At 47.2% G+C, this 70790-nt stretch overlaps 1 protein-coding gene across 2 annotated transcripts; it reads left to right on the forward strand.

Moving 5' to 3' along the window:
• The first annotated feature begins 2697 nt into the window (after positions 1 to 2697).
• LOC115480842 (UTP--glucose-1-phosphate uridylyltransferase-like) lies at positions 2698 to 40047 on the forward strand. Of its 2 annotated transcripts, XM_030219776.1 has the most exons (12): positions 2698 to 2748; positions 3268 to 3355; positions 6160 to 6272; positions 7011 to 7108; positions 16949 to 17056; positions 27318 to 27503; positions 28316 to 28449; positions 28552 to 28852; positions 32312 to 32512; positions 33053 to 33295; positions 35564 to 35668; positions 38708 to 40047. In XM_030219776.1, the coding sequence occupies exons 3-12, from the start codon at positions 6251 to 6253 to the stop codon at positions 38813 to 38815; spliced, it is 1506 nt and encodes a 501-aa protein (XP_030075636.1). In that variant the 5' UTR covers positions 2698 to 2748; positions 3268 to 3355; positions 6160 to 6250; the 3' UTR covers positions 38816 to 40047. The 2 variants fall into 2 exon arrangements, with proteins under 2 accessions (XP_030075636.1, XP_030075637.1); XM_030219777.1 differs by lacking the exon at positions 6160 to 6272.
• Positions 40048 to 70790: the final 30743 nt, after the last annotated feature.

A 70790-nucleotide genomic window follows, 5' to 3' on the forward strand; every position in this document is an offset into this window, starting at 1 on the left:
GAGCCCTGCACAGGTCCTGTAAACACAGGACCACAATCAAGTGCTGCCTTATCTTCCTCTCCCCCCCTCCCCCAGGCAGATTTACAGGGCCGGAGCAGTGCTCATTCTACTTTAAACTCAGGGCTGGCATTGGAGATGGTAATGGAGCATCTGCAGTAGTCAGATGCAGGGAGGGAAAAGGGGGAGATGCTGGACACACAGTAGGGTAAGGACGGGGAGATGAGATGCTGGCCAACTTGGGGGGAGAATAGAGAGGAAAGGGAGATGCTGGCCACCTGGTTCAGGCATAGAGAGGAGAAGGGGAGATGCTGAACTATGATGGAGGGTGGTAGGGCCTTGAACCCTGGGGGGAGGGTGCACGGCTAAAGGTTCACCTAGAGCATCCAATAGAGAGGAAAGGGAGATGATCTCGAGACCAGAATAAGTTGGTTCGTGAGAGTATCTCTCCGCTTGATGTAGTACGAAGTTACAACATATGTTTATTCAAGGGATAGCACGGTGGCACAGCATATTGCTTCCAGTCCACAGCAGAACGCTCTGTGCTACACTTCGTGACCCCTGACGCAGGCGCTGTGCACCGAAACACGAAACACGGACCATGTCGGGTCCACTCTAGGACTGAAAGCCCACCTCTTTAACATTGCTTTTGACTCGTAACCATTTGTAACCACTCGCCTCCACCTACCCTCCTCTCTTCCTTCCCGTTCACATTAATTGATTTGATTTGCTTACTTTATTTATTTTTTGTCTATTAGATTGTAAGCTCTTTGAGCAGGGACTGTCTTTCTTCTATGTTTGTGCAGTGCTATGTATGCCTTGTAGCGCTATAGAAATGCTAAATAGTAGTAGTAGTAGTATCCCTTTTTTTTTTGAAGGCTCCTGGTACTTTTTGTTTTGCTGTTAGGATAAGCAGCATAAAATGTATTATAATGTTTTGGGTTCTTGCCAGATACTTGTGACCTGGATTGGCCACTGTTGGAAACAGGATGCTGGGTTTGATGAACCTTTGGTCTGTCCCAGTATGGCAACGATTATGTGCTTATGACCCCTGACAAAGGCATAAAGGTCGAAACTTGGCCAAGTTGGGTCATTTTCCAATAAACTTTGTTTGTGGTTGAATTTGAGACCTCCTCTTCTCTGGACTATCTCTGCAAATAAGGAATAAAGACAAAGAGTAGCAAGATTCTGGAATCCCAAAGACTACTACGACTACTACTTATCATTTCTATAGCACTACTAGACGTATGCAGCACTGTACATTTGAACAGGGACACCGAGAGACACAGTCGGGCCTGAGGAAGGACTAGACTGCCACGCCGCCCACCTGGGCCGCCACCGCCATGCCTCCCCCCCACCTAGGCCGCCACACACCCCTGCTCCCCCCACACCTTTCTGTCTGCTCCCTCGCTCTGTCCTCTCCTGCACTGCTCCTGCCTGTGCTGGGAGTCGGGACCCAGATTACTCCATTAATGAGTTATCGCATTAAATGCAGTCATCCGGGTCCTAGGCAGCACACAGGAAAGGACAGACCTGGAAGCAGGAAAGAGATGCTTGCCGGCACTGATCCCAGGCTCCCCCCCCTTAGAGGCCGGGCCCAGGGAATTTTGCCCCCCATGCCCCATTGGAACATGTAAGAAAAAGTCCCTGCTCGACAGAGCTTACAATCTAATCAAAACAGAGGACAAATAAGGGATAAGGGAATTACTTAAGGTGGGAATTATAAAACAGACATGGGTACTGAACAACTGAATAGATATTAGGAGTTAAAAGCAGCCTGAAAAAGGTGGGCTTTTAGCCTAGATTTGAAAATGGCCAGAGTTGGAGCTTGACATACTGACTCAGGAAGGCTATTCCAGGCGTATGGTTTCAAGTTTATTAAAAAGACTTTCTATGTGGCCTATCAAACATGTAATCTGGCTTATAATCTAATAGAAAAGGGGAATAAAAGTTTAAAACAAATTTACGTGTTAAAATCGACAGGACAAACTGACACAAAAGGGACAGGGGAAGAACTATAAAAGTTTATAGGAAAGAAAGAGAGGGGAGTAGGAAAAAACATCAGGTAAATGCAGATTGCAGGTGTTTCCCGCAGCCTCGACTACGGCCCATACGCTTCCAGGAAAAAATGGGTCTTTAAATCTGTTTTAAATTTAGATAGAAGGGGCAAGGCCTTTAGCCCCTCAGGTAAATGATTCATAGTTAAGGGGCTTGCACAGAAAAGAGGGATCGACGCATAATGGTCGAAGTGATAGCGTGAACTGATGGTACTACCAAAAGATCCTGGAGAGGAGTGAAAAATGTTAGATGGTCTGTAAGGAAGGAGGCGTGTAGAGAGAAAAGAAGGCTCTCCAGCAGCTTGACTTTTATAAATTAGAAAGAGCAGGTTGTACTTAATGCAATAGGGGATAGGTAACCAATGGGCATCCTTCAACAGCGGTGTGACATGGTCATAATTCCTATGTCCTGTTATGAGCTTAATAGCGGTATTTTGAACAAGTTGGTGCAGCAAGATAAAAGGGAATGGAGTCACAGTGGAGGAGAAAAGTATAGATAAGAGAGCTTTCCCCATGAACAGCGTGGGAGGAGTGTAGGGAGAGATAAGTGTGGGGAGGCACAGAGGAGCTGCAGAGTGAAGACACTTAAGTCAATACCAGTTTGAACTGTATGCAGAAACGGATAGGGAGCCAATGAAGTGACTTGAGGAGAGAGCCAATTTGAGCATAGTTGGGGGAAACATGCCTAATTTAGGTGTGAAGATTTGCACCATGTTTCAGCATATAGAATAGTGCTTTTTTTCCGGGACCATATATAGAATTCACCCCTAGGTGTGTTGGAAAGTCAAAGTGATTTTGATTTGACAAAATTCTTAGAAACACCCCAAGATAACTTTCCTCACTGTGCCACGTTCTAGTTACTTTTTGTTTTCTTTAAATCCAACTGATAAATTTCAGGTTGTGAGAGCTTATTACTTTGAAAATCAAGATGATTGTCCTGTGGCCAGAAACGTTTTCTGAAGTGACTAGTAGGGTCACACAGGTGTGGCCGTTCTCAAGTCACCTCTCCTTGCTGTGGGAACTTCTCTTTTTCACTACGTTTCAGGGAAAACATTTCATTTTTACTGATCCGGTTCAACTGGAACATTTTCTTTCACATAAAGAGAGCTTTAACCTGCGCCCGTCACTGCTTACATCAGGAGCCGTATCCTGGAAGGAGAAAGCTTGGCCCCTCCTTTTTTTCTGAATATTTGTTTCCTTCTTTCTGCCTTAGCCAGGAATTAAAGTCCGCCTTCAGGGACCGGATAGATAACCGGTGTCACGAGAGAAGGGAAAGGCATCTGAGCAAGGCGGCAAACCAGGTAAGGACTTAGGAGCCTTCCTGCAGGGGGAAGAGGGGGAGAAGGGCAGTCTGAAAAGAAACTTTTCCTCGGGGGCGCATTTTGCACTCGGAGCCCGACCCTCTTTATTGCAGGGGAGAGAGAGTTAGAGACTGATGCTGGTCGATTGGCTGTATCCTCAATGACCAGGTTTACAGCTAGTATCTGGATTTCAGCAGAGAGACATTTGATATAGGAACTTCAGAGAGTCACTTGAAAAAAAAACACCTGATATAGGAACTGGAGAGTGTTGAGTGGAGAGACAGACGGTAAAGGGATCACAAAGAGACAGCTAGTATAGAAACCCAAGAGTGTGGGTGGAGAGATAGAGGATAAAGGGATCACAGAGTGTCAGCAAAGAGACAGCTAGTATAGGAACCAAAGAGAGTGAGTGGAGTGACACAAGGTATAGGGATCACAGAGAGACAGCTAGTATAGAAACCCAAGAGTGTGGATGGAGAGATAGAGGATAAAGGGATCACAGAGTGTCAGCAAAGTGACAGCTAGTATAGGAACCAAAGAGAGTGAGTGGAGTGGCACAAGGTAAAGGGATCACAGAGAGACAGCTAGTATAGAAACCCAAGAGTGTGGGTGGAGAGATAGAGGATAAAGGGATCACAGAGTGTCAGCAAAGTGACAGCTAGTATAGGAACCAAAGAGAGTGAGTGGAGTGGCACAAGGTAAAGGGATCACAGAGAGACAGCTAGTATAGAAACCCAAGAGTGTGGATGGAGAGATTGAGGATAAAGGGATCACAGAGTGTTAGCAAAGAGACAGCTAGTATAGGAACCAAAGAGAGTGAGTGGAGAGACAGACAGTAAAGGGATGAGAGATCACAGCTAGTATAGAAACCCAAGAGTGTGGATGGAGAGATATAGGATAAAGGGATCACTGAGTGTCAGCAAAGAGACAGCTAGTATAGGAACCAAAGAGAGTGAGTGGAGTGACACAAGGTAAAGGGATCACAGAGAGACAGCTAGTATAGAAACCCAAGAGTGTGGATGGAGAGATTGAGGATAAAGGGATCACAGAGTGTCAGCAAAGAGACAGCTAGTATAGGAACCAAAGAGAGTGAGTGGAGAGACAGACAGTAAAGGGATGAGAGATCACAGCTAGTATAGAAACCCAAGAGTGTGGATGGAGAGATATAGGATAAAGGGATCACTGAGTGTCAGCAAAGAGACAGCTAGTATAGGAACCAAAGAGAGTGAGTGGAGTGACACATGGTAAAGGGATCACAGAGAGACAGCTAGTATAGAAATCCAAGAGTGTGGATGGAGAGATAGAGGATAAAGGGATCACAGAGTGTCAGCAAAGAGACAGCTAGTATAGGAACCAAAGAGAGTGAGTGGAGAGACAGACAGTAAAGGGATGAGAGATCACAGAGAGACAGCTAGTATAGAAACCCAAGAGTGTGGATGGAGAGATATAGGATAAAGGGATCACTGAGTGTCAGCAAAGAGACAGCTAGTATAGGAACCAAGGAGAGTGAGTGGAGAGACAGACGGTAAAGGGATCACAGAGAGACAGCTAGTATAGAAACCCAAGAGTGTGGATGGAGAGATAGAGGATAAAGGGATCACAGACTGTCAGCAAACAGACAGCTAGTATAGGAACCCAAGAGTGTGAGTGGAAATACAGCGGGTAAAGGGATCACGGAATGTCAGCAGATAGCTAGTACAGGAACCTGAGAGCATGAGTGACGAGACAGCTAGTATATGAGCCTTAGAGTGCCCGAGACTGCTAAATATGCACACTGGGACTGGAGATGTACATTGGAGAGATGCAGGAGGAATTAGAGATCCTGAAGGGGTGGGGGATAGGGGCCACACTGAACTGGAGGCAGTGCGTAGAGAATGACACGGGGACAGGGACCTGCAGGGATGGGGATGGGGACAGAGCCTGTGAGGATGGGGACAAACTTTGTCCCTGTGTCACTTTCTACTTTGAAGCCTGTTAATGAACTGGACTGTAATTTATGTTTGAGTGATGCAGACAACAATATTTTTATTTTTTGGAAAAACAAGCAAACATGCTGGCCACAACTGGCAAAATTTGCATGGGGGATCCTGTACATCCTGCTACCAGCACATCTTCTAAGAAGACATCCCCTATTGCAGGAAGGACTGTGGAAGACAGGAGAGCTAGACTGAATCCTGAGATTGTTGATGACTTCTTATTCATCACGGATTTAAAAATCATAACAGTGCTTCATAGGGCATATTTCTCCCCTGTAGGGCATACAGAGCGGGTTGTATTTTGTACCCCTGGACAATTTTAAAGGGTGGATTAGGATTCCTTGGGGTAGCAGAAGTCAGCTATTGTTGGGATTGGAAGGGTAGAGGGTGGTGGTGGTGGTGGTGGTGGTGGGAGGGTTATTATAGCTGCTAGTTATTATTGTTCTCTATTTGTATACACAACAGTTGCACAGCATATTGTTCCTTTGTATACTTTAATAAAAAGATTTAAATATAAAATCATAAGTATTCGAGGCTTCTGCAGATGAGAACAGAGCCTACGGGGATAGGATGGGGCCAGAACTCATGGAAACGGGCCAGGGATGGGGACAAATTTTGTCCCCGTGGCATTCTCTAGCAGTGCATTCACAAAGACTCCGAAGACTTGAAGTGCACCACAGGCAGAGAGACTGCAGGATGCAGACTGGGGGGAAAGAAGTTAAACAGCTGATGTCTTTGAGTGTCTGTAAGTAGGATTGGAATGTCTCTGTGGGGTAGGGGTACATATTCCTGCATAGGACAAACACTGAGTGGTCTCTCTCTCACTAGGGAGGGTAGTCACAGGGGTTCCGGTTTTGGCATTCATGGTAGGTGATTGGAGGTGTATCCTACAGAGGAGGAGACAGTCCAAGATCAGTTCATGAAGGATACACACCTGCCAGGTAGGGTGAATGACTCTAAATGAGTTTGGCACAAACCATGACAGCAATGAACTTCACTCCTAAGCCAGGGCAAGTGGAGTATGACCTCAGTCTGAAAGTTACTGTTAACACTCGCCATAATACTTGCATCATGCCAAAGAGAGCTTCTTTCTGGAGTTCATAAGATGTAATAGATACAGACAACTTATCCAAGTGTGCTTGAAAATTCCCTTTTAATCAGGCCTGTGGCACCCAAAATGATGGGAAAAAATTCTTTTCTTGGGCTCTGACTGCATTTCTTGGTACTTAACTTGAGGATCTCTCTCTCTCCACCCCTTGGCACTGACATGATCAGTGATGTTCTGCTGTTTTTCTTGCATCCAGCTTTTTATCAGTTGGACTGGGAGTGTTCCAGGTGATTATAACCTCTTTGTTCTCCACAATTCTCTTAGGGTTGTAATCCCAGTGCTTTTATGGTACAGCTTACCGAACTTTTTGTGACCATGACCCATGATCACAGTCAAATAAAATTGTGTGACCCCCCCTGGAGGTGCAGAATGATGCCCCTATGGAGAGCCCACCCAAGTTGTGACCCCAAACGTAGGTTTTGTGACTCCATTTTGGGTCTCAACCCACAGTTTGGGAAGCTCTGTTGTAATCCCTACTGTATCCCTACAGTAGTGTCAGTGAGTTTTCTGGCTGCTGTCTGTGTCTCCACTAACACTGGACCTCTCCCTTTACCCTCTCCTGTGGGTCCAGGTTCGGAAGAGATGACAAAAGGCAATGGTCCCGCTGAGGAAGAGGTCCCTGAGGGGCTAGAGGAGCTACTGAAGACAGACTCCACCGAAGAAGCACAGGTCTGCCTCCGACAGCTCTCTCCAGAAAACTCTATATGGGATCATCTCTCTCTCTCTCTTCCCATGTGGGATCTGCTGTCTCTTTCTCTCATCCTATAAAATTAATTTCAACTCTCTTCGTGCAGGATTTAAGATGTTGGCACCCATAGGCAGGACTGGAGAGCAGTGGGGAGGGGAGGGCTCTACCTCAGAGACCTCCCCTCCCATGGTCCTAATACAAGTGGAATCAGGCTCCTGTTTGACCCAGGCATTTGGTGCCTTCAAAATTTGGCACCCTAGGCAGTTGCTTATGTTGTCTGGGTCTGCCTTCAAGTTTTTGCTTGTCTGACACTAGCTCTCTCCTGCTAGAATCTGTTACCTATGTTTCTGTGCCCGATCTGCTGAATGAATTGGCTGAATTCCCGTGCACATGCTGACTTCATACATTTCCAATTCTTGCTAACTTCCTTCCAGTCTGTTCTTTCACTTGCTAAACAAGAATACTACATCCATTTGAAAAAAAACTCTTGGCTCCAACCCTTGCCTTCTCTTTGCCACACTGAACTCTACTCAAAGTGCCTTCACCTCCAACCCCCCCCCCCACCACCACCACCACCACCACACACACACACACTTCACTTTCTCCCCAGACTATGGCTGACTACTTCCATGACAAGGTTCAAAAGACTAACCTTGAGTTCTCAACTAAGTCACCTCTACCTCTCCTTCCGCCAGTCCATTCTGTTAACCCTCCTTCAACCTCTACCACCTTTCATTCCATTTATGAAATCACTGAAGGGGACACGTTTTCTTTCCTTCTCCAAACTCGCTACCTGTCCCTCTGATCCTATTCCCACCCATCTACTCAGCACTCTGTCTCCTATTGTCATCCCTTCTGTCTGTCATATGCTCAATCTTTCACTCTCCACTGCAACTGTTCCTGATGCCTTCAAATATGCCAGTTACACCACTGCTCAAAAAAACTTCAATGGATCTTACCTGCCAACTATCGCCCTATCTCCCTCCTCCCTTTCTTATCCAAGATACTGGAACGTGCTGTTCACAGCCATTGTCTTGACTTTCTTTCATCTCAATCTATTCTTGATCCTCCTCAATCCAGCTTTCGCCCCCTACATTCAACTGAAACAGACCTTGCTAAAGTCTCCAATTACCTGTTCCTGGCCAGATCCAAAGTCCTATCCTCAACCTATCTGCTGCTTGTGACACTGTTGATCACTACCTACTCCTTTCACTCAACGAATAGTTAAGCTCTGGAACTCTTTGCCGGAGGATGTGGTAACAGTGGTTAACGTATCTGGGTTTTAAAAAGGTTTGGAGAAATTCCTGGCGGAAAAGTTCTTAGTCTGCTATTGAGACAGACATGGGGAAGCAACTGCTTGCCCCAGGATTGGTAGCATGGAATGTTGCTAATTGGGTTTCTGCCAGGTACTTGTGACCTGGCTTGGCCACTGTTTGGAAAACAGGATACTGGGCTAGTTGGACCATTGGTCTAACCCAATATGGCTACTCTTATGTTCTTATGATAAGCTGTCCTCACTTGGATTTCAGGGTTCTGTTCTCACTTGGATTTCGGGGTTCTGTTTGTGATGGGAGAGAGAAAAATAAAACCAAGAAAGAACAGAACCCAGTATATGCTCTGGTGAATCCTCCTCCACTTGTATCCCACTATCAGTTGGTGTACCTCAGGGCTCTGTCTTGGGACAGTGAATGATACATACCTGTAGCAGGTGTTCTCCGAGGACAGCAGGCTGATTGTTCTCACGACTGGGTGACGTCCGCGGCAGCCCCCACCAACCGGAAGAAGCTTCGCGGGCGGTCCGCACGCAGGGCACGCCCACCGCGCATGCGTGGCCGTCTTCCCGCCCGTGCGCGACCGTTCCCGCCAGTTGAATGACAAGCAAAAAAGATGAAAACGCAACTCCAAAGGGGAGGAGGGAGGGTAGGTGAGAACAATCAGCCTGCTGTCCTCGGAGAACACCTGCTACAGGTATGTATCATTCACTTTCTCCGAGGACAAGCAGGCTGCTTGTTCTCACGACTGGGGTATCCCTAGCTCTCAGGCTCACTCAAAACAAGAACCCAGGTCAATTGAACCTCGCAACGGCAAGGATACAACAGAAAATTGACCTACGAAGAACAACTAACTGAGAGTGCAGCCTGACCAGAATAAATTCGGGTCCTGGAGGGTGGAGTTGGATTTACACCCCAAACAGATTCTGCAGCACCGACTGCCCGAACCAACTGTTGCGTCGGGTATCCTGCTGGAGGCAGTAATGTGATGTGAATGTGTGGACAGATGACCACGTCGCAGCCTTGCAAATCTCTTCGATAGTGGCTGACTTCAAGTGGGCCACTGACGCTGCCATGGCTCTAACACTATGAGCCGTGACATGACCCTCAAGAGCCAGCCCAGCCTGGGCGTAAGTGAAGGAAATGCAATCTGCTAGCCAATTGGAGATGGTGCGTTTCCCGACAGCGACCCCTAGCCTGTTAGGGTCGAAAGAAACAAACAATTGGGCGGACTGTCTGTGGGGCTGTGTCCGCTCCAAGTAGAAGGCCAATGCTCTCTTGCAGTCCAATGTGTGCAACTGACGTTCAGCAGGGCGGGTATGAGGCCTGGGGAAGAATGTTGGCAAGACAATTGACTGGTTAAGATGGAACTCCGACACCACCTTCGGCAGGAACTTTGGGTGGGTGCGGAGCACTAATCTGTTGTGATGAAATTTGGTATATGGAGCATGAGCTACCAGGGCTTGAAGCTCACTGACCCTATGAGCTGAAGTAACTGCCACCAAGAAAATGACCTTCCAGGTCAAGTACTTCAGATGGCAGGTATTCAGTGGCTCAAAAGGAGGTTTCATCAGCTGGGTGAGGACGACGTTGAGATCCCATGACACTGTAGGAGGCTTGATAGGGGGCTTTGACAAAAGCATGCCTCTCATGAATCGAACGACTAAAGGCTCTCCAGAGATGGCTTTACCTTCCACACGATAATGGTAAGCACTAATCGCACTAAGGTGATTCCTTACTGAGTTGGTCTTGAGGCCAGACTCTGATAAGTGCAGAAGGTATTCAAGCAGGTTCTGTGCAGGGCAAGAACGAGGTTCTAGGGCCCTGCTCTCACACCAAACGACAAACCTCCTCCACTTGAAAAAGTAACTCTTTTTAGTGGAATCCTTCCTAGAGGCAAGCAAGACATGGGAGACACCCTCAGACAGACCCAACGCAGCGAAGTCTACGCCCTCAACATCCAGGCCGTGAGAGCCAGAGACTGAAGGTTGGGGTGCAGCAACGCTCCGTCGTTCTGTGAAATGAGAGTCGGAAAACACTCCCATCTCCACGGTTCTTCTGAGGACAACTCCAGAAGAAGAGGGAACCAGATCTGACGGGGCCAAAAGGGCGCAATCAGAATCATGGTGCCGCGGTCTTGCTTGAGCTTCAGTAAGGTCTTCCCCACCAAAGGTATGGGAGGATAAGCATACAGGAGGTCGGTCCCCCAATGAAGGAGAAAGGCATCCGACGCTATCCTGCCGTGTGTCTGAAGTCTGGAACAGAACAGAGGCAGCTTGTGGTTGGTCTGAGAGGCGAAAAGGTCCACCGAGGGGGTGCCCCACTCTCGGAAGATCTTGCGTACCACTCTGGAATGAAGCGACCACTCGTGCGGTTGCATGACTCTGCTCAGTCTGTCGGCCAGACTGTTGTATACACCTGCCAGGTATGTGGCTTGGAGGAGCATGCCGAACTGGCAAGCCCAACGCCACATCCTGACGGCTTCCTGACACAAGGGGCGAGATCCGGTGCCCCTCTGCTTGTTGGTGTAATACATTGCAACCTGATTGTCTGTCCGAATTTGGATAATTTGGCAGGACAGCCAATCTCTGAAAGCCTTCAGTGCGTTCCAGATCGCTCGGAGCTCCAGGAGGTTGATCTGCAAATCCTTTTCCTGGAGGGACCACAGACCCTGGGTGTGAAGCCCATCGACATGAGCTCCCCACCCCAGGCGAGATGCATCCGTCGTCAGCACTTTCGTGGGCTGAGGAATTTGGAATGGACGTCCCAGGGTCAAATTGGTCCGAATGGTCCACCAGAGCAGTGAAGTGCGGCAACTGGTGGAGAGGCGGATGACATCTTCTAGATTCCCGTTGGCTTCGAACCACTGGGAAGCTAGGGTCCATTGAGCAGATCTCATGTGACGACGAGCCATGGGAGTCACATGGACTGTGGAGGCCATATGACCCAGAAGTCTCAACATCTGCCGAGCTGTGACCTGCTGAGACGCTCTGGTCTGCGAAGCCAGGGACAGGAGGTTGTTGGCCCTCGCTTCGGGAAGGAAGGCCCGAGCCGTCTGGGTATTCAGCAGAGCTCCTATGAATTCCAGAGACTGTGTTGGCTGGAGATGGGACTTTGGGTAATTTATCACAAACCCCAGCAGCTCCAGGAGTTGAATAGTGCACTGCACGGACCGGAGAGCTCCTGCCTCCGAGGTGTTCTTGACCAGCCAATCGTCGAGATATGGGAACACGTGCACTCCCAGCTTGCGGAGATACGCTGCTACCACCACGAGGCACTTTGTAAACACTCGTGGGGCAGAGGCGAGCCCAAAGGGCAGCACACAATACTGAAAGTGCCGTGCGCCCAGGCGGAATCTGAGATACTGTCTGTGAGCTGGCAGTATCGGGATGTGAGTGTATGCGTCCTTTAAATCCAGGGAACATAGCCAATCGTTTTTCTGAATCATTGGCAGAAGGGTGCCCAAGGAAAGCATCCTGAACTTTTCTTTGACCAGGAATTTGTTCAGGCCTCTCAGGTCTAGGATGGGACGCATCCCCCCTGTTTTCTTTTCCACAAGGAAGTACCTGGAATAGAATCCCTGCCCTTCCTGCCCGGGTGGTACGGGCTCGACCGCATTGGCGCTGAGAAGGGCGGAGAGTTCCTCTGCAAGTACCTGCTTGTGATGGGAGCTGAAGGATTGAGCTCCCGGAGGACAATTTGGTGGCAGGGAGGCCAAATTCAGGGCGTATCCGCACCGCACTATTTGGAGAACCCACTGGTCGGAGGTTATGAGAGGCCACCTTTGGTGAAAACATTTTAACCTCCCTCCGACCAGCAGATCGTCCGGTACGGACACTTTGAGGGCGGCTATGTTCCCGTGGATCCAGTCAAAAGCCCGTCCCCGGCTTTTGCTGTGGAGGCGCAGGAGGCTGCTTAGGCGCACACTGTTGATGAGAACGAGTGCGCTGGGGCTGTCCCTGTGCCTGACGAGGCCTTCGGGCCGGCTGGGTGTACCTACGCTTGGCAAAAGAATAGGGCACAGCCTGCCGGGCCCGGGAAAAACGTCCACCTGCTGAGGTGGATGCTGAAGGCGCCCGGTGGGAGAGCTTGTCGAGGGCGGTTTCCCGCTGATGCAGTTGGTCCACCAGCTGCTCGACCTTCTCACCAAAAATATTATCCCCCCGGCAAGGGACGTCGGCCAGTCTCTGCTGGGTGCGGTTGTCCAGGTCAGAGGCACGCAGCCATGAGAGCCTGCACATCACTATACCTTGGGCCGCAGCACGAGATGCCACGTCACAGGTGTCATAGATACCCCTGGACAGGAACTTTCTGCACGCCTTCTGCTGCCTGACCACCTCCTGATAAGGCCTGGACTGCTCCGGCGGGAGCTTGTCAACCAGGTCCGCCAGTTGCTTCACATTGTTCCGCATGTGGATGCTCGTGTAGAGCTGGTAAGATTGGATGCGGGTCACGAGCATGGAAGATTGGTAGGCCTTCCTCCCAAACGAGTCCAGAGTGCGAGACTCCCGCCCCGGGGGCGCCGAGGCGGTATCCCTCGAACTCCGTGCCCTCTTGAGAGCAGAATCCACGACCGCCGAGTCATGAGGCAGTTGGGGCCGCATTAACTCTGGGTCCGAGTGAATTCTGTACTGGGACTCTGCTTTCTTGGGGATGGTGGGATTAGATAATGGTCGCATCCAGTTCCGAAGCAGTGTCTCCTTAAGGACATTGTGCAATGGCACCGTGGAGGACTCTCTAGGTGGAGATGGATAGTCGAGGACCTCGAGCATCTCAGCCCTCGGCTCATCCACAGAGACCACGGGGAAGGGAATGCATATAGATATGTCCCTGACAAAGGAGGCAAAGGAGAGGCTCTCAGGAGGCGAGAGCTTCCTCTCTGGTGAAGGCGTGGGGTCAGAGGGAAGGCCCACAGACTCCTCTGAGGAGAAATATCTGGGGTCCTCCTCTTCCCCCCACGAGGCCTCTTCCTCGGTATCGGACATAAGCTCATGCAGCTGAGTCCTCAACCGGGCCCGGCTCGACATCGAGGCACCGAGGCCTCGGTGTCGTCGAGCGGTGGACTCCCGCGCCGGCAGGGACGAAGCTCCCTCCATCGACGTCGACGGGGACTCCACCTGCGTGGCGGTCGAGACGTCGAAGGCCTCGGCACCGGGCTAGAGGTCGCCGGCGCCACAGTCAACGGCGCCGAGGGCGCAAGCACCCCCAGCGCCGGCACAGCCTGGCGCATCAACCCTTCCAGGATCCCCGGAAGGATGGCTCGGAGGCACTCGTCCAGGCCCGCTGTCGGGAAAGACGGGGGGGGCCGGTAGAGGCGTCGGTGCCGGAAGCTGTTCGGGTCCAGGAGACTGCACCGAAGTGCTGGGACCCTGACGCGTTGGTACCTCCACTACCGAGGGGGACCTTTCCTCTCGACGCGGACGCTTCGGCGTCGACTCCTCTCCGGCACCGAGGGCCGGGCGCACCGATGGGGACCGATGACGGTGCTTCTTCTGTTTTTTGCGGTGCCCGTCATCGGTGCCAGGTGGAACGGAGGAGGAGGAGGAGGTCGATCCCCCTCGGTCTCGAGGGGCCGGGTCGGACAGGGTTCGGTCCTGAGGGCCATGAGCAGAGGGAGTGACCGGGGCCAATTGCCCACGCGGCCTCTCACCCCTACCGTCACCGGAGGACCGGCGGGCCGACGGGACCTGTACTCCTGGGGTCGATGCCATCGGTGCCGATTTCGCGGACACCGATACCGGTACCGAAGAACTGGCCGTCAATACCGATGCCGTCGAGGTCGACGTCGAGGGGCCGGCGCAAGTTCCAAAAAGACGGTCCCGAAGAACTTGCCTCGCAACCTGAGTCCGTTTCTGGAGACCAAGACACAAAGAACATGACTTGATATTGTGCTCCGGCCCGAGGCACTGGAGGCACCAAGCGTGGGTGTCGGTCTGCGAGATAGGCCGGCCGCACCGACCACACTTCTTAAATCGGGACCTTCGAGGACATCGACGGAAAAATCGCGTCGGCGAAGTTAAAGTCGTCGATGGTGGCGGTAAATCACACCTCGGAAAATAAAGCGACCACGCGGCCACAAGGCCGCAACGCGACGACCTCGCTAGAAAACGAGGGAAAAATTCAGCGCGTTCTCTTCCTTTTTTTTTTTTTTTAAAGAAAAGAAAAAAAAAAGGGTTTGAAGTGCGCGGCAACAAAAAACAGAAAATAAGCGAATTCGCGGACAACGCGACGGTTTTCCGGGGCTGACTAAGAGAGAGCGGCGACGCACGACTCTCTCCAGCACGGAAAAGAAAAGACTGGCGGGAACGGTCGCGCATGGGCGGGAAGACGGCCGCGAATGCGCGGTGGGCGTGCCCTGCGTGCGGACCGCCCACGAAGCTTCTTCCGGTTGGTGGGGGCTGCCGCGGACGTCACCCAGTCGTGAGAACAAGCAGCCTGCTTGTCCTCGGAGAACTATTCTTTTCTCCATCTATACTTATTCCCTTGGTGCTCTGGTTTTCAGTATCACCTTTATGCTGGTGACTCCCAGATCTACCTCTCCACACCAGAAATTTCAGCAAGAATCCAGGCCCAAGTCTCAGCCTGCCTGTCCGACATTGCTGCCTGGATGTCTCACTGCCATCTGAAACTAAATATGGCCAAGACTGAGCTTCTTATCTTTCCCCCTAAACCAACCTCTCCTCTTCTCTGCACAAATCCAACAGACTGCTAAAACCTGCTGATTAATATCACTAAAATTCATCCCTTCCTTTCTGAGCACACTACCAAAACCCTTATCCACACTCTTATCACCTCATGCTTAGAGACCCTTCACTGGCTCCCTATCCGTTTTCGCATCCTGTTCAAACTTCTTCTACTAACCTATAAATGTACTCACTCTGCTGCTCCCCAGTATCTCTCCACACTCGTCCTTCCCTACACCCCTTCCCGTGCACTCCGCTCCATGGATAAATCCTTCTTATCTGTTCCCTTCTCCACTACTGCCAACTCCAGACTTCGCGCCTTCTGTCTCGCTGCACCCTATGCCTGGAATAAACTTCCTGAGCCCCTACGTCTTGCCCCATCCTTGGCCACCTTTAAATCTAGACTGAAAGCCCACCTCTATAACATTGCTTTTGACTCGTAACCACTTGTAACCACTCGCCTCCACCTACCCTCCTCTCTTCCTTCCCGTTCACATTAATTGATTTGATTTGCTTACTTTATTTATTTTTTGTCTATTAGATTGTAAGCTCTTTGAGCAGGGACTGTCTTTCTTCTATGTTTGTGCAGCGCTGCGTATGCCTTGTAGCGCTATAGAAATGCTAAATAGTAGTAGTAGTAGATGACTGCATCTTTCTTCTCACAGGTCTACTACTACTACTACTTAACATTTCTAGCAGCGCTGTACAAAATAAACAAAGAAGGACGGTCCCTGCTCAAAGGACTCCCACTAAACCTTCACTCTCCCCTTCAATCCATTCAAACTTCTGCTGCACAACTATTATGCTCATATTAGCCCTCTCCTCAAGTCACTTCATTGGCTTCCTATCTGTTTCCACATACAGTTCAAACTCCTCTTATTGACTTACAAGTGCATTCGCTCTGCAGCTGCTCAGTACCTCTCCACTCTTATCTCTCCCTACACTCGTCCCCGAGAACTCCATTCATTAGGTAAATCTATTTTATCTGTACCCTTCTCCTCCACTGCCAACTCCAGACTCTGTTCCTTTTATCTTGCTGCACCATATGCCTGGAATAGACTTCCTGAGTCAGTACATGAAGCTCCATCTCTGGCTGTCTTCATATGTAGGCTAAAAGCCCACCTTTTTGAGGCTGCTTTTAACTCCTAACTCCTATTCACTTGTTCAGTACGAATGTCCTTTTCATCATTCCCACCTTAAGTAATTCCCTTATCCCTTGTTTGTCCTATTTGTCTTGATTAGATTGTAAGCTCTGTCGAGCAGGGACCATCTCTTACATGTTCAGTATACAGTGCTGCGTACATCTAGTAGCGCTATAGAAATGATAAGTAGTAGTAGTATTTTTGGTGCCAGCTTGTCTTCTGTCTTTTTCTCAGAGCTGGCTCAACCATTAGGCAATACTAGGAGATCGCCTAAGGTGGCAGATTCACGGGGGCTGCAAAAAGCATTTGCAGTCAAAGCAAAACAATAGGTCCTGACAGTCACTCAAACTCCCAGATTATCAGCACACACTTTAACCTGTATTTATTTGTGTGATGATCATGATTTTTGAGTATAATTAACAAAATATGGAGTGGGGGCAGGGAGGTCTGCAGGCTAGGGGCCTGAAAGTTAATTGAGGAAGGGTGGTATAAAGCTGAAGGTTTGCCTAGGGTACTCACTACTCTTGTACCGGCTCTGCTTTTTCTACGTGGGACAAGTGGTCTAGCTCTTTTGTGAGGGTAGCTTAAGCAAGGGTGGTGGAAAATGTCTACTAGGTCATCCCCGGGCTTTTCCTTGTCTTATAAGACCCCCCCCCCCCCCCCCTCTCCTGCCCCAGCTGTTTTTAACACTAGTGCTCATCACCCTTTTTCCCTGCTCTTGCCAGGCCCTGAAGAGAGATATCCATGGATTCCTGAGACTCTACCAGCGCTTCCTGCAAAAGAAGGGTCCTGCACTGGAATGGGAGAAGATCCAACAACCCCCTGAGGACAGGGTAAGTCCCATTAGGGGATGAAGAATTGGGGTTAAGACTTATACAGGGATTGGAAGGACCTGCCCACCCCCTACAGGAAAAAGGGCAGAAATCCAGGAGTATATTGTGCCCTGGAGAAATCTGGTCTCTGTGCTGTGATGCATAAGAACATAAGAATAGCCATAGTGGGTCAGACCAATGATCCATCTAACCCAGTTTCCTGCTTCCAGCATTGGACAATCCAGGTCACAAGTACCTGGCAGAAACCCAATTAATAACACCATTCCATGATACCAATCCCAGGGCAAGCAGTGATTTCCCCCAATTTCATCTCAATAACAGACTATGGACTTTTCCTCCAGGAACTTGTCCAAACCTTTTTTAAACCCAGATACGTTAACTGCCATTACTACGTCCTCTGGCAGCAAGTTCTAGAGCTTGACTATTCTTTGATTGAAAAAATATTTCCTCCTGTTTGTTTTAAAAGTGTTTCCATGCAATTTCATTGAGTGTCCTCTGATCTTTGTACTTTTTGAATATGAAAAATCGATTTACCTCCACCAGCTCTACACCACTCAGGATTTTATAGACCTCAATCATATCCTCATTCAGCTGTCTCTTTTCCAATCTGAAGAGCCCTAACCTCTTTAGGCGACCAGAACTGAACACAATACTCAAGGTGAGATTGCACCATGGAGCGATACAGAGGCATTATATTATTTTTGGTCTTATTTCTAGCATCATGTTTGCTTTTTTGGCCACTGCCACACACTGGGCAGAATAGCATATTGTCTACAGTGACACCTAGATTTTATTCTTCAGTGCTGACTCCTAAGGTGGACCCTAGCATCAGGTAACTATGGTTCAGATTATTCTTCCCAAAGTGCATCACTCTGCATTTGTCCACATTACATTTCATCTGCTATTTGGATGCCCAGTCTTCCAGTTTCCTAAGGTCTTCCTGCAATATTTCTCAATCTGCATGCGTTTGGACAACGTTGAATAGTTTTGTGTCATCTGCAAATTTAATCATCTCATTCATCGTTCCAATTTCCAAATCATTTATAAATACGTTAAATAGCATTAGAAAATACATAAACAAAGAATGCTAAAACAGAACACTACAGCAAACCTTGAACAGACCAGTATGAAAAAATTATTCAAACTGATGAACAAGCTACTGATAACCCAAGCTTATTAACATCAACTAAAACACCACCAGCTGCAAATGAGTTTGCACAATAGTTATTCAAAGTTGTTAAATCGCAAGAGGATTGTGAAAAATTACAAGAGGACTTTATGAGACTGGGCATCGAAATGGCAGATGACGTTTAATGTGAGCAAGTGCAAAGTGATGATGCATGTGGGAAAGAGGAACCTGAATTATAGTTATGTAATGCAAGGTTCCACATTAGGAGTCACCGGCCAGGAAAGGGTTCTAGGCGTCATCGTTGATGATACATTGAAACCCTCTGCTCAGTGTGCGGCTGTGGCTTGGAAAGCAAATAGAATGTTAGGTATTATTAGGAAAGGAATGGAAAACAAAAATGAGGACGTTATAATGCTCTTGTATCGCTCCATGGTGCGACCACACCTCGACTATTGTGTTCAATTCTGGTTGCCACATCTCAAAAAAGATACAGTGGAATTAGAAAAGGTACAGAGAAGGACAATGAACATTATAAAGGGGATGGGACGGCTTCCCTATAAAGAAAGGCTAAAGCGGCTAGGGCTGTTCAGCTTGGAGAAAAGACGGCTGAGGGGAGATAAGATAGTCTATAAAATGAGTAGAGTGAAACAGGTAGATGTGAATCGTTTGTTTACTCTTTCCAAAAATACTAGGATTAGGGGGCACGCAATGAAGCTACAAAGTAGTAAATTTAAAACGAATCAGAGAAAATATTTCTTCACTCAATGTGTAATTAAACACTGGAATTCGTTGCCAGAGAATGTAATAAAAGCGGTTAGCTTAGCGGAGTTTAAAAAAGGTTTGGATGGCATCCTAAAGCCATAGACCATTATTAAAATGGACCTGGGGAAAACCAACTGCTTATTTCTAGAATAAGCAGCATAAAATGTATTGTACTGTTTTGGGATCTTGCCAGGTACTTGTGACCTGGATTGGCCACTGTTGGAAATAGGATGCTGGGTTTGATGAACCTTTGGTCTGTATGGCAATACTTATGTACTTATTTCAAAAACAAAATAACAAACAATCACGAACATCCATCACTGACTTCCTACAAGACTGCGAAACCACCGACATCCACACTGTGGCAGACAGATCCTGGTCTACATTTAAATCACCTGAACCAAATACGGTAAAGAAACTATTGATTAAATTTGCACGTGCGTACTGCATGCTAGACAACTGCCCTAGCAATAACATGTATAGAATGTTTGTACGTTTGGGAAGCTCACCAGGTGCCTTTGGCCTGGATTGGCCGCTGTCGTGGACAGGATGCTGGGCTTGATGGACCCTTGGTCTTTTCCCAGTGTGGCATTACTTATGTACTTATGCCCTAACTACATGAAGAAAGACCCATCGGACTGGTTCATCGAGCACTTCACCAAACACAATGCATTCATGTTTGCAAAAGGACAATTCCCAACAGACAAAGGTGACATAGTACTAACACCAATCCCCAAAAACACAAAAAGCAAAATCAGCAACATCACAAACTACAGACCAGTGGCCTCAATACCGCTATTGACCAAAAAGATGGAGGGCCTTGTAGCACAACAACTAATGGAATACCTGACACAATTTTCAGTCCTTCACAACTCTCAATCAGGCTTCAGACAACAACACAGCACTGAGGCAGTGTTCTGACCTGGTTTTACAGCCTGCCTCGCTGACACAGACTACTCAGTAATTACTGTGGATTCTTTTGGATTCATATTAGGTAAATGAGACTTTTATTAGAGGTTCTAAAATACACAATGATTAAGATATATACAGTTATTAAGCCATATAACTGAAAAGAAACAATACCTATAAACAATCATTACATCACTGGTCCCTACATCCAAGCAATGCTAGACCAGGAAAAGCAATAATACACTATAATATAAACAATGCCTATCCTTACATCACTGGTCCTTACATCATCCAGACTTTTTACATCAGCTGAGAGTAGCCCCTTTTTCAGCGGTCAGAGTCTCATGACTAGGAGTCTGGTTCTATGCGATGCGTCTATCCACAGATGAGCTTCTGGTTTCACTGTAAGAGGCTCCCCTTTTTTATTAGGCTTAGAACTCATGTTCAGAGCTAAGGAAAATTACAGAATGTTTGAGAATTTCTCTGTTTTGGTAAACAAGTGATACAGTGGGAATGTGGTCACATGTTTTTCAGGCCAGGTGGCCAGTCTGAACTCGAAACAGGCTCCACCTCTCCCTTCACATACCAAATTAATTAGAGCTGTCTCTTCTTCTACATTCCTCCAAATCATTTTAAACAATCATTTTAATGAGCGAGTGCACTGCCGGTCACTCAGAGTTGAAAAGCAATCTCTAAAATCCTTTTTATTACAGACGACAGTCATAACTACCCTTATTAACAAAGTTCAGAAGCTTAATATGCCAAGGACAAAACATATTACTATTACAATTCAATATGTCAAGTGCGTTCAACCTAGTAGATCACACAATACTAATGACCCTGATCGACAATATGGGAATCAGCAGACCAGTAGCAGCATGGTTCAATGGTTTCCTAAGGACCAGATCCTACATCATAAACATGTCTAACCAGATATCAACCTCATGGATCTCTGGGGTACCACAGGGATCTCCAATCTCATCAGTACTGTTCAAAGTAATGATGGCGCCACTCGGGAAAAAACTAGAATCCATGGGCTTCCACCCATTCATATATGCAGACATCACCATCTACATACCTTTTCAGAACAGTATCACAGAAATAGAGAAGAAAATTAAAAAGGCCTGGACCTCATGGAAAACTGGGCAACAACTTTCAAACTCAAACTAAACTGAGACAAAACCAAATTCCTGGTACTATTCAGCCCACACAACCCCACATCCTACCAAAATTTCACAATCAATCATCAAACATACTAAATCAAAAAACAACTAAAAATATTAGGAATCACTCTCGATAAACATCTATCACTGGACAGTCAAATATCAGCAGTCTGTACTCCTGCAATGCCCTTTTCAATGGCCTAAAGGTAGTTGAATTACAGAGACTGCAGTTGATCCAGAATATAACAGTAAAATTAATCACTGGTGCATGAAAATTATGTTGACATGAGCTACTCGTTGCTTTAACAGTAACCTTTTAGCCAGGGGTTCCTAACCCAGTCTTCAGGGCACACCTAGGCAGTCTGGTTTTCAGGCTATCCACAATGAATATGCATGAAGATAGATTTGCATACATTGGAGGCCCTACATGCAGGGCCGTGCCAAGGGTCTCTGGCGCCCCCCTGCAGACTACCAGTTGGCGCCCCCCCCCCCCCCTGCCTGGCTCCAAGGCAGCGATTCCCCTCTCTCCTTGACGTCAGAAGAAGGCGGGGCAGTGAGCAGCGAACAAGGGAAGACTAGAGACGTTGGGACTGGGAGCGCCGCCTCCTTCACTGACGCTGCGCTGCCGGAGGAAGGTAAATTTAAAAGAAAAAAAAAAGGAACGGGATCTTGGGGGGGAGAAGAGGGCGGGCAGTTCCTACATGGGAGCGGGAGGGCAGGGTAAGCACGCAGCGGCGGCGCCCCCCAGAGGATAGCGCCCCCCTGCGGCGCTTACCCCACTTACCGCATCGGCACGGCCCTGCCTACATGCAAATTTATCCCATGCATATTCATTGTGGATCTCCTGAAAAACAGACTGGCTGGGTTGAGAACCCCTGATTTAAGCTATTAACCTAAGATCCCATCATCAGGATCACTGCTGTTTCTACCCGTCTATTAATCCCTTACTCCTCAACCAAACATTTAGATCATTCCAGCAAAATATATTTGGCTTGATGCCCTCCAAAATACCTGTTTCTGCATTATAGTCCTTGCTCTGTGAAATGCCCTTTCCCTCCGGACTGAAACCACAGTCCTGAAATTTTAATATAACTGTAAGATATACTTTTTCATTCAGGCCTTCCCAAAAACCCGACTTGCTTTCAAATTGATTTGTACCTTTTGCTCTTTTCTACCCCCTTTTTACCCAATCACCACATACAATTGCAATAATTTTCCTTTTGTGCTTTACTTTTTTTTTGCTTATTCATTTTCTTGGTTTGGTTTTGGTTTTTGTCTTGATTATTCCCCAATATATTGGCTTAGATACGTTATTATGATTTTGCAGTATATCAAAATTAAATTGAACTTGAACTTATTGGTTGTTCCACCATATCAGTTGAGAGCAGGCTTGCCCAAGTTCAGTCCTTGAGGCAGGGGCGTAGCCTAGGCAAGAAGTGGGTGGGTACCAAGTGTTCTCCCCCCCCCCCCCCCCCCCCCTCCAATCACCACCAAAAAAATATTTCAGCAGGTAGGAAAATGCTTCTTGCCACCTTGGCAGTCTGCAGCAGGCATGCACTGAAAACTGAGCATGCGCAGATTCTGGTATCGTGGAGAGTAGCGTTTTCATTCCCAACAGGGGGAAGACTTCAGCTGGCAGAGCTTGGGATCCCCACCAGCTACCGCTAAACGTGTTCTACTGTTGGGTGGGCCTAAGACCTAAGTGGGCGGGCCCTGGCCCACCCAGGCCCACCTGTGGCTACGCCACTGCCTTGAGGGCTACAAACAAGCCAGATTTTCAGGATATCCCTAATGAATATGCATAAACACTAATTATTCCAGGGTTAAATATATTACTCAATAACTGTACTCAATATTTAAATATCAACTCCTAACAGTTATATTCAATACTTTTTATTCATTATATAACATATATTTTTGACTTCTCCACATATAAGAAAATACCTACATTCATCCTCATTCAAACTGCTTCACATATCAAGACCACTAACTAATATACTGAAACCCTATCTACCAACCTAAGCTCTTCAGTTCTACTAGTCAATATATTCTGTGCACACCGTAATTGCTCAATCCGCTGATTAATCCACTGGTTTGTCCACGAAAACCTTTACTTCACAAGTCAGCACTCAACCTGACTCCACTGATAAGTTCATCATCACACATATTTTGAACTTCACAAATCAGCACTTTTTATATTGTTTTTCCAACGGTAATGCCATCACAAAATGTTTTTGTTGCAAGGCTTCTTGGTGGAGACACTCCTTCTCCAGGTCTCAAACTCAAGTTTGTAATCAATCCGTTGTAGATCACCCCATACTCTACACAGTCTGTGTTTCGCTACTTGAGCGTCATCAGGAGGCGGGTTTCTAAATAGATTAATCAGCGGATTGAGCAATTACGGTGTGCACAGAATATATTGACTAGTAGAACTGAAGAGCTTAGGTTGGTAGATAGGGTTTCAGTATATTAGTTAGTGGTCTTGATATGTGAAGCAGTTTGAATGAGGATGAATGTAGGTATTTTCTTATATGTGGAGAAGTCAAAAATATATGTTATATAATGAATAAAAAGTATTGAATATAACTGTTAGGAGTTGATATTTATAATAATGAATATGCATGAGAGAGATTTGCATACAGTGGAGGAAGTGTGCATGCATATTACTGAAGATCTGGCCTGTTTGCAGCCCTCAAAGACCAAGCTTGGACCTTTAGATACTGTTCGTAGTGTGGGTAGTGTGGTTTTATGTACTGGAATAGTCGCCTATCTTTTTTTAAATTATTTATTTAAATTTTCCAATATACAGTGGGGGAAATAAGTATTTGATCCCTTGCTGATTTTGTAAGTTTGCCCACTGACAAAGACATGAGCAGCCCATAATTGAAGGGTAGGTTATTGGTAACAGTGAGAGATAGCACATCACAAATTAAATCCGGAAAATCACATTGTGGAAAGTATATGAATTTATTTGCATTCTGCAGAGGGAAATAAGTATTTGATCCCCCACCAACCAGTAAGAGATCTGGCCCCTACAGACCAGGTAGATGCTCCAAATCAACTCGTTACCTGCATGACAGACAGCTGTCGGCAATGGTCACCTGTATGAAAGACACCTGTCCACAGACTCAGTGAATCAGTCAGACTCTAACCTCTACAAAATGGCCAAGAGCAAGGAGCTGTCTAAGGATGTCAGGGACAAGATCATACACCTGCACAAGGCTGGAATGGGCTACAAAACCATCAGTAAGACGCTGGGCGAGAAGGAGACAACTGTTGGTGCCATAGTAAGAAAATGGAAGAAGTACAAAATGACTGTCAATCGACAAAGATCTGGGGCTCCACGCAAAATCTCACCTCGTGGGGTATCCTTGATCATGAGGAAGGTTAGAAATCAGCCTACAACTACAAGGGGGGAACTTGTCAATGATCTCAAGGCAGCTGGGACCACTGTCACCACGAAAACCATTGGTAACACATTACGACATAACGGATTGCAATCCTGCAGTGCCCGCAAGGTCCCCCTGCTCCGGAAGGCACATGTGACGGCCCGTCTGAAGTTTGCCAGTGAACACCTGGATGATGCCGAGAGTGATTGGGAGAAGGTGCTGTGGTCAGATGAGACAAAAATTGAGCTCTTTGGCATGAACTCAACTCGCCGTGTTTGGAGGAAGAGAAATGCTGCCTATGACCCAAAGAACACCGTCCCCACTGTCAAGCATGGAGGTGGAAATGTTATGTTTTGGGGGTGTTTCTCTGCTAAGGGCACAGGACTACTTCACCGCATCAATGGGAGAATGGATGGGGCCATGTACCGTACAATTCTGAGTGACAACCTCCTTCCCTCCGCCAGGGCCTTAAAAATGGGTCGTGGCTGGGTCTTCCAGCACGACAATGACCCAAAACATACAGCCAAGGCAACAAAGGAGTGGCTCAGGAAGAAGCACATTAGGGTCATGGAGTGGCCTAGCCAGTCACCAGACCTTAATCCCATTGAAAACTTATGGAGGGAGCTGAAGCTGCGAGTTGCCAAGCGACAGCCCAGAACTCTTAATGATTTAGAGATGATCTGCAAAGAGGAGTGGACCAAAATTCCTCCTGACATGTGTGCAAACCTCATCATCAACTACAGAAGACGTCTGACCGCTGTGCTTGCCAACAAGGGTTTTGCCACCAAGTATTAGGTCTTGTTTGCCAGAGGGATTAAATACTTATTTCCCTCTGCAGAATGCAAATAAATTCATATACTTTCCACAATGTGATTTTCCGGATTTAATTTGTGATGTGCTATCTCTCACTGTTACCAATAACCTACCCTTCAATTATGGGCTGCTCATGTCTTTGTCAGTGGGCAAACTTACAAAATCAGCAAGGGATCAAATACTTATTTCCCCCACTGTATCACCACTTAAAGTGAATATGCATTCGGCATTATTTAACATTAGGAAACAAAAATGATAAGTATATATCTTTACAGCCCATTTGTCCACAAGTTAAAGAAATTTGATTCCAAGATTAAGGAAATAAAAAAAAAAATACAATAATTAATAATCAATAGATGCTTCCTCTGGTTCAGACCCCAGCCTGCTAAATTAGGGAAGGTTTACTATATTCACATCAACTCTTGCATCAATAAACTCTTTCAACTGTTTTGGATCTACAAACTGAAAATGTTTACCCTCAAGCATCACATTACAAAAACAAGGAAATCGCAAAACAAAATTTGCTCCCAATGCCACCACCCTGGGGCGAAGTTCCAAAAAGGCCCTTCGTCTCATCTGTGTAGGCCGTGAGAGATCTGGAAAGATACGGCCCTTTGAGCCCAAAAACGAAAGCCGTAGTACGGCATTCCTATCAGGCTCCAACGCGAAAGTGGCAAGCAGAGTTAATCTCTGAGTAACTATTTCTAATGAGCTTTCTAGGAATGAGGTAAGATTCATTCCCTCCCCTATTACGGGGAGGGGTTTCCTACCACCACTCCAGTACTCCCGATGTAATAAGCCCGTGTAATGGGAGGGAGTGAGTCCTTGTCCATTCCCAGGATGTCCACCAAATATTTTTTAACCATCTCCAAAGGATAGATTAACGGCGATTTGGGAAAATTAAGAAACCTAAGGTTAAGTCTTTTAGTCTGATTTTCGAGGTATTCAAGTCGTTTATGTAGGAAATTATTGTCTTTAACCAAAGCTGTTTCTATAGATCCCATTTCTTGAATTTTGATATCCACATGTTCCAATTTCTGGGTTTGCTGTGCAGTCACTTGTGCTTGAAGCAGGGCAGCCTCAGAAAGAACTTCAATATCAGAAGAATTCTGCTTTAAAGTAGTTTGCATAGAGGTTTGGATATTGTAAACCATGTCCTATAGTGACTCCAGCGTCACAATTGCTGGTCTAATCACTCCACTAGCCACAGGAGGAGATTGAGATAGACTATCAGCACGAGCTAACTTGGAAACAATAGCTTGAGGCAATACCTTTGAAGCCTGTTGTAGTAATGTTTCCCGAAGTTGAGAATCTATCTCCGTTGCTGCAGTCACACCCTCAGACAGGACCAGGTGAGCCACTTCGGCGTCTGTCTCTGTTTGAACAGCCAGCAACTCTCTTCCAGGCTGGGGAGGTGCAATTCATTCCACAGGGCTCGAGGAAGCCCCGTTTCCACTCTCGATCGACTCCGAAGGGCCGAGAGCTGCAGAGGGGATCGAAGTTCCCTGAGGACCCGGTTGCTGCCTGGGAAATTGCAGAGTTGTTTGTTTCATCGTCAAGGAGGTCACAGGAACCGATGGAAATTCCTTTACCTTCCCCCTCCGCTTCCCCATCGTTGACGAGGCTACAGAGGCACCGAGAGAAACTCACAAACACAGCAGCCTCCAGGAACAAACACAGGTGCGTCTATTCACAGCACCATCTTGGGAATAGTCTCCCATCTTACAGTTTGATAGGATTGAAAACCTCTCTTTTTACTAAATAAATGAGTTGTGAGTACAGCGATTGCTTTGGGGTGGCTCAGAACCTGGATTTTTATAGCACAGAGATGTTTGCCTTTCTTGTCCTTTTTGGAAATTGTAATTTCTTTGCTTTTATTGTTTTATATACTTTTTATTTGTAAACCACTCAGATGTACATTTGATGTATGGTATATCATGTGTTTAATAAACTTGAAACATTCAAGAGATCTGGTGCCTTGAGAGAAGTCCTAGGCACTTTAAACCTGTAATTGTGATGTGCCACCATGAATGTACGTTTCCTCCTGCTGGTGTCCAAGCAAAGCTCTTTGGAGGCATCTCTCATTTATCTTTCAGATCCAGGCATACGACCTTCTGCAGTCCACACCCTTGCCTAAGGATGTCTCCGAGCTGCTCAACCAGCTAGTGGTTCTGAAGCTGAATGGGGGCCTGGGTACCAGCATGGCCTTTCCGGGCCCCAAGAGTCTTATGAGCGTTTGCAATGAGAACACCTTCCTGGATTTGACTGTGAAACAGATTGAGGTGAGATGCGGCCCAGGGCTTTGAGCTGGTACAGGATGTGAGGCATCAAAAGAAATGTGAAAAGGGCATGTTCCATTCCAGACTTAGGTGTAGTCGGGGGGGGGGGGAGAGAAGGGGGGATAGGGGGAATGGCACACCCCTAAATTCTGTGGCTGCTGGTGCTGAATCAGCTCCCATTCCCCACTGCTGGTATGACATTAATACTCCTACTCCTCCCCCCCCCCCCACACCACCAACTAAGCAGTTAAATTATGCCTATGGTTCTAGGGCACCAATCGGGTGAAGCAGAAGGCATCAAGGAGAGACACCATGCTTTGCATGAGGGGGCATACTGGGGCTCCATGCCTGGGGGGAGTATAGTGTCTTGCAGAAAGCAAGCCATGCCTTGCACAGAGGTGTACCCTGGCAGAGAAATGATAGGATACCAAAGAGAAACACTTCTTGGTTGCATAAGGGACTGTCCGCTTTTCAGTGGTAGATAGTATCTTTAGGTGTAGTTTGCCTGCTTACTTGGGGGGGGGGGGGGAGGCAGGGCAAATGGTAAGGAAGTCATATTGGTATTGGAAGAAGGGGGAGTAATTCAGCATTAACACTCTCAACATTTTGGGGTAGGGCACTGTCTCCTCATGCCCACCCTAAACTATGCCTGTGGCAATAAGGTGGCACCGAGAGTCACAGCTTTGTACAAGGGTCTGTGCATTTAAGCAATAACTCTAGTGAGTCATGGTTGGAGGGAAAACTTAGCTCTGTCCCCTTTCTGCTCATGGGTTGGTGAAGGGGCATACTCAATCACCATTTCTCCTCTTCCCCAGCACCTCAACAAACAGTATGATTGTGATGTGCCTCTGCTTCTCATGAATTCTTTCTACACTGATGAAGAGACTCAGAAAGTCTGCAAAAAATATTCCCATCAACGAGTGCAGGTCCAGACCTTCACGCAGAGCCGGTGAGCCCCAGAAAGGGAGGGGAGGTTTGAAAAAAAATCAGTGATGCCTGTTGATGTGTCACTTGAGTCACTGAGTCCTCCTCCACTCTACCCCTCATGTAGGTTCCCAAGAATAAGAAGGGAGTCCCGGCTGCCAATAGCACGTAGCTTGTCCATGGAAGGTGAGAATGCAAAGGCCTGGTATCCACCAGGGCATGGTGATGTTTATGCCAGTCTGTACCGCTCAGGCCTGCTGCAGGAATTCCTGAACCAAGGCAAACACTTCATCTTCATCTCAAACATTGACAACCTGGGTGCCACCGTGGACCTGCGCATCCTGGGTCACCTGGTTACTACTGCAACAGAGGATCACCCCTGTGAGTTTATCATGGAGGTGACAGATAAGACACCGGCAGATGTCAAGGTGAGAGAGCAGAATGGGTGGAACATTTTCCCTGCCATTTCTGGAAATTCAATCACATAACGCCTCTGTTTGTTCTGTTACACTGGCTTCCAGTACATTATCGAGTCTTATTTAAAATTCTTTGCCTAACTCACAAGGCCTACAATATAGGACTACCCCATTACCTAACAATTCCTTGCACCCCTGCTAAAGGTCTTTAGACTCCCACCGGCTATTCTGAATCAATGGGACACTCAGCTTTGAACTACTTAGCCCCTAAACTTTAGAATAACCTGCCCGCCTATATTCCTGCAGAGCAGTCTTTTCAGTGAATTAAAACTGTTCTAAAAACTCATTTCTTCAGTCTGGCTTTCAGTGGGGATTAGGTGTGCCGGACTGGTTGCCCGATTTGCCTGTATTTGCACTCAGTCATGTGTCTCTGTCCTCTGACAAATGATTCTGCTTTCCTGTTTTGAATTTTGGCAGTCTTTTTTCCTATTTGTTTTTAAAACTGTAAACTGCCTTGATCCACTCACTGGAATTAGGTGGTACTGTATTGTATTTGTATATTGTAACAGTGAATTTCTATTCTGCTTTTAACCAAAAAGGCTACAAGGCAGATAACATACTAAGGTAACTTCACATTAGAAGGAATTTACATTAAGCATAAGACATAAGCATTGCCACACTGGTCCATCTAGCCCAGCACCCTGTCTCCGACAGTGGCCAATCCAGGTCACAATCACCCGGCAAGATCCACGGAGCAAAGCATTTTGTACTGCTTGTCCCAGGAATAGTGGATTTTTCCCTACATCCATTTAATAACATTCTATGGCCTTTTCCTTCAGGAAGCCGTCCAAACCTTTCTTAAACTCTGCTAAGCTAACCGCCTTAACCACATTCTCCGGCAACGAATTCCAGAGTCAAATTATGCGCTGAGTAAAGAAAATTTTTATCTTATTTGTTTTAAACTTACTGCACTCCAGCTTCATCGCATGCCCCCTTGTCCTAGTATTTTTGGAAAGCGTAAACAGACTCTCCATATCTGCCTTTTCCACTCCACTCATTATTTTATATACCTCTATCATATCACCCCTCAGCCGTCTTTTCTCCAAGCTGAATCATAACATTTGCTAAATAAATAATTTCAAACAGTAACCAAAGCAGATCGCTATCAAAACAACTTAAGTTTACAATCTTTGATTCAAAAACAAATAAGTCTTAAAAGCTTTTCTAAATATAACAAATGATGTCATTTGACAAAACTGAATTGGAATACCATTCCAGATCCTTGCAACTTGAAAAACAAAAACATGCTCCCAAATTGATTTATAATTTATATTCTTCATGGTAGGGAAGTCTAAAGATAACCTTTTCCCACCTGGAAATGTTAACAACTGACCCACTGTTTCAGAATTCAATCCATAAAAACTTTTATAGACCAAGCATGCACATTTAAAATGAATACTATCGATCTTGAGCCAATGCAAATCATTCAAGAGAGAAGTAGCTTCATGATATTTACCTACATTAAATATTAACCTAGCAGAGATATTTTGCAAAAGGTGAAGCTTCTTTCTTAATTTCAAAGTAATAGAACAAGAGATTTTACTGCCACGCCCCTCACCAGGTCCAGTAAGCCACTAAAGTCCCGCAGCATACCATGCTAAGAGTCTTGTGAGCCTTTACTTCCTGGTTGCTGCACTTCCCTTTTATAGCCCTAGATGGGGTGCTGACAGATGACCTCACTTCCTGGCTGGGGATATATAAGGAAGTGTTCTATACGTTTCCAGTACTTTGGCAACAGGCTTCCAGAGTTGTGCTTACTGTAGTGGTCATTGCCTCTCTGGCAGTGTTGCCAGGTGGGCGGTTTTACCGCCCAATTGGGCGGTTTTCCGCGACCCGCCACAGGAAATTTTTGCCCGCGGCGGGTTGCGGTTTTTTGGGCTGTTTTTTGGGCTTCAGGGCGGTTTTTTGTGCGGCTTTTTCGACCGCGGGGGGCGGGGTTAGTGACGTTTTTGGGCGGGGTTAGTGACGTGGGAGGCGGGGCCGATGACGGGGGAGGCGGGGCCGGTGCCGGGGGAGGCGGGGCCGGCGGGGGCGGGGGCGATGACGCGGGGGTGGGGGTGTCAGGGGCGGGGTTTGAGTTTGGGCGGGTTTTGGGCGGTTTTTGTGCTGGATTGGGTGGGAAAAAAATTTTCCACCTGGCAACACTGCCCTCTGGTTCCAGCTTGTCCCTGCACCCAGTCCTGTTGTTCCAGTCTTTGGACTTCCAGCCCTGTTCATTCTTGCTTCCAGTCCTATTTGCCCTAGTCTTCCAGTCCTGCTTATTACTGCATCCAGTCCTGCATGTTCCAGCCCTCTAGCCTGGCTTGTTTCTGCTCCTAGCCTTGCCCATTCTAGTGTCTCTGCCTTTGCCGTTCTCTGTTCCTGCGGTCCTGTCCACCCTCATCTTGTCCTGTCCTGTGGACCTTCCTGTCCTCCTTCTACCCAAGGGCCCTCTTGGGGGCCAACTGCTGGACAGATCCAGCTATGTTCCAGCCAGTCAGTGTTAGGTGCTGCCTATTGCTTGCTTTCCAGCCAGTCTGAACCAAATCCTGAAAGGACCAGTAGATCCAACCTCGCCAGAATGCAATGATTCACCTTCCTTAACAGTTACAATAATCTAGATGCAGTATTAGATAGAAATAGCTTGTGCAACAGTTCTAAAGCTAGCAGAGCTCAAGGATGACCTCATAGTTCTTAATCACAGTAAAATTAAAAAAAAAACACTTCTTAACTAATTCATTAATTTGATATTCAGACGTTAACTTGGAATCATTCCTAACACTTTAGATTTTTGTTCAAATTTAAGTACAGCTCCTGAAGGCAAAATAACATCAAGATTTGCTGCTGATTACCAAACCAAAGTAATGTGTTTTTTTTGTGTGTTAAGTTTAAGAGAATTAGCTTTTGTCCAGTTATCTACAGTAACTATACGATGATTTGCATTCTGAAGAGTATCATCTAAGGCTCCCAGCTCTGGAAAGAGAACAAATATATTGTTCACATAAGACAATGAGTAGATATTAAAAGAATCATGTATGCTAACTGTGTTCAAATATCCCAGCAGAGATAAAGCAGTTTGATAAAGCAAAGTTTATGTGTTTCTAGAGAGTAGCTTTTCTTTCCTGAAGTTAATTAATTCATTAAATATTGTGAACTTTTCCTACCTTTTTTATTTCCTCAATATTCAAGTTCTGCTCTACTAGCAGTCACTGAGCCGCTTCCTTAAAACTACAATTCCCAGAATACCTTGAGATGATACTTGTGCAGAATATTCCATCCCTTCTGCACACCCCAGCACATCATCATATCACCTCCTTCCTCATATCCAGCCATTCCCCCGTTTGTCTATTTCTAATATACTAGGGGTATGTATTAAACTCAGGAAATGGATTTTCATGGACTGTATGCATATTGTTACCCTTGTCCTTGCAGGGTGGGACCCTGATACAGCATGAGGGGAGCTTGAAACTCCTGGAAATTGCCCAAGTGCCACAGGAACACATAGATGAGTTCACCTCTGTTTCCAAATTCAAAATCTTCAACACCAATAATCTATGGGTGTCTCTGGAGGCCATCAAGAGACTGCAGGACAAGGGAGAAGATATGGATATGGACATCATAGTCAATCCAAAGGTGAGAGGGTGGGGGAGATGATATGGATGTGGAAACCACGACCAACCCAAAAGCGAGAGGGTGGGAGGTGGATGATATGGAATGAAAGCTATGGCCAACCTAAAGATGAAATGGGTGTGGATGATATAGGTATGGAGACCATGGCCAATGCAAAGATAAGAAGGTAGGGTGATAATATGGAAGTGAAGATTGTGGCCAACCCAAAGGTGAGAGGGTAGGAGGTGGATGACATGGATGTGAAGACTATGGCCATCTTAAAGACAAAACGGGTGTGGATGATATAGATATGGAGACCATGTCCAACCCAAAGGTAAGAAGATGGGGTCATGATTTGGAGGTGAAGACTTTGGCCAATCCTAAGATGGGGGTAGGTCAGATGATATACAGGTGGACAAGATAGGGTGATATGAATGGGAAGACGGCAGCCAACCCAAAGATGAGAGGGTGAAGAGCAAGAGGCAGATGATATAGACAATAAAATTATAGTCCCAGTCCTCTACCTCCTTGACTAATAAACATTCTTCTTGTTGCTGTCTTCAGACACTTGATGGGGGTGAGAATATTTTGCAACTGGAGACAGCTGTAGGAGCCGCCATCAAGTGCTTCCCAAATGCACTAGGTGTCAACGTTCCTCGGAGACGCTTTCTGCCAGTCAAGACAACCTCCGACCTCCTGCTGGTGATGTCCAACCTATACAGCCTGCAGGATGGCTGCTTGACTATGAACAAGTTCCGCGAGTTCCAGACAGTACCCCTGATAAAACTAGGTGCCAGCTTCACCAAGGTGCGCCAGTGCTAGCCTGGTTCCAGTTCACTGCTTTGTACCCTTATTGTTGCATGGCTAGTTAAACCACTGGTAGACAGGAGAAGACTGTTTATGCAGGGGTCAAGCATCACACACATCCTGCATTTGGACTTGCATTAACAGGAGCGCGGGAGCGGGGGGGGGAGTGGAGGTATCACTCTTCGTGCTTTGTTCCATAAAGATCTTGACATGTCCAGTTAGGAGGCTGAAGTAACAGGATTATGGTGACATAGAGGGGCATAATCAAAAGGGATGCCCAAGTTTTGCTGAGGACGTCCTCGCAAAACGTCCCGATGGAGGGGCGGGGAAACCCGTATTATCGAAACAAGATGGACGTCCATCTTTCGTTTCGATAATACAGTCGGGGACGCCCAAATCCTGAAATTTAGGTCGTCCTTAGAGATGGTCGTCCCTAGACTTGGTCGTTTCTGATTTTTGACGATAATAGAAACCAAGGACGCCCATCTCAGAAACGAACAAATGCAAGCCCTTTAGTTGTGGGAGGAGCCAGCATTCGTGGTGCACTGGTCCCCCTCGCATGCCAGGACACCAACCAGGCACCCTAGGGGGCACTGCAGTGGACTTCATAAATTGCTCTCAGGTACATAGCTCCCTTACCTTGTGTGCTGAGCCCCCCCAAAGCCCACTACCACCAACTGTACACCACTACCATAGCCCTTATGGGTGAAGGGGAGCACCTAGATGTGGGTACAGTGGGTTTCTGGTGGGTTTTGGAGAGCTCACATTTACCACCACAAGTGTAACAGGTAGGGGGGGATGGGCCTGGGTCCGCCTGCCTGAAGTGCACTGCACCCACTAAAACTGCTCCAGGGACCTGCATACTGCTGTGATGGACCCAAATATGACATTTGAGGCTGGCACAAAAGAGTTTTTAAGATATTTTTTGAGGGTGGGAGGTGGTTAGTGACCACTGGGGGAGTAAGGGGAGGTCATCCCCGATTCTCTTCGGTGGTCATCTGGTCAGTTCGTCAGTTCGGGCACCTTTTGTGCCTTGGTCAAAAGAAAAACAGGACCAGGTAAAGTCGTCCAAGTGCTCGTCAGGGACGCCCTTTTTTTTTTCCATTATGGGTCGAGGATGTCCATGTGTTAGGCACGCCCAAGTCCCGCCTTTGCTGCGCCTCCGACACGCCCCCATGAACTTTGGCCATCCCTGCAATGGAAAGCAGTTGGGGACGCCCAAAATCGGCTTTCAATTATACCGATTTGGGCGATCCTGTGAGAAGGACGCCCACCTTCCGATTTGTGTCGAAAGATGGGCGTCCTTCTCTTTCGAAAATGTGCCTGCTAGCCATCCTGAGAGCTGTGCAGGTGGTAAAGCTGCACAGGGAACAATAGAGACGGATACAAACATAGCCGTGGAACAATTGTGGGGGGCAGTGGCGTAGCCATGGGTGGGCCCAGGCTCACCCACTTTGAGCTCAGGCCCACCAGTAGCAGCACAGCTATGATGTGGCCAGCAGAAGTTCCCAAGCTCAAAACTCCCAACAACTGTCCCTCCTGCATACCTTATAAATAGCAGATCTTCACTTGCAGGAAGCAGCGACTGATACATACTGCTTACACCGGCCCCACAGCCTTCCTTCTGACGTATTCCCGCCTATGCGGAAACAGGAAGCTGCATCAGTGGGAAGGATGTGGGGCCTACATGAGTAGTGTGTATTAGTTGCTCCTCACTGCCGGTGAAAATCTGAAATTTAAAAGGTGTGCAGGAAAGGGGGGATATTTGAGAGACCATATGGCATGCAGGCGAGAGGAGAGACCAACTCACCTATGGGATAGGATGGGATGGGATGGGGTGGGGTTCTTCTGCCCACCCATCTTGTGCCCAGGCCCACCCAAAATGGGTGTCTGGCTACGCCCCTGGTGGGGGGGGGGGCTGCTAGAGAGCGTGTCCCACAGGGTGTGATTCCAGCTTGGGATGCTCCTCCATATGAAAATCGGCACTATTAGTGGGAGGATTAGTGGGTGAACAAACTGGAGAGAGGAGGACATGCTCAGAGGAATGGAGGAATGCTGCATTGCAAGTAACGAAAGTGTGCTAAAATGAGCTCACCTCTCTACTTCCTGTTTAGAGCAGATTATTTTGTGTGTGCAGTAAAACCCTTCCCATGTCGGAAGCAGTTTTAGTGGAGACAAAATCTGTGCTAACGCACAAACAGCCAAACCCAATTGCATGTTACTGAATCAGCCTATAAGGTATTCATTGTCCATCTGTCTGTCCTGCAGGTGCAAGATTTCCTTTGCCGCTTCCAGAACATTCCTAACCTGCTGGAACTGGATCATCTGACTGTGTCAGGTGATGTGACCTTTGGGAAGGATGTCATCCTGAAGGTGAGCAGCTAGGGACGGGCAGGAATTGAAAATGGTGAATTGTGGGAGAGGGCGGGGGAACAGGTTCAACAGAGGAGGTCTCAGTGGAGTGACTTTGAAATGCCAGGATGGGATGAAGTTAAACTGTGTCACACATTAATCGTCCACCAGCTGGTGTCCTGTGAAGCTGGTATTCCTTGGATATAGTATGAGGTAATTTTCAGCCAGCAGTGGGGAGAGTTTTTATAGCCGCTGCTAGCATTATTCCCGGATATTCAATGCTAGGCCATGTCGCTTTGAATATCAACTCCTATGAATTTATTTGATTTTTAAGTTTTATTGTTTTGTGATTAGTAGTTTTTGCTGGAACCCTAACCTTGCAAAACACCCACACTAAAACTTTACTGACTGGAGAAGTTAGGGGGCAGGATTCAGGACAATGGTACCCCCAATGGATCCCAAGTACTTAGGTATAAAAGCAACTTCAAGAAAAGTACCAAACCACTTTGATCTACAAGTTGAGTGTTCCACTCCCTTGGTCAGCTGTAGCTGGGAAAGTGGTATTTACAACTCTTGAAAGATGGGGGGGGGGGGGGGGGGGAGATGGAAAAGCAGCTGTCGTGCAATAGCGACACCTAGTGGCTGAGTTAAGGACCCGTGAATGCAGTACTCTGGACGGAGCTCTGGTGCGTATATTTAGGGGAGGATCGAGGAAGCATATAAACCAAGAATAACAATCACCAGGGCTTACAGAGCCAGATCCAATTGTGGTTCCAATTGTGCTGGAGGCACAAAGAAATAGAAGGAAAGTTAAAGTACCTGGCTCACCCTCCCAAAAAGGTATAGAAAATATGAACCAAAATAAATTCATGCTGCACAGAGGCAGCCTTCTGTTCATAACTGACCACACGATGGCTCTATATTCTGTCCCTTCATGGACCAAAGATGGTGTGTCCTAAGGCAGAAAGAAGGGAAATAATTAAGGGGTATTAGGGCTCTGATCATGATATCTATTCTTTCCTCTTCTGCTCTTATCTCCTAGGGGTTAACCCTCTTTTTTTTTTTTTTGGGGGGGGGGGGGGGAAGGCAGGGAATAACAAGGCCATATTAGCAGTGAGAGGAGAGAAGCCAGTTCTGCACCAGCATCTGGAGCATTTGATTGGGCATCACTCCCTCCCCTACCCCAACTACACCTACGGGTTTAACCGCAACAGCAGGAACCTCTGTCTGTTCAAGCCAGTTGGTTAGGTGTCTGCTTGCAGAATCCAGTTGCCTCTCTACATTGCAAGACAGACTGACATTTCTTTATTAGTTGCAGAGCGTATGCCTTGAGCAAACCCAGGGCCACCCATTGGTAGGGGCCGCCAACTATCGAACCATGCCCACTATCCAGCATTTCTCTCTCTCTCTTTCTCCTTTCCTCTCTCCAGTATCTTTTTATCTTTCTTTCTTTCTCCCCTCCTCCCCGTGGGTTCAATATCACTCTCTAGAGTCCCCACGGTCCTCCAAACATACACTGACAGTGGCAGCAATGAAAACAGGCTGCCTCTGGCAGCCCTATCAGGGTCTTTCTTCTGCCACATCCTACCTCCTCTGATGTAGCTTCTTGTTGGTGAGATGCAGCAGAAGATAGGCCCTTGTAGGGTCAGCTGGAAGTGGACTGTGGGGAGGGACTAAAGAGAAATGCCAAGCCCATAGGGGGGACTAGATTCAGGATTGGGGGAAGGGAGGAGGAAAGATGCTACACCTGGGACATGGGGAGGAAAAGAAACCTAGAAAAGAGATGCTGGTATTGGAGGGAGTATAGGAACAGGGACGCAGAGAGGCAATGCTGGACACAGGAGGAGAATAGGGACAGAAACACTGTTCTGCTCTATTTCCTGATAGGCTCTCTGTACTCAGGAGCTTATCAAGCAGTTAACCAGAGTATGGAACATCACTGTGAAGACTCAGAACTCTTGAACCAAATCTTCTTTAATGCAATTCAAACAAAGGAAAATAACTTACAGTTCTGTAGTGGTGCACAAGAGTCTCTGTCCTGCAGATTGTGAGTTTGCTCTCAACTAGCCTCCTTCCTCTAGCATGCATGGAGGGGCAAGGAGAAATCCAGCTCTGTGCTGGGAGTGAATGCTGTCAATACTTTAAAACTGGTAAAAACCTGGTCATTTGAAGGAGGAGTATGGAACATGTACAGCAGTTAGCTTACAGTCCTTAGAAAACCGTGCCATAGACACATTCTTAACCCCAACATGAAAAGAGAAGGGGCGGTCTACAGCTCAGGTACATAGGGACAAGAGGCCAACCAATATGAAAAGTCCCCCAAGGCCTAGGGAGCAGGGACAGATGCTCAGGAAGAGCCTATCACAAGAGATCTACAATTATATCACTTTGTAGTCCTATCCTACTTAAAGAGCACAGGACACATATAAACAAGAAGCACCCTGCCTCCATGAATATGGGGGCAGAACAAACATAGAGATGAGCTGGTAGACAGGATGGATAAGGGACAAAGAGGAAAGGAGAGAAGAAATGCCAAAAGGACAGGAGACCCTGGAAAGACAGTTAAGAAAAAAAAAATAGAAAAGCACAAAAGAGACACTGGGACCAAAGTAATGCTCGGTCAACAAAGGGAGAAAAACATATTTTTCTGAATGCATTAATTGTAATATGTTATCATTGGGAAATGTGTATCTCTGATATCTTGTATTTCAGTTTCTATTTTTATTACTATGATATGTTTTCTACATAGGTCTGAAATGTGTTTGTTTACTGGAGCTCGGAAGGGGTTTCCCCGTCTCTCTTCCCCTTCCCCCATCCCTATATCCGTGGGAGAGATTGTGTTATAAGGGGCCTATATTAATTTTTCTGCCTAGAGCCCATTCATTTTTAGCTAAACCACTGATTAGTTGCCCCTTGACTTTTAGGCCCGATCAGAGCTACAAGTCCCAGCATGCACCAAGGCACGGAGAATAAAACCAGGCCTGGTGTAGACAGCCCTTATACCATGGACCTCTCTGGTAAACTTGACTTGATGTAGCTCCCACTGCTTTCCTCTCACAGGGCACAGTCATCATCATTGCTAACCATGGTGAGCACATAGACATTCCCACTGGCACGATCCTGGAGAACAAGATTGTGGCAGGCAATTTACGGATCCATGATCACTGATCCATGGACCATAAAGGAATTGGTGCTACAAAGGGAAGAAAACTAAGGAAGTGCTGGCTGTCTGCACTGCCTGTCCTTCCTCTCTACTGAACAGATAAAGGGGCAGAAATGGAGTCAAAGGACAGCTCAGGAGATGATTAATACAGGCCCCCTTCAAAAGGAAACAGCACAAGGCAAAAACTGTCAGAAAGTCTGAGCCACCTCCAAGCTCTTAACCTGCCTCACGGATGCACAGACACCTAAAGACTGGACTGCAGGAACACTTTAAAAATATGTAAAAACAGAAGAGCAGAAAATAAAAGGAGAATTAGGAGTAAGACCTGAGAACTTTTGGGTTTTCAGGTTTCTGCTATATGTTGGTAAGCGTACAGATGTGGTAAAACTGCATTTGTTACTGAAAAACAAGGCCTTCTATAATGAAATAATCCCATAAGTATGGTTGCCCCTGGTTCATATCTGGGCAATGCAGGCTTCTTACTGACTATAATGCCCACCACAAATACCCTGTGCCCCCTCTCCCCCCTCCCCAGTTATCTTTCACATGCCTAGGTCTTTCCCCAAAATTTTGATAATTAAACCAAACAATTATGATTATACCAAAATCAACCTTCCTAGAACACCCCTGTAAAAACATACAATGAGACATTGAACTTTTAGATATTAAACTTTATTTTGGCTTTATATGGGACTAATTTGATCAGGTTACATGTAAAGTTTGTTTTACACACAGAAACAGGCTCTTACAAAACCATGCACGGATGTACATGTGCAAAAACTAGACACACGGTGTGCCAGTACATACACATTCCCAGGGATATAATATAAACAGTGCTGGGGACAAGATGTACTTTATTTATTTATTCATTTGTCTTTGTTTGTTTGTTTATTTATAAGGATTTATTATTAATGCCTTGTTTGAAGAAATTCCCCCAAGGCGGTGTACAGCAAAAACAAATTGATCATAGGCAACAAACAATTACAGCAATAAAACTATTCAAATCACAATACATAGAATGGCATAGTATGCTACTTAAATGTGAAGACAATACATATTCAAACATATTCATAGACAGCATGAGGTATGAGTGGAGATGGAACATAGATGGACCTTTTTACTAAGCTGCGGTAAGCATTAAAACTTGCTTAAGGCTCCTTAAAATGGCCTACCACGGGGTACACTCAGGCTTCCTGTGATAAGTTTTGCATGTGCATATGCTACCCACACGCTAAAAAATAAAATTTATTTAATAGAACTGGGGGGGGGGGGGTTAGGGGCAAAGAGTGGGCGTGGCTATGCTACTTGGTTAGTGCATGGGCATTGCCGCATGCTAACTAATTATCGCAGGATTAGCGCGTGAGCCCATACTATCTACAAAATAGGTATCAGTAGATGCTCACTCACACGTTAATGGGAAAATTAGTGCATGACCATTATTGCAAAAATGTCAAAATTGGCCATTCACAAGGCAGACGTGCCTATTTATTTGGTGATGTGACTTTTCTAGAAGAACTCTGTGTTCGGGAACAAGGGACACGAGGCCTTATCACTTTGATTTCTGGGCACTTGCGAGATAACCTGTGTGTTAGCCACAAGCACAGGGTGCTGTGGGAGAAAGAATTAGGGGTGAGTTACTCGGCAGAGGAGTGGCAGAGAATGGAGAGGCGCTCTGTACGCATATCTCCAGCAGTAAATATTCAAGAAAATTTAACAAAAGTATTATGTTTAAATCTTTTTTATTCTGGAACACAACATATTGTAACGCATCAACTTAGTACATCCACTGCTTCAACTGTACATCATTGCAATGACTACAAATCTTCCAACTGTCTATACAATAATCATCCTGTTCCATACATTTTCTTTTTTCCCCCCCCCCCCCTTTTTCCCCTCCATCCCCCCCTTCCCCCCCGGTCCCTCCCTATCCCTCCCTCCCCTCCGAGACTACTTACACAATATTACTCTGTCCTCCCTCTGTACCATTTGTTTAGATTCTTATAAGTTTTTATTATAGATTATTATAGATTATTATAGATTCAACAAATAACCCCGTGCTGCTGGCGTTAGTGTTTGCCAGAATGGTGCCCATCTCCGCTCAAACTGTTGTCCTCTTTTATTGTCTAAGTGGACCACATCGATCCTCTCCAATCCATTAACATTATCATCTGGGTTCTCCATTGTTGTAAAGTTGGAGCCTTTGGCGTCATCCACTCCAGCAGAATCACCTTTTTGGCTGTAATGACCGCTCTGTTTGTAAATTCTTTAAGTCCTTTGGGTTTTGGGGCCACGATTTTAACATGGCCGAACAGTAATTTGTAATCCAGGAGCCAGCAAGTGCCCCACATCTGTGATATGTTTGTTAGTAGTTGTCTCCAAAATTTTTTTATGTGTGGGCATGTCCAGAACATATGTCCCAGCGTGGCCCCAACTTGATTGCATTTAGGGCACTCTCCTGCCGGGGACAGTCCCATGTGAAATGCCCGTCTGGGGGCTATATGCATTCGGACTGCAAACTTATATTGTAGTTCCCAGCACCACACAAAGCCTGTTGATTTCTTCAAGTTTCGTACATGAGTTTTGAAGACGTCTGTTGATAAGGTCTCCCCTAGTTCATCTGACCAGGCCTTAGCTAGCCTTTCATAAGGCAGTTCTGCTGCGGTATCCCGAATGTGTCTATGGTATACCGATAAGGGAACCTTTTGTTGGGCAGACAAGGAATAAGCTTCGGCCAGTTCTTTTTGTACATCTTCAGCCAAATTCTGCCATTTTAAGCTGTCAATGTAATGTTTCAATTGTTGATAATGAAACGGATCTATATTTGTTAGAGAGTATTTGTCTTGCAGTTCCTTGACGGGCATCAAGCGCCCCTGTTCGTTTATGAGCTGATACACATATTGTATTCCTTGCTGTTGCCATCTCTTGAAGATCTGATACATATCTCCAGCTGGGAAAGCTGGGTTTCTTGTTATAGATATAAATGGAGTGGCTCCGGCGTTGAACCTGTGGAGTTTGCAAACCCAGCGCCAAACTTTCTTTGCTGTAGGCATTATCATTGTTCGTCCAAGTTCATATGGCAGGGCTCCCCCTGTTTCATGTAGTATACAACTAAAATGTACGTTGCCCGTCAATGCTAATTCCAGTGGCGTGTCTGAGAAATCTTGCATATTTCTATACCAATCTGCTATATGTCTCATCCCACTTGCAATTGTCATTTGTCTAATGCTTAATAGACCTAAGCCTCCATATTCAACAGGTACCTGTAATGTCCTTAAAGGAAGCCTTGCCTTTTTCCCATTCCACAGAAACTTTTGCAATTGTCTGTTAAGTTCCCTCTCATCCCTATGTTTCAAGTACAACGGCAGAACCTGAAATACATATAACCAGCGGGGTATTATTGTCATATTATATAAGGCAATTCTGCCCATCAAGGATAGTGGGTATCCCTGCCATACAATCAATCTATCTTTTGTATCTCGTAGCAATTTTTGGACATTTTTATCATAAAGATGGCTCAGGTTTTGTGGGATATATACTCCCAAGTATTTCAAAGGGACCCCTTCTGGTAACACTGGTATCTCCCCTCTTCCCCTTTCGGGGGGTACTCCATATACTTGAAGTGCCTGTGACTTTTGTCTATTTAGTACAAACCCTGATAGCCTCCCGTAGGACTCCAACTCTTGTAGTAGTGTGGGCACTGAAGATCTGGGGTTTTTAAGAAGAACTAATAAGTCATCTGCGAATGCTAATGTTTTGATTGTGGCATCTCCTACCCCCACTCCTATAATGTCTGTCCTGAGGTGTAATCTCCTTAACAATGGTTCCAGGGACAAAATAAATAAAAGTGGTGAAAGCGGACAACCTTGGCGTGTCCCCCTAGCTATATTAAATGATGGTGTTTTTACCCCATTAACTAACACTGCAGCTGTTGGATCTGTATATAATACTTGTAGTGCCCGAACAAACCAGCCCTGAAATCCCATAGTCTGTAGGGTTGCAAATAGATATTCCCAACACAGCTTGTCAAAAGCTTTTTCTGCATCTAGGCTGATTGCCAATGATTGTTGTTCAGATCTCTGACATGAGGCCATTCCTATCAGTAGTCTTCTGACATTTCCCACTATTTGCCTCCCTTTAACAAAGCCCACTTGTTCTATACTTATCACCCGAGGTAGTATTCTAGACAGGCGGTTTGCCATTATCTTTGATAATATTTTTAAATCAACATTTATTAGGGATATCGGTCTGTATGAGTCTGGGAGTTCTTCTGCTCTGCCTGGTTTCTTTATTAGTACTATTAAGGCTTCATTTGCATGATCTGCCACCTGTCCTCGCTGCACTGCCTGTTCATAGTTTAACAGCAGTGGCTTAACTAACTTGGTATTTAATATTTTGTAGAACTCTCCCGTCAGTCCGTCCGGGCCAGGTGCTGAGTTTAATTTTAAAAGCTTTATGCATTCCTGTATTTCCTTGCCTGTGATTGGATCATTCAGGGACTTCAGTTCCTGTGAAGTTAGTTCTGGTAAATGAGCTTGTCTCAGGTATTCATTTATTTCTCCTATATCGCTCTTATTTGGGTCGGAATATATTCTCGAGAAATGATGTCTTAGAATTTCTGCTATCTTTTCACTTTTATGATGTAATTCCCCTTGATCATCTTTCAATGTTGTTATTACCTGCTGATTTCCCCATGTTTTAACCATCCCCGCCAACAGTGGGCCCGTTCTATTCCCAAATCTCTGAAATCTGTATTTATTATATAAGATTCCCCTTGTAGCTCTCTCGTGTAAGAGGGAATTAAGTGTTACTTGCACCGACTGCATGTTGTCTCTATTTGCCTCTGTAGGTGCTCTTATAACTTTCTTTTTGGCTATTCACAGTTTCATCTCTAAATCTATTATAGCTTTAGCAATTTTCTTATTCCTGCCGTTTACATATGCTATCGCCTCTCCCCTCATCACTGCTTTGGCTGTGGCCCAGAACAATATGGGGTTGTCTTTGTGTTGGCCATTAAATTGCTCGTATTCATCCCACTTTACCTGCATGTATTTTACAAAGTCTTGGTTTTTACATAGATATGCCGGAAACTTCCATCCCCTTCCATTCTGTTGGTAGTGACTTGGTGCCTCTAGATCTAACCAGACCATAGCGTGATCTGAGATATCAGCAGTCCCTATTTCTACTGAGGCCACGCTAGGGAATAACGATCGATCTACCAGGATATAGTCTAACCTGGAATAAGTCCCGTGGGCTCTTGACAAATGGGTAAAATCTATCTGGCCCGGATGCAGGGTTCTCCAAGAGTCAACCAGGCTCAAGGCTTGCATGAAAGTTGATAGCGTCTTAGCCCTTGGGCCTCCCCTATGGGCTCTATTTGGGTCTGAACAATCTTCCATGGGTCGCGCTACTAAGTTGAAATCTCCCATGACCATTAGCTTCAGAGATCTGTATGGTCTACATAGTTGTATTAAATGATTATAAAAATTTTTATCATATATATTAGGCCCATAAAGGGCTAGCAGCAGCAGCTCTCTGCCCTGCAGCCATACATGCAATAATACATATCTGCCCTTTGGATCTACTGCTATTAGTTCTGTTTTTGATACTAGCCCTTTTCGTATGAGAATGGTTACACCCCCTTTTCGACCTTCTGCTGGAGATGCATGTACTTCGCCCACCCAATTCTTTTTTAGTTTCTGATTTTCTGTCTGGGACAGGCGAGTTTCTTGGATGCATGCTATATCGGTTTGCTTCCTACGTAACGCTGTCAGCACTTTAGCGCGCTTAACAGGAGAGGTAATTCCTCCTACATTCCAGGTGTTAAATCTGATGGTTTTAGCCATTTACCTCTTTTATTGGGTTTTTATAAGAAGGTGTTCTGTAATGTAGGATCGGGCGCCCAGCCTCGCCCTGATCCTTTCTGTCTTGTTTTGTCTGATCTGGGGTTAAATGTTTGTTTTGTATGTCTATGACTTTATCTGAAGGACGGAGCCTCTCTTTTCCTTTTTGATGCTTCTCCTGGTCTGTTAAATGTAGTCCCTGATTCCCTTGTTCCTCTCCCCCCCTTCTATTCCTCCCCCCTCCCTCCCCCATCTTCTTCCTTGCTTTCCCTACCCTTCCCCCCATGTATACCCCGATTCTTTTTTTACTCCCCTCTTTACCTTTCTTGTCTCCCCCTGGATCTTAAATGATCCTAGGTCGTTGTGATGGCCCCCCCGGTCCTCCCCCAACCTTATTCCAGCATACAGTCTTTACGTTTGTAAACTCTGCAACTTTCATTTTTGCATGTTAACTTAACTAACAATTACTTTCATATTTCCAAACTTAAACCTTTGGCTTATTTGTTACAGTCTCGGCTCTTTTACTCCAAACAATATTATATTCCACCACCTCTCAAACCTCTTTCAAACCTGGTCGTGGTGGAGATATCTATAGCCATGACTGAGTCTAGCGTTCTTTCTCCATTCATCTTCTTATTCGCTGTCTCTTAGATTCATGGAATTCCTCCATATATTGTAATCCACATGATCTCCTTTTCCAGATGCTATGCTTTTTTAGTCTTGGCGAGATTCTGCTTTTACATGCATTCCTTTTTGAAAAACTGCTGCTTCTTTAGGCGTTGTAAAGGCATGCCATTTTCCATTATGGTTGATCTTTAACGTGGCTGGATACACCAGCATAAATTTTTCTTTCTTTATGTGCAGCGCACTACAGATAGGGTTGAATTCTCGGCGACGCTGTTGTAACGCCCATGAGTAATCTTGAAATATCTTTACAGTATGGCCCTCATATTGAAGATCGTCTTTCCTTTGTTTTGCGCCCCGGAGGATTTCCACTTTATGTAAAAAGTTGTGGATCTTCGCTATTATCACTCTTGGGCGCTGCACTCCTTCTTGTTTGCGGCCGAGTCTGTGGGCCCGTTCCAAGCATAGTTTCCCAATGCTATCCGTCAGCGCTAATTCGGTATTTATCCAACGCTCCAGAACCGCTGACAAATTTTGATCTGGGACAGACTCCGGAAAGCCTACAAGTCTAATATTCGATCTGCGCGAACGGTTTTCTAATTCGTCTATCAGCTGTCCCTGCTCCTTTACCAGCTTTTGTAGGGCCTGTACTGACGACGCCATTGTTGTTTCTCGATCTTCCGTCTCAGCCACTCTGTTTTCTAGGTCCCCTGTGCGCCTCACTGTTTCTTCCAGCGTTTTGTCTATTACCGACATTTGTTGTGTTAATAGCGCAAATTGCTGTTCCGTCGCACTTTTAACTGCTGCTATTATTTGCTGTAGCTGGGGTTCGCTGAACAGGGACGGGTCGGCCCCGGGACTCCGCGCCATCTTGGATTCGGGCGGCCCGCGTGCCTTCGCTGTTTCTTTTTTCCCTGTTTTACTTGGCATGCCCGCCTCTGCGCGAATTAAGAAAGGATCCATATACTGACTGCTTACTTAGCTTACTGTTTCTTCCTTTCCCGTCTTTTTTCGCATTGTTTCATTGGAGAACCGGGAAGGGGCTCAGGAGGAAAGACAACTTGCTGCCGCTCTCCTCTACTCCATCACGTGACCTAACAAAAGTATTATACCGTTGGTATCTAACCCCGGTAAGACTGAATCATATGTTTGGATCGGTTTCCCCGGCCTTTTGGCGTAAATGTGGTCAACGTGGTACATTAGGTCATATTTGGTGGACATGTTACAAAGTAAAAGCCTTCTGGAAAGCTGTCCAGGCCCGGATTGGATTTTGGGTGGGAGTTGAGATGCCGTATGACCCTGCAGTATTTCTGTTCCATAAAACTATTCTGGGGGTGAGTGACCATGGTCAAATGTTAATCAAACATTGCTTATGTGCGGGCAGATTACTTATTGCTCGCTCATGGAAGCAAAAAAATAACCTGGCTGTAGTCCAATGGATGACCCTACTGCGGAACATTGTGGAGAGAGAACGATTGGTGGCAAAAGAGAGACACCAGTTGTCGAAATGGACTAAGATCTGGGAACCTTTGGGTATACCGAAAACTTAATGAGCTATAGAGAAACATTTGCTATGTTGAATTACTGTTGTTACCTTAGATACTGTAAGGGGATGGGGGGTTTGGATGGGAATTTGATCAATAGCGTGGAAATGTCTTGGTGCAAATTGTACAGGGGGAAGGAGGGTGAGAAAAATCTGTAAAATAACAAGAATACTGAATGTTTTATTACTCATAGGACGAGTATTGAAGAACCAATGTCTTAGTTTTATAGTATATACTAGAGCCTGTGAGCTCAATGTTTTGGCTGTATTCACATTTTGCCTTACTTGTTCAATAAAGATTCTTGTTTAAATAAAAAAAAAAAAATTGGCCATTCACGTAGGGTCACCATATTTGCCCTAAGAAAAAACAGGACACATGCCCCACCCCCTGCCCTGTACCCTGCCTCACCCACTGTCATACCCCACCCCACTGTCACTTTGACTCCCTCACAAAGAAAGCCAGATTCTCTCCCCACCTTGTAAATCCCCTCCCCAATTTTCCAACCTCCCACATGACTCCATTCACTCCCCTTCCCCTTCCCCTTCCCTCCTTTACCTCACTGTGGTGCCCTGGTGGTCTAGTGACCTCTTCGGGGCAGGAAAGAGCCCCCTCTTTCCTGCCTGGTGCATCTGCAGACTGTTTTTCGCCCTGCACTGATGCAAAATGGCTGCCGAGAGTTCAAGCAGTGATCTTGCAAGACTTCTGCGGAAGTCTCGTGAGACCGCCTCTTGAATTCTCTGTAGCCATTTTGAATTGTCGCAGGGAGAAAGACAGTCTGCAGATGCGCCAGGCAGGAAAGAGGAGGCTACCACCAGGGCACCACACTAAGGTAAAGGAGGGGAGGATAGGACGCCCGCCTGCCCATCCGCCCACCAGCCTGCCCATTCAGCCGCAAATCCGAACAAACGGGCAGGCTGGCAAAACCCGCCCGGTTTCTCAGCCTATATCCGGGTAAAACCAGACATATGGTAATCCTACATTCACTGGCAGCACTAAAAGTGGCTTAGTGCAAAGGAAAGACTTGAACTGGGGCTAGTGCAGGCCACTTTTTAGCACAACTTAGTAAAAGGACCCCATAGACAGATAAAATAGAGTAACAGAAGTTAGATCAAAATAAGGGTGACTAGCTAAAGGAAAAATTGCAGATGAAGTCAAAAGAGATGGAGGAAAATTATTTCAGCTAGAGTAGGAGTGGATAAGCAAATCCTGCTGCAGTATGTGCAGCTGATCTTAATCCTTAGGTTAGCTAGTTAGTTGCCTTTTCCATTAAAGGCCTGGGAGAAAAACCAAGCTTTCACCTGCTTCCTGAGGTAGAGATAGTCTTGCATTAAGTGCAGGGCTTTTTTTGAGGGGGTACTTGGGGGTACTGAGTACTGGCACCTTTTCCATTGTCTGCTAAAATTGACCCGTGGTCCCCAAGTTTTAATGAAAGAGCTCAGGCTCTACACACCAATTCTGCCTTGTCATAGGTTCTGTGACTGGTTGCAGGGAGCCTGGCTTTTGTGAGGAGGGTCCCTCAGTGATTACCCCCACCCCTGAAGGGTGGCCTAGCATTTGAGTAGCGGCACCCTTTTCACTAGAAAAAGTGCGCTGATTAAGTGAAACCTTTCTGGGAGTGCATTCCAGAGTGTGGGGACTCCTCCGCAGAGGGCTCACTGACAGGTATCACAGTGATTAGGTTCAGGCACCTGTCTGAGGGGGTCCACAAGCCCTGCCAGCAAGGGCACTCCACCCACAGTATGTCCTCTTTTTGGACTTCTTCAGATATTTTCTCCAGAATTTTAAATTTTTAGGGAAATGTCCTCTTTTTCTTTTACATGCATATGACCAACATACCTATCCATATAATGACAGAAACCATCTCTGGCTTATTAGTCAATGGGGGTGCTAAAGAGAGAGAAAACCATTGCTGATCGCCTCTCTGTTTCCCTACTGGTTGAAACTGTCAAAGGAATTTTGTTTCTGCAGCACAACTTTAAGCCTATGTCATGCAAAGACTTTCACACATTTCTCAGAAGTCAGCTAAAGTTGTTGAGGGATATGTGCTCTTCTGGTAAGTATGCTTAGGCTCAGACTCAGTCAAACTCAAATCTGGAATTTCTTGAAAAATAGATTGTCTACTGCTGTACTGTAATCACTGTTTGATGTATGTTCATTATCTAAAGGCTATGATTAAATATTTCTGTAGCAGAGGTAGCAACCATGTGTATTTTTTCTATCCTCTTTTTTTGTCTCCACAAATATGGTAACCACCCACAGCCTGAATGTTTCCTGGGTAGTTGCTTCCTGTGCTGGTCCTGAAAGTTTACATCAGAGGAGGCGGGACCAGCACAGGAAGAAGTAGCTTATCCTGCTGTCCACAGAGAACTCCTATTATAGGTAAGTAACTTTGTTTTCTCCTAGGACAAGCAGGGTGCATCAGCCACATATAGTTGACTGCTAGGTGATCATCTTCCCATAGGCATGCATGTCTATTTATACCCATTATAATATTTAATAATATGCAATAAAGGATCCAGAAAAATAATGAACAAGACTGGTGACAATCCTGATCCCTCAGGAATACCATAGTCTAGGCTCAGAGGTTTTCAACGCAGTCTTCGGCACACACCCAACCAGTCGGGGTTTTCAGGATATCCCCATTGGTTGGATGTGCCCCTAGGACTGGGTTGAAAACCTCTGGTATAATACAACGGCCTCCTATTGTTGGTGCCCCCAGGAGGCCACATGGTCTGAAACCAACCCCATATGCTACCCATTTTCTTGAAGTTGATCCAACAGCACAGAATGATCTATCGTATCAAATACTATGGACTAACAAAGAGTCCTCCTCATGAAGGAGTGGAACGCCGGTACTACCTGAATACTACTGAGCAACAGGACAACCTCATGTTTTGTGCCTACTGATGGACTTTTACTTATGCACTCTACCTCTGCTTTTGGCTGTTTGGCCACACCTTATTACTGCACTGGACATTTGTGCCTTATCCAGTTTTACTGTTTACTAACAAGACAAGTTTGCTGTTTACTAATGTACAGACAGAATGCAGGGCTATTAGATATATAGCTTGTAACAGTAGTTTGCAAGGCCTATACAAGACCAGCTTGCACGTAGCAACGCCATCTGAATAGGCGGCCTTGGAGGGTGCTGACACCCCCCTGCATTCCTGAGCCGCACCTTATCTCCTGTGCTAGAAAGGAGCATTGTGTGTGTACAGAATAAGCTGCTAAGTTTCGTTTTTCTTGCCAGTATCATTTCAGTGTTATGACGTGTGTACGTACTGGGACTACAATTTTGTACTGTAAGAACTACAAATGTTTACTGCGCATGACAGGTATGACGTGTAAGGGGCCAAATGCGCAGGCCCAGTAGGGAAGTATAAATGTAAGCGTCAGATGATTTATGACACACAGTGTCCCGAGGCTACTCGGTGCTGTTCACTTGCTAGCAATAAAGTTGCCTTGTTTGGAACCAAAATTTGCCTTTCGTCTCCTGATTTCCCACCTGTTTCATTGGCGACCCAGATGGGACAGAAGTAGAAAGGGGAATCGGATTATATTCTTCCCCTCCCCCACTGCAGTCGGATCGGGTCATCGATTCCCACCCGAGGAGGTGGTGAGTGGCCACCGCTGATTTCAGCGTCCATCTCCCGGAGGAGGGCCGATCCACTCCGCCTGACTGTAGAGGGGGTTGTGTGGCTCCGACAAGGCACCTTTTTCCATTTCAGGGAGAAGCGCACGACGGCGCGGCCTGCGACCCCGGCGGACAGGCGAGTATACTCTACGTAGTGACCGGCCCAGTAAGGACCGAAGAAGAGGCGTGATCACCCTCTTTTAGCCAGTGACTAATACGGACTATTGGTATCCGACTAGGTCCCGAAACTCACTAGGCTCCGGCGACGAAACCGAGCGGCGAACGAACGGGGGGGTTTTCTTGTGGCGTATGAAAGTGTGTGAGTGGGCTTGCAGTTCCAGGCCGGGCGACCGCGTCCTGGTCAGGCCGAGTGTTGACCCTTCTGTGTCTGGTGGAACGAGACCCCTTACTCCTCCACCTCCCCTTTCCCCCTTTGTCCGTCACCTGTCCTTTGGCACTCAGGTTAGGATGGGCGGGGGTGGGTCTTCACCGCTAGATTTAATGACGGAACACTTTAGCGAAGTGTTCGACCTAGATAAATGTAGCAGGGCCGGGATGATACAGAGATGTCAATTTATGTGGCCAGGGCTAGGAATTGCTGGATGGCCCCCGGAAGGGTCATTCGAGTATGAAAAAGTGGCGGCGGTCATGAATATTGTTATAATTGAGGGAAACCCAGGCTGTCCTGAGGACATTCCATACATAGAAGCGTGGTTGGATGTAGTCCGGGATCCGCCAGCTTGGGCCCAACGGAAGGTAGAAAAGGCCGCCCTTATGTTGGTAAAGCAGAGAAAAGGCCGGAAAACCAAGCTTAGAACCCTGCCGACCCATGCCTTCGCTCTTCAAAGCTCGGCAACCGCTGCCGTCCCGAAGGCCGCAGGGACCGCCCCCATACGGCCTACCGCCCCTAGCACTGAAGCCACTGAGACCACGCCCCCTGCTACCAGAGTTAAGGCAGGAACTACGCCCAGTACTACCAACACACTTTCTAGAAAAAAACCCCCAAAGAAGACCGCAGGGAAAGTTCAGGGTTTGGCCGAGAAGAAGCCTCCAAAAGCCCCGATACTTGCTACGGCGGAAGCATACGAAGACGACATCGCGCCGCCGCCCTATGCTCCTATGTACCCTGACCTTACGGGCCTAGCAGAAGGCCCCGCTGACGCCGAGACTTCCGGGTCAGAGTCGGATGCCGGGGAGACGTCCCACCCAGCCTCACCTGAGTCACCTGGCCGCGCAACCACACGGAAGAGTACACGGGTTGTGAAGAACATTACTCGGTTCCCCCAATCGAGTCCGCAACAGGCCCTTCCGTCCAGCCGGAAAGGGGGAACCTCTCACTTATTCCCAGTCCGACAGTCCACCACCTATACCCCTAACCCGGCAGAGGGGGGGGGCCAGCCCATCGAATCAACAGTCTATAGTCACGTTCCCTTCTCAAGTGCCGATTTGTATAACTGGAAATTCCATGGGCCGTCCTACGACCAGAAACCCGAGCAGCTGATAGAGCTGGTGGAAGGCATTATATACAGCTACAATCCAACTTGGGCCGACCTTAGGCAGTTGAGCGCCCACATCCTGACCTCTGAAGAACGCCGCCTTTTACAACAAAATATGGAGCAAGCCGTCCGGGATGCGAATCCGGCCCATGCCAATTTACAGAACCTACTAGAAACGGAGGCGCCCATCGCTGCCCCCACGTGGGATTACCGAACCGCCGAAGGCCAAACCTTTATCCGCCGATACCAACAGGCGTACCTGGCCGCCTTAAAGAAGGGGAAGCAGAAGGTTACCAACATGGGAAAAATCCACAATGTAGTCCAACAAAAGGACGAGAGTCCAGGGGACTTCCTTGAACGACTTATGGAAGCATTCAGAAGGCACAGCCCGATAAATCCCGAAGACCCTAAGAACCTCCCAACCGTGGTTATGAGTTTTGTTAGCCAGTCAGCACCGGATATACGAAGAAAGCTACAGAGAACGGAGGGGTTCGAAGGGATGAGCCTAAGCCAACTGAAAGCTATAGCTGATCGCGTATTCGGATATCGCGACCAGGAGGAGAAGGTGGAGGCCCGGAAGGAATCGACCAGACGGATGCGGGAGAAGGCAGATGTGTTGGCTACGGTGCTGGAAGAACGAATGAGGTCTAGACCAAAGGGGAGGGGCAGGAGAACAAGAGGAACGCGGTCCCCCATAGGGCGTAACCAGTGTGCAAATTGCCGACAAGAAGGACACTGGTGGGCTGATTGTCCAGAGGAGATACGGGACAACCCGAGAGAAGAGGAATCATGGGACCGGCAGAGAGAGGAGGAGACCGGCGACCGTACGGGGGCCCCTAGGCGAGGCCGTGGGAGGGGCCGAAGAGAGAGAGGACGGGATGACCGGAGGGAATGGCAGATGGCTGTGGACGCTACCCGAGACGGCTCAGCATGAAGAAACCGGGAGGGCAGAGTCCCCACTGACCCTCTGGTGGAAATTCGAGTGGGGACAGAATCTATGAAGGCCTTACTAGACACAGGGGCCCAGCGATCTGTTATCACCACTGCCATAGCCCCAGCCACGAAAGAAACTATACCAATTGTGGGAGCCTCCGGGAAATCCCTTGCGGCCCCCCCTCCTCAAAGAGCGCCAAGTCCAGATCGGAGGGACGATGGTGTCCCATCAGTTCATACACATCCCTGGATGCCCGGTCCCCTTGATTGGTCGAGACCTACTCTGTAAGCTCCAGGCCACCTTGAAGTTCAAGACTACGGGTGAAGTGGAAGCTCGCTTTGAAGATCGGCCAGTAACACTTATCTGTCCAGTAAGAGAAGAATGGAGACTACATGTTCCCCCAACTGCGGGACCCGGCGACTGCCGTTACGACCAGAACACCCCTTTCGCCCAGCAGAGGCGAGCCATAATGGATGAAGTGCCTGATGTATGGGCAGAATTGAACCCCGGCGGACTGGCCGTTAACGCTATCCCCATCTGGATTGAGCTCAAACCAAATGCTCAAGTTGTCAACCAAGGACAATACCACATCCCCTATGCAGCCCGGCATAGTATGCATATACATCTACAGAAACTCCTTCAACAGGGAGTCCTTAAACCAATCAGATCCGCATGGAACACCCCATTGTTGCCCGTTAAGAAACCAGGAACATCCGAGTACAGACCCGTCCAGGACCTGAGGAAAGTCAACAACCAGGTAGCCGACATAGTTGCCCTCGTACCAAATCCATACTCCATCCTGGCCCAAGTGCCATCTCAGACCAAGTGGTACAGTGTCATTGATTTGAAGGACGCCTTCTTCTCCATCCCTCTTGCTGTTGACAGCCAAAAGTTGTTTGCCTTCACGTGGGAAGACTTACAGACGGGAACCAAGCAGCAATATACATGGACCCGGCTTCCCCAGGGGTTCAAGAACTCCCCCACCCTCTTTGGTGACCAGCTTGCCCAGGACCTGAAAACGTACCAAGACGAGTATGGGCCGGTCGTCCAATACGTGGATGACCTGTTGGTGGCCCGTGAGACGTACACGGACTGTGCAGAAGCCACCCTTTACCTCTTGAAAACCCTGGAAGCCCAGGGGTACCGGGCCAGTCGCAAGAAGGCGCAGATATGCGAGATCGAAGTCGAGTATCTGGGGTTTCGCCTCCGAGAAGGAACCCGACGGCTCGGTATCCCCCGAACCCAAGCCATCCGCAACCAACCCACTCCTGCAAATAAGAAGGAACTACGGGCACTCCTCGGAGCCGCTGGATATTGCCGCATTTGGATTATCAATTTTGCCATCCTGTCCCACAGTTTGTACGCCAAACTGAAAGGACCTGAACTCGAGGGCCAAAATCTCCAGTGGGAGAAACACGAACTGAAAGCCCTTCAGGACCTCAAGGAGGCCCTTGTGGCCCCACCAGCGCTCGGACTGCCAGATGTGACTAAGCCGTTCTACTTGTTCATCGACGAAAAGAAGGGATTGGCACTTGGAGTCCTTACCCAACTGGTCGGTACCTGGCAACGCCCTGTAGCATACCTCTCCAAGAGCATGGACAACGTGGCACGAGGATGGCCGGGCTGCCTACGAAGCATTGCGGCTGCTTGTCTCCTGATACACGAGGCCAATAAACTCACATTCGGCCAAACACTTTTTGTGACCACACCCCACACCATCCGCGGCCTACTCGAGAGCCACGGACCCAGATGGATGACCAACTCCCGATTGGTCAAATACCAAGCCCTCCTGTGCGAGAATCCGGAGGTGCGGATCCTGGACACGACCAACCTCAATCCTGCCACCCTCCTTCCGGCCCCTGAACCACCACTCCACGACTGTGAAGAGGTAATGGCCACTGTGCACTCGAGCAGACCTGACCTGAAGGATCAACCCTGGCAAGGGGGCATCACCCTTTTTACCGATGGAAGCAGCCAGGTGATAGAGGGAATTCGAAGAGCTGGCTATGCGGTGGTATCTGAGGACCATGTGATCGAGGCTATGGCTCTGACACCCGGAACATCAGCCCAGAAAGCGGAGCTAATCGCCCTCACCAGAGCCCTCCTGTGGGCTGAAGGGAAAGTTGTCAACATTTACACCGACTCCAAATACGCTTTCCTCACCCTCCAGGTGCACGGAGCCTTGTACAAAGAGAGGGGATTTCTGACAGCTGAAGGGAAAGGACTTGCAAATGCCGCTGAAATCTGCCAATTACTCGAGTCGGTATGGAAGCCGAAGAAGGTGGCTGTGATGCACTGCAGGGCCCACACTGGAAGAACGGACCCTATCGCCCGGGGAAATCAGCGGGCGGACGACGCTGCAAAAAGGGCAAGTCAGCTCCCCTACTCCTCTCACCCTCCTGACCCCGTGCTCGTCGTCCAGCTCCCTACGGAGACCCCTATTTACACCCCCCAAGAAACGGAATGGGCCCAACAAGAGGGTCTACAGTCACGCAACGGCTGGTGGATACTACAGGATGGGCGCATATGGATACCCGAAGCCTTGGCCTGGACGGTGGCCAAGGAGGCTCACGACCGCACCCACCTGGGAAGGGACGCCCTGGGGCGCTTACTTGAGAAGACCTACTACATCAACAAACTATCCCTGTGGACCAAAAACGCTTCCAGCCGATGCGCGACTTGTGCTCGGAACAACCCTCGAACGGGGCCCGGCCCTATGCCAGGACATGTTCTCCGAGGCACCAGCCCTTTCCACGTGTGCCAGATTGACTTCACACACATGCCCCCGGCGCGCGGCTACAAAGCTATCCTCGTCGCCGTGTGTACCTACACCGGATGGATTGAAGCCCAGCCTACTAGAACGGAAATGGCTAAAGAAGTCACCTCCCTACTGCTTCATCAAATCCTACCCAGATACGGCCTCCCCAAGCAAATAAACTCTGACAACGGTCCCGCCTTCGCTAGCGAAGTAACACAACAGCTCAGTACCAGACTGGGCCTCGATTGGAAGTTGCATTGTGCCTGGAGACCCCAAAGCAGTGGAGTAGTGGAGAGGGCTAACCGATCCCTGAAGAATCAGCTAGCCAAGCTATGCCAAGAAGCAAAAGCCAAATGGCCCGACCTGCTTCCACTGGCCTTGCTGCATCTTAGGTGTACCCCCAAGGCTACCGGCCTTACTCCCTACGAGATGATGTATGCTAGGCCACCACCACTACCCTCCTTTCCCGACTCCTTGCAGATACAGGGTGAGAGTTCCTTAGTGAAACAGATGAGAGCCTTACACCAGGTAGTGCAAGACATCCAGCAGTACACTGAACGAGTAGCTCCCTTGGTCCTCACCAATCCTACGCACAGGTTCAGGGTGGGAGACGAGGTCTGGGTAAAAGAGTGGGATGAATCTGACTGCCTAAAGCCAAAATGGAAGGGGCCCTCCCTTGTTCTCCTAACGACCTCCACCGCTGTTAAAATTGCAGGAAGCCCAGTGTGGATACATTGGACCCGATTGAAGCCTGCTGCTCCCACTAGCAGCTCCCTGAAGCGTTGGACTGCGCACCAACATCCTGACGCTCCATTACGGCTGACTCTAAGAAAGACGTGAACCACCAGATTCATGCCTGCCCAGCAACAGGAACTCAGTTTCTGGACCCACTGCGTTTTTGGCTCTCTCTTTATCGCAGCCATAATCGTGGGCCTTATCATCTTCTTGCTGCAAAGGCTCGGATACCTTCCACCGCATATATGATGCTGAGCCTACTACTCCTCCTCTGCTCAGTCCCGAGCTATTACCCCTTGAGCCAGAACTGTACTGAATGTTTGCGCCTCGTGCGCCACCGTATAGAGGGAGGATATCACCTAGTCACTACCCTCATTCACCAGACGCAGCCCCCGGAAGGCGGTTGCCAGTTTCTCCCGACTTGTGCCCTCATCACTCCGAATGGCCTCCAACAGTTCCACAGATGCCTCCAAGGAAATCTCACTATCTGTCACAGCCCTACCAAACCAAGATACTACAATGTCACCCTCAGCGTAGGACTCCCTGCGTATGTGGCCGGACCTCCGGGAGTCGAGGGAGATGGCATTCTGTATTACATTAATTCCACTCGTATCCTTGTCGGTGGCATCCAAACTGTAGCAACCCTCACCTTCGACGTCTGTGCCGCCATGGACAAGCACCCTTGGTCTCGCAAGTGTGGTAGCCAGAGTTGGCGAGAGGCATACGTTAAGGACCACAAGTATGTCTGCCCCTTCAGTCCAGACATGAGATGCTGCTCCCCGTGGGTGTGGCTCCCATGCGCCGGCGACACTCGAGCCTCGGGCTGGGACCGAGTATGTGCTTATACGGGAGGAGGATACACCGGATGCGCCGGCCTGGGCGAATTTCGTCGAGGTTCTGGTAACTATGTGTCCCTAGACTGGCCCATCCGAGGACACGACATGCCCTGGAGAGGAACGTGGGGCCTCGGCATTGACGGCGGAGGAATGGATCCGTTGACATATATTACCATATATCAGAGTCTCGAAACGAAGCCTCCTACGCACTACCAGACTACTGTTGTCGGCTACCAAGACGTATTTGATGAAATTGCTCGTGCTGAGCAGACCGAGACTAAATTCCCCATTTCCCCAGAAGCCCGAAATATGTTCCTCAATTTGGCTGAAAACATCGCCCTCTCCCTCGGAATTGCCAACTGTTTCGTCTGTGGAGGCACCGACATGGGTGAACAATGGCCCTGGGAAGCGAGAGAGATCCGACAACACACATGGGATGCACTCAACACCACTAACATTACCTTTCCCCAACGGCCGAAGCCGTACGAATGGGCCCTGAGAACAAACATCATAGGTACCCTCTGCGCTAGTCGAGCGCCATCAAAGCGTTACTCTGTACCAGTGGGAGACTCTGCTTGTACGGGGGTTCTTCAGTATAATGGCAGCCGGACGACCTGGTGGCAAACGGACAACCTGCCCGCCCCGGAGCCAATCTGGACCGAACCCACCTTAAACACGACATGGACATACGGAGGGAACGCCTCCCACAAGTGGGTAGCCCCGGCGGGCTACTACTATATCTGCGGACGCAGGGCCTATGAACAACTCCCGACCCGCTGGTACGGTACCTGCCTCTTGGGCACGGTCCGACCTAGTTTTTTCCTTCTGCCCATACAAGTCGGCGAAACTTTGGGAATCCCCCTATACGTGGAAAAGGGGCCTGATAACCCTACCCGACGAAAACGGTCTTTCCCAATCATCAAGCCCAAAGTCCAGATTGGAGACTGGAAGGACAACGAGTGGCCGCCTGAACGTATCATTCACTACTATGGACCGGCCACATGGGCTGAAGATGGTACATACGGGTACCGCACCCCTATCTACATGCTAAATCGCATTATTCGCCTACAGGCCGTACTCGAAATCCTCACTAACGATTCTGCCCTGGCCCTCAATATCCTAGCTCGACAGAACACTAAGCTCATTACCGCCGTCTACCAAAATCGCTTGGCTCTTGACTACCTCTTAGCCCAGGAGGGCGGGGTGTGTGGCAAGTTTAACCTCAGTAATTGCTGCTTACAGATTGATGACCAGAGCCATGTCATCAGGGAGATAACTGACCGGATGGTCAAACTAGCCCACGTCCCCGTCCAGACCTGGAACAGTGCGTGGGATTGGACTTCCTCCCTCACCAGCTGGCTCCCAACCTCCGGGAGCCTGCAAGGCCTCCTCGTCATGGGTGGCCTGTTCTTGCTGTCTTGCCTAATAATACCTTTGTCTCTCCCCTTAGTTTTCAGGTGTCTCCGCTCCACCATGGAAAGCATCGCTGACCGCCGTGCTGCTGCTCAACTTATGGCTCTCCAGATGTACTCCCCCATTCCCCAGTCTGATGAAGCTGACGATGAAGCACCTTGTGGCTGATGTGCACTTTGAACCCCCTGAGTCACTCAATGGGCCATCACCCTTGTGCCAGCAAAAGACCGGCTACAAAGGGGGGGGGATTCCACTAGGGGCCCTCCGTCTCAACCCCGGCGAAGCAACCAACGGCTGCGCAAGGGCTTAGGGCTCGCTTGTTGCCTCCCTCGCTAACTATCCTTGTCCTTTCTTTCCTTTTCAGGGTTCATGGAGGTGATACTCTCCACCAGAATGGATGTTCAAGTATCAAAAGGGGGGAATGAAGGAGTGGAACGCCGGTACTACCTGAATACTACTGAGCAACAGGACAACCTCATGTTTTGTGCCTACTGATGGACTTTTACTTATGCACTCTACCTCTGCTTTTGGCTGTTTGGCCACACCTTATTACTGCACTGGACATTTGTGCCTTATCCAGTTTTACTGTTTACTAACAAGACAAGTTTGCTGTTTACTAATGTACAGACAGAATGCAGGGCTATTAGATATATAGCTTGTAACAGTAGTTTGCAAGGCCTATACAAGACCAGCTTGCACGTAGCAACGCCATCTGAATAGGCGGCCTTGGAGGGTGCTGACACCCCCCTGCATTCCTGAGCCGCACCTTATCTCCTGTGCTAGAAAGGAGCATTGTGTGTGTACAGAATAAGCTGCTAAGTTTCGTTTTTCTTGCCAGTATCATTTCAGTGTTATGACGTGTGTACGTACTGGGACTACAATTTTGTACTGTAAGAACTACAAATGTTTACTGCGCATGACAGGTATGACGTGTAAGGGGCCAAATGCGCAGGCCCAGTAGGGAAGTATAAATGTAAGCGTCAGATGATTTATGACACACAGTGTCCCGAGGCTACTCGGTGCTGTTCACTTGCTAGCAATAAAGTTGCCTTGTTTGGAACCAAAATTTGCCTTTCGTCTCCTGATTTCCCACCTGTTTCACTCATAGATGCTACCATGTTTCCTGCTTCAAATTGTGGCGTTTCAGTGAAATTAACCCTTTCCTCGGTGTCCATTAACCCTCCATCCCTAGCCTCCTCTCCATCACTCCACCCTTCCCACCCTTTGCCACCTTCCTCATGGCACTGACAGACACACTCTGGAAAACACTAAATGATGTGACAGCTGGGTAAGTGAAGGCCACGGCAAAATTCACCAAGAGGTTGAATGCCATCAGGGAAGAAAGAGGGTAGGAGAGAATTAAGACTATATGAAAGCATCTGCCCTGAATAAACTGTTTGCAAAGCTTTAAATAGCAGCACAGATGACCTCATGTTTGCTGATATCAGATTGGCCTTGTGAAGTCATAAAGCAAAGCAAGAGCCAATCAGGCATCAGTGTGTCATTGGAAACATTACAACACTGTCCCACAAAGGCACTGGGATCACAACCGTAAGAGAACTGTGGAGAATGAGGTTCTGATCATCTGGGACACCCCTATTCCAACTGATAAAAACCTGGATCTGGGTCGGTTTTAGACAGGGGCGGTCGTACAGGGCCTCATGCTCCTAGGGGCCCCGCATCTCTGGCACATCTATCCTCATGTCTTGGAAAATCCAATGTGGAAACTCAAGCGTGTGAAACCATTCTTCCTGAGGAAAATATTTCGCAACTTGATACAATCAATGGTACTGAGCCATGCAGACTACTGCAACAGAATCTACGCGGGCTGTAAAGAACAAATTATAAAGAAACTCCAGACCGCTCAAAACACAGCAGCCAGGCTTATATTTGGAAAATCGCATTTTGAAAGCGCCAAACCCCTCCGCGAAAAACTCCACTGGCTCCCAATCAAAGAACGTATTGCTTTCAAAATCTGCTCCATGGTCCATATAATCATCTACGGCGAAGCCACAGGATACTTGAAAGACCTCATAGACCTCCCAACCACAAACACAACAAGATCAGCTCGAACATATCTTAATCTCCACGACCCAAACAATGGACTCAAATACAAAACAACATATGCATCCAGCTTCTCCTATTTAAGCGCACAACTATGGAAAGCACTACCAAAAACAGTAAAAACAACATACGACTACCTAAAGTTCCGGAAAAAAATAAAAACAAACCTGTTCCAAAAGGCATACCCCACCAACCCAACATAAGAACCAGAGAGCCTGCTACACAACAACACCAAGAACTTAATGGACTCACCCCTATCTCCCTCTTCCTACCTGTTTCCCAATGTATCCACTGTATATGAACCATATTCTACCACAATCACACCTTGTACTTGTGCACACTAGGGTTACCATATTTTGTCCCCCCAAAAGGAGGACACATGCCCCGCCCCACCACACACCCCACCCCGCCCCCTTTCATGCCCTCGCTCCACCCCGTCACATTTTCCCCTCCCTCCCGTCACACACCCCGTCACCCCCCCTCCCCTTACCTTACTACTACCCTGGTGGTCTAATGACCTCTTCGGAGCAGGAAAGAGCCCCCTCTTTCCTGCCCAGAGCGCTGCTCTGCATGCATCCTTCCTGTTGCTGATCTCGGCACCGATTCAAAATGGCCGCCGAGAGTTGAAGTCTCGCGAGGTCACTTCAACTCTTGGCAGCCATTTTGAATCTGCACTGAGATCAACAGGAAGGAAGCATGCAGGGTAGCGCTCCGGGCAGGAAAGAGGGGGCTCTTTCCTGCCCCGAAGGCGGAAGAGGTCACTAGACCACCAGGGCAGTAGTAAGTAAAGGGAAGGGAGGCTAGCAATCTGCCCGTCCTATAGGACAGCCTGCCCGTTTTTCCAGAAATCCGGACAAATGGTCAGATTGGCAAAACCCGCCCGGTTGCCCGGACAGGTCCTCAAAAAGAGGACATGTCCGGGTAAATCCGGACATATGGTAACCCTAGTGCACGCTATGTATTTGTTCAGACCGGAACCGGCAAACGCCGCTACTGTACTATGTAAGCCACATTGAGCCTGCAAATAGGTGGGAAAATGTGGGATACAAATGTAACAAATAATAATAATCCATATTTCAGTAGAGAGCATCAAGCAGTGGCATTGATTTTCATATCCCGTCAGCTGCTGAGCCCAGAGCCTCCTCGCTACTGTGTCCCGCCCCCTTTTGATTTCACTTCCTGCTTCCACAAGGCCAGGATGCAGCAGCAGCGAGGAGGCTCTGGGCTCGGCAGATGATGGGATATGAAAATTGCTGCTGCTGCTGCTGCTGCTCTCTCTACTGAAATGTGGTGGATGCGTATCAAGATATGAGGTGAGATGGGGTTCTGACAGCTTTAAACCTTCTTTTAAACTGATAAATTATGGTGGCGGGCGCAGTTTGGTGAAGGCAAGGAGGGCAGGCGTGGGTGGGGGGGGGGGGGGTCAGGTGGGTGCTGGCAGGGGGCCCACTGAACTGGTCTGCACAGGGCCCCGTAATTGCTAAGACTGGCCCTGACCTGTATGCAAGGTAATCAGACAAAGTGGTAAAAGAGAAAAACAGCAGAACAGCATTGATTATAGAGGTGTCGGTGCCAAGTGATTACTGGGTGAATCGGGTGGAGTGAGAGAAGATCCTCAAGTATCAAGAAAATGTGGCAGAATGATACAGAAATATTTCCCAAACCCATCATTTTGGGTGCCACAGGCCTGATTAAAATGAATTTTCAAGCACACTTGGATATGTTGCCTATATGTTTTACATCTTATGAACTCCAGGAGGAAGCTCTCTTTGACACAATACAAGTAAGTACTATGGTGAGTGTTAGCAGTAAATTTGAGAGACTGAGATCATACTTCACAAACTGTGGCTTAGGAATGAGGTTCATTAAGTAATGTGTACTGAGGTATACATACACAAAAGTTATTTGGAGACAGTGCCCCCAAGGTAGTCAATTGCAGCATTCTAAACAAAAGCATCCCAGAGGGCATCAAATACAGAAGGGATATGAAGCAGCTATAAAGATTTTTAAAATAGAGACACATGGGCAGTCTTCCATTTATCCCACTAATATTTGCTAATGAGTTATATTTCCTTTACCCCCTGCCACTGAAGTGTCTACCTGTGTTTAAAAAAAAAAAGCAGACATGTACCCCTGAATTTGAATTTCATTTCCCAGGCCAACAAATACAGTGCTAATTACAAATCAGATCTGGTAGGTGTGTTCCTGTCCCCAGGAACTTACAATCCTTGTATCTGAAAAGACTTGCTCAAGGTCACAAGTAGCAACGTAGGATTTGAACCCTTGATTTTCTGATTTTGAAGCTACTACCTCTAACCACTAAGCCCCTCCTCCAGCATGACCTAGGGGTACAGAAATTTGAGTCTCCCCTTCTAGGAAGCATTGGCTAAGCTCTGTTTCTTTTCCTGAGTACAGGTGGCTGTAAGGCGCTTGCTAACCAAAGAGGGGTTACAACAACCAGTAGTCAGCATAGCCTTGAAGACTGGAAGGAGGGATTCATGGGGGCTGGGGCATGCCTTGCTTTGGTAGAGATAAAATACTGAAGTTACCAAAAACAGTGAACTCCTTTTACGTGGAGAAAGAGAGAGGAGAATGTCCCAGCACAAGAAGTAACTGAACAACTGGCTATTTTGTTTCAAGGTTTGGGAAAGTTAATACTTCATGGCAAAATATTTGAGGTGTGAGCTTGCTTGCATGCTTTCCTTTAGGTGGCACTGCAGACTAAATAATATTCAACTGATAAGAGACTCATTTTCAAAAGAGAAAAAAGTCCAAAAAGTGGCATAAAGATAAGGGAGCAACAGTGAGATGTGTTCTTGGGAGCATTTATTTGAAGTCCACTGCAGTCCCCCCCCCCCCCCCCTCGGGTGCCCCATTGCTCTCCTGGGATGTCTATGTGGCCAGTCTATTAAAAATGCTGGCTCCTCCTGCATCCCAATGGCTTGATGTTGTGCGTTTTTCACTTGAATGTGTTTTGGTTTTTTTTTAATAGATCAAAAAGATAAACGCACAGACTACAAAACATCTAGAAAATAGCAATTTTTGAAAAAACAGACATTTTTCTGTTTTGAAAATGACTATATACCCCACTTGAATTTTGGATGTTTAGAGCAAAATGTCCAAAGTTGGACCTAACAAGACTTGATCACCAAGGTGTAGAAACAAGGTCTGCTACGAGGAGAACAAAATGGGAGCAGCAAGCAGGGGCATAGCTAGGTGGGGCCACGGGGGCATGGGCCCCTGCAGATTTAGCCCTGGCGCCCCTGCTTTCACCCCCCGCCGCCAACCCTCCCCCACCACATTTGACCCCCCCCCCTCCCGTCACCCTCAACCCTCCCCCACTGCCGCCGCTAGGTATCTTTGCTGGTGGGGGTCCCCAATCCCTGCTAGCCGAAGTCCTCTTCAGCACCGGTCTCTGGCGCATTGCTGATCTGGATTCTGTTTCTGTGAGTCCAGGACTCACAGAAACAGAATCCAGATCAGTGAACATGCCGGACTCGGAGATCGGTGCTGAAGGGGACTTCAGCTGGCAGGGGTTGGGGACCTCCGCCAGCAAAGGTACCTAGCGGTGATGGGGGAGGGTTGGAACTTGGCGGCGGTGGGAGGGGGGTCGAAAGGGACAGGGGAGGGGCAGCGGCACTGGGGGGGGGGGTCAAAAGTGGCAGGGGGGTCGACGGCACGGGGAGGGCTAAAATGTGCCCCCACTCCTCAGGCTCTGGACACCCCTCTCGCCGAAGTCTGGCTATGCCCCTGGTAGCAAGAGCAACAGGACTCTTCCAAGAACCAAGGGAGACAGGAAAATGATGTAAAAAAAGGTTATTTACTGAAGTAGACTCAACCTTATATACACACATAAAAATTCTCTGAAGTTATGAATCATATATTTTGATTTGCTTTTATTGGTCATAACTTCAGAGAATTTTTATGTGTTTATATATATATACATATATATTGTAAAGTGGATCCTCTTTTCTCAGCGGTTGCAGCTCTCCACAACCTGAAGAACACCTTCCAGTACTGCTCCTTTTTTCCTCAGAACAATGAAGCTTTTTATTGCCTAGGAGGGGCTTCCCTCCTTCCCTCAGTTGTGGCACCAAAACACAAAACAAAGCACAGTTATAGTTCACCTTTCTCAAGCCGGTTAGTTTCCCAGTCCAGGCTTCCACAGCTGCTTCCTCTCCCTCCCTCCTGGGGAAGAGTAGCAGCAAATAATAAAAAAAAAGAAAAAAAATACCCTGTTCAGTGTAGCGGGGTTTTCCAAAACACAGTTCACTTTTAGCTAAGCTTTACCCCACTGCTCAATTTAGCCAAGCTTTCAAAAAACACAGCTCAATTTAGCCAAGCTTTCAAAAAACACAGCTCAATTTAGCCAAGCTTTCAAAAAACACAGCTCAATTTAGCCAAGCTTTCAAAAAACACAGCTCAATTTAGCCAAGCTTTCAAAAAACACAGCTCAATTTAGCCAGGCTTTCAAAAACACAGCTCAATTTAGCCAAGCTTTCAAAAAACACAGCTCAATTTAGCCAGGCTTTCAAAAACACAGTTCAGTTCTAGCCAAGCTTTCAAAAAACACAGCTCAGTTCTAGCCAAGCTTTCAAAAAACACAGCTCAATTTAGCCAGGCTTTCAAAAACACAGTTCAGTTCTAGCCAAGCTTTCAAAAAACACAGCTCAATTTAGCCAGGCTTTCAAAAACACAGTTCAGTTCTAGCCAAGCTTTCAAAAAACACAGCTCAATTTAGCCAGGCTTTCAAAAACACAGTTCAGTTCTAGCCAAGCTTTCAAAAACACAGTTCAGTTTAGCCAGGCTTTCCAAAACACAGCTCAATTTAGCCAAGCTTTCAAAAAACACAGCTCAATTTAGCCAGGCTTTCAAAAACACAGTTCAGGTCTAGCCAAGCTTTCAAAATACAGTTCAGTTCTAGCCAAGCTTTCCAAAACACAGCTCAGTTCTAGCCAAGCTTTCCAAATACAGTTCAGTTCTAGCCAAGCTTTCCAAAACACAGCTCAGTTCTAGCCAAGCTTTCCAAAAAACAGCTCAATTTAGCCAAGCTTTCAAAAAACACAGCTCAATTTAGCCAGGCTTTCAAAAACACAGTTCAGGTCTAGCCAAGCTTTCAAAATACAGTTCAGTTCTAGCCAAGCTTTCCAAAACACAGCTCAATTTAGCCAAGCTTTCAAAACACAGCTCAATTTAGCCAGGCTTTCAAAAACACAGTTCAGGTCTAGCCAAGCTTTCCAAAACACAGCTCAATTTAGCCAAGCTTTCAAAACACAGCTCAATTTAGCCAGGCTTTCAAAAACACAGTTCAGGTCTAGCCAAGCTTTCAAAATACAGTTCAGTTCTAGCCAAGCTTTCCAAAACACAGCTCAATTTAGCCAAGCTTTCAAAACACAGCTCAATTTAGCCAGGCTTTCAAAAACACAGTTCAGTTCCAGCCAAGCTTTCAAAACACACAGTAATGGCTTTGCGCGGGCTCAAAGCCTAGGGTCCCACCCTCTTGGTCAGTCATACTCCTACCTGACCTCCTCCCGCTTGACCTGGCTTGGCCCCGCTACTTCCTTGGCTTTCGCTGAGCCAGAGCTGAAATGTCCATCGGCTCTTCCAGGGTGTTCTCCGGTTCAGTCAACTCCATAGGGCAAGGCTCACTCTCTGCCTCTCTCTCCTCAGGAGCCCAATCCATATTCTCCTCGCCCCGCCCTTCTCCCAGCTGCTCACCCTTTCTTTCATTAAAGCTCTTTGGTGTCTCTTCTTTCTCCACCCACCTGTTCCACCACCTCTTCCACCAGGTTGGAGAATCAGCCTTACTCCTTCCCCTGCGGCCCTCCTCTGGCCACCCTTGGGAATGCACATCGTTTCTCTTATCCCCATGCTCCCTTGGGGCATGCTGGGAGTTGTAGTTCTTTATTTCTAGTTTTTTTCTGGGGAATGCCTGCCTATAACGGGGGTATTCTGGCCTATCCCAGGGTTCCTTTGGGCCCTGTCCTACATACTCTTTACAATATATATATATATGATTCACGATAGGATATGTCAAGATAGTTATATATGAAGGTCCAGTTGATTTGTGATGATTTAATATGTGCAATAATAGGATGTTTTAAGAATTTATTAGGAAATTATATTAAGATTGAAGTGGATGAATGAAAGAAAGATCGAAAGTGTATGTGATCTGTTTTATTGGTTATGTGAGATATAAATATAAAAATAATTTTTGAGATAATAAAGTTTGCATCAGATTTAAGAAGAAAACGGTTGTTTTTAATATTAAATGTAAGTGGAATGCAACCAATTAAAGATTTAAACCTATAAGTTAATATTATATATATATATGTATTTGCTCACAGGTCTCCCACTAAGTCATCTCTCTCCCCTTCAATCTGTTCAAAATTCTGCTGCATGACTTATATTCCGTTAGTGTCGCTATGCTCATATTAGCCCTCTTCTCAAGTCACTTCATTGGCTCCCTATCCATTTCTGCATACAGTTCAAACTCCTTTTATGGACTTACAAGTGCATTCACTCTGCAGCTCCTCAGTACCTCTCCACTCTTATCTCTCCCTACACTCCTCCCTAGGAATTCCGTTCACTGGGTAAATCTCTCTTATCTGCACCCTTCTCCTCCACTGCTAACTTCAGACTCTGTTCCTTTATCTTACTGCATCATATGCCTGGAATTTAGACTTCCTGAAATAGTATGTCAAGCTTCATCTCTGGCTATCTTCAAATCTAGGCTAAAAGCCCACCTTTTTGATGCTGCTTTTAACCCCTAACCCGTACTCACTTGTTCAATACCCACTTTAGTAATTCCCCTATCCCTTATTTGTCCTGTTTTATTTATTTATTTATTCATTTTAGGTCATTTATACCCCGCCTTTTGCCACAGTGGCACAGCCCCAAAGCGGCTTACAATGAACTAATAAAATTAAATTAAATCAAATACAATGAATAATGGAAGGGTAGAAGGAACGGAAGGAGGAAGGGAGGAAAGGAACATAAATACAATCTAAAAACAAAGCAATAAACAGGCAGGGAAAGGAAAGAATAAAGGGAGAGGAAGATGGCAAAAGTCTAAATCAGGTCTTGACTCGCAAAGTCTCAGATAGGCAGGTGGACAGGATAGTAAGCCGAGAGAGTAATTACAGATGCTCCACTTCACCAACGGGCCCAACAACCGCCATGGTCTTCGAACGGCAACAAAGATGGACATCACGGGAAAGGCCCGACGGGCAAGGAGATCAAAGGCCACGCAACCTGGACCGCTAGAGAAGCAGACGCTGAAGAGCCACAGCAACGAAAAAGGCAGACAAATCTTCCTAGGTTGCAGGGGACAGCAGCGATGTCCATCCTTGGGTTCAAAATCTGCAACAGGGAATCAGCCGCAAGGTAGTGGAAGCCGCCAGTTTTGGCAGGAATCAGATGAGAGGAAGTAGAGCCGGCGATGTCAGCAGAGGGCTGCAGTGAAGAAGTGGGAGCCGGTGGATGCAGCAGTGAACAGCAGAGAGAACGAAGAGCCGGCAGCTACAGCAGGAACCAGCTGCGATGAAATGAATGTCCACAAGTAACAGGACGAAGGCGGGAAAAAAAGGCGGACCTGGCGACCAGCACCCCAATGCCTAGGCGATATAACAAGCCACCGGAAGGCTGCCGACAACAGTCTCCACCGATAAGCCACATTCCGCACAGCCATGCGCTGTGTCATCAACCATGACAGGTCAGATCGTGGCCAGGTGACGGTTGGGCCGCAGGAAACAGACCGCGGAGACAGTAGGAAATGCAGAGCTGGCTGGCCGTCGATGGATACAGGAAATCTGCCCACTAGGATCCCGAGACCACACAGAGTAGGACTGCTTAGCGAAAATCAGGTCAGATCACTGTTAAGCACCGGTTGTGCATTCATAAGGCCGGAGCAGACCGTTAAACATCCTACCTAGTGGCGGCCATCTTAAGCATCTATCCTAATTAGTTTGAAAGCTCTGTTGAGCAGGGACTGTCTCTTCATGTCCAGTGTACAGCACTGTGTACGTCTAGTAATGCTATAGAAATGATAAGTAGTAGTAGTAGTAGTGAATGAAAGAAATAACTAACTTGTTAGTGTCACTCACACACACAAGGAGTGACATGGGCTGCACATACTGCAGCAGGACATGCTTATCCACTCCTACCTGAGATAATATTTAAACATTTCTCTGACATTATGTGTAACTTTCTTTAAATTAGTCACTTTATTTTCTAATTCCTCTTACTCCCTTGTCTATCTATATGTTCTATCTTTGCTTAAACCCTATACTGTCAATTAAAATGTTATATTATGTATTTTGTTGACATTGTAAGTAGTACACTATGCCATACTTTGTATTGTTATTTGAATATTTTTACTGCTGTAATTGTCTATTGCTCATGTTTGATTTATTCTTACTGTACATCGCCTTGAGTGAATTCCTTCAAAAAGGCGGTAAATAAATCATAATCTATATATATAAAAGGCACCACTGAAGCCTCCAGCCGGAAGTGTGAAGCGCCAGAGATATCCGGTTTCCCCATGAGTGAAGGAAAACAGCACAGCATGAAAGCCCATGAAACAGTGAAGGACTCAGAGGGGGGAGGGGAGAGAGATGCCCTCACTCTCTCTGTAACAAAAACACAGAACAGCAGGAAACAACACTGAAGGACTAGACTCGGAGGGGGAGGGGGAGGGAGAGAGGGCAGAGGGCAGGGACACACACACTCCCACATGCACACTCTGAAGAAAACCTTGCTAGCCCCCCCCCCCCCCCCCCCCCCCGTTTCATTTGCATCAGAAACGGGGCTTTTTTCCTAGTAAATACATAAATGTCCCAGAGGGAGATTGTGGGGATGTACTGAGCACCATTCGCATTGTTTACATTAATTGTAGAATAGGGATAAAACAATTTTACAGTATATTAAAAAAAATTGTGATGTTAATATAATCATTAGTCATTTATATTGAAGATTATTGACTAATTTAAACAAATACAGCCTGATATATATCATTCATTTTCTAATTAGATCTTCTGTATTCATCCTATGGTTTGTGAATATTAATTGAAGATATCCTGAAAACATGACTAGCTGAGGTTCCCTCAGGACAGGTTTGGGAACCATTGGCATACCCTCTTCCACTCTCAGTTTCTTTTCATCTGCCCTGCCTTTCATCCTCCATTCTACCTTCTGCAAGCTTCCACAGGTCCAATAGGCAAATATGACCAAAGCTGGATTCAAGGAATGCCCTCAGTGAGGCAAGAAGATGAACACAACAGATTCCCATGACTGTTGCATCTGATGCCTCAGCCCCTCCCACCAAATCATGCCCACACTAAGCAAGAGTGTACCCTAGGGCACGATGTTCAAGGAGCCATACCCTTCTGGATTGTCTCTCCAGGTGCATGTCTCCACCAACTCCAGCCATACCTCCTCCAGTAGGGCCTCTCCAGTCTCCATCCTGGGCCCTTCTGGCAAGGCCCTTGCTGCCCACAGCCACATCTGCTCAGCAAAGGTCTTCATTGCCTGATGTGCCCTCTCCAGCCTGCATCCCTAGCCTGGCCCCAATGATTCACCCACACCCATAGGCCACTCAAACAGCACTCTTACACAAACCTTCCTCAGTATGGCCCCAGACTTCCTGGCCCCTCCTCCAGTCAGCTTCAGTCCCAGCTGATCACCATGGCACAGCTACACTGCACAGTGGGAAGGACCTACCTCCCATTCCATCAAAACACAACCTCCATTGCTCCAAGGAACTTATCTTCATGTCACACAAGGAATGTCCCTTTACAATGGGGAAATTCTCTCCATACCAACAACACCCAACCCCATGGTGTTGGGAAAGCACACTAAGGTCACCCGCACAGTACTTAAAAGACTAACAGGCTGTCACAACTGTGGTCGTGACTCCACTTTCAGTCTGACCTTGTCTTCCAGTGGTCAGTTTCAGAGGTGGCTCCAGACTGTTCTTTTCTTTGCATTGCCTCTGCTACCACTTCGTGTTCCAAGCCTCACTTTGGTGTTCAGTGTCTTTCAAGCCTATTTCCTGTAGTTGTGACATCATCAGGGAAGGCCCTCATAAGGAAGGTGAGCACAC

This window comes from Microcaecilia unicolor, chromosome 11, assembly GCF_901765095.1.
Source record: "Microcaecilia unicolor chromosome 11, aMicUni1.1, whole genome shotgun sequence".
NCBI classification, from domain to species: domain Eukaryota; kingdom Metazoa; phylum Chordata; class Amphibia; order Gymnophiona; family Siphonopidae; genus Microcaecilia; species Microcaecilia unicolor.

What these genes read in the sequence shown, in the direction of transcription:
- LOC115480842 (XM_030219776.1), top strand. Translation starts at nt 6,251, where the DNA reads ATGAAGGATACACACCTGCCAG. An exon ending in GAAGGATACACACCTGCCAG is followed by an intron (nt 6,273 to 7,010) that starts GTAGGGTGAATG and finishes CTGTGGGTCCAG; the next exon opens with GTTCGGAAGAGATGACAAAA. An exon ending in TGACTGTGAAACAGATTGAG is followed by an intron (nt 27,504 to 28,315) that starts GTGAGATGCGGC and finishes CCTCTTCCCCAG; the next exon opens with CACCTCAACAAACAGTATGA.